The 64,207-nt window shown below is 42.2% G+C and overlaps 1 protein-coding gene across 1 annotated transcript; it reads left to right on the top strand.

Annotated features, from left to right (window-relative positions):
* Nucleotides 1-12,284: 12,284 nt before the first annotated feature.
* Nucleotides 12,285-62,589, top strand: nell3 (NELL (neural EGFL like) family member 3). Its single transcript, XM_043690486.2, has 5 exons — nucleotides 12,285-12,405; nucleotides 12,579-13,253; nucleotides 49,909-50,447; nucleotides 58,893-58,959; nucleotides 59,054-62,589. The coding sequence occupies exons 2-5, from the start codon at nucleotides 12,599-12,601 to the stop codon at nucleotides 60,586-60,588; spliced, it is 2,796 nt and encodes a 931-aa protein (XP_043546421.2). The 5' UTR covers nucleotides 12,285-12,405; nucleotides 12,579-12,598; the 3' UTR covers nucleotides 60,589-62,589.
* Nucleotides 62,590-64,207: the final 1,618 nt, after the last annotated feature.

Here is a 64,207-nt window from a genome sequence, read left to right as displayed (position 1 = left end):
TACAGGTCATTACAATTGCAAATCTGTGAAAGTTGAGGAGAAATCTTGGAATTGTGTAGTACAGGGATATACTGCAAGAATTCAGGGAAGGACAGTGCAATTCAATAAGGTACAGCAAATCATATAGAGATTCCCTGGAAAGTCTATGTCTGAGTGTAAATGTTCGTGTCAATAATGCACTTTCTGAGACTGCAATGGAGGACCTGCATAAAGAAATGGACCATCTTCATTGAGGGCATATTTAGGAAAATCTCCAACCTATGAATTCAATGGAAGTGAGACATTTAATTATTCCAAAATAAAATTGGATGGACAGCTGAGTAAAATAAATGTGAAGGATTATGGGTATAAAGTGGGGAAAGGGAGTGATTGGATTATTCTATTGACAGCATGGACTCAAAGGACCAACTGACCTCCTTTTGTGCTGTAAAGACTCTATGAATCATATTCCAGAAAATATCTTTTATTCCAATAAACCCATCTTCACTGTTGACTATTGCAATATAAATGGTTTAGATATTTTTAATCAACCTGTTCAGAGATGTTTTGACACACTTCTGGAGCAGGTGAAACTTGAACCCTGGCCACCTGGTCCAGAGGCAGGGACACTACCACTACACCACACAAGTCCGTTATAAACGGTTTAGAGTGAACACATGTGGAACTGTACAGGTTATTAACAGCCATGTTTCTGTCAGAGTCACTATAAATTCATATACTAGCAATATGCTTTTCAGTTGAGATACACAACTCATAGGTAAAAACAATGACTGCGGATGCTGGAAACCAGATTCTGGATTAGTGGTGCTGGAAGAGCACAGCAGGTCAGGCAGCATCCGAGGACCAGTAAAATCAATGTTTCGGGCAAAAGTCCTTCATCAGGAATACAGGCAGAGAGCCTGAAGGGTGGAGAGATACACAACTCAGAACCAGCTGATGTTATCTTCCAGTAGTTTCAGCCATACTGTGACCCCAAACCAAACATGGGGTAATTTTAAGATAAATGCAATACAGATCTGTGCATGAAGGTGGTCTTGCACTGTTTTGAGTAAGATAGAGGATTCTGAGCATAGTATACAGTATTTTTCATTCCAAAGTGTTTTTGGAAGTGTGCTGCAAGGGGACCCTTTAGTGTGTTGGTAGGTGCCCCTACACACTTGCCTTTATGACAATGACCCTTCCCAATACAGTGTCTCTTGACAGAGACTCTTGATCATGCTGACGTTTTATGTTAAAGGTTGAACCCATGCCATCTTCAGAAAATAGCTTTTTTTATTCATATCTTATTCACGAAGTGTGTGCACTCCTATGCCCCAACTGTTTAACTGGTGGGTGATTTGGAAGAGGAATCTGGCTGTACCTTGTATATCAAAGAATGTGGTGCTGGAAAAGCACAGCCGGTCAGGCATCATCTGAGGAGCAGGAGAATCAATATTTCAGACATAAATGTCGATTTTCCTGTTCCTCGGATGCTGCCTGACTGGCTGTTCTTTTCCAGCATCACACTCTTTGACTCTGATCTCCAACATCTGCAGTCCTCACTTTCTCCTGTATCTTGTATGCTGCAAGAGAGTACATCAAGGCAAATCAAGGGCATGAGTCACTGCAATCCATTCATAGCATTAAACACTGCACAGAATAACATGATTGTGCTTGTGAGCAAACTGGTTTATCTTCATTCCCATTTCAGCCAGCAGGAAGACTGGCAGTGCACCTTTCTCACACACTCACACATTCTCTCTCATGCAAAAGCTCTCTCATATACACATACACACTAGTGTGAATAATAGTGGTGAAAGAGGGCACCCTTGGCAATAACCTCTGCCAACACTAAAACTATCTGATCTCATACCATTAGTAAGTACCGCTGCTTTTGGGTCATTATATAACACTTCAACCCATTTGATAAAAACCTCTCCAAGGCCAAACCGTTCAAATGCTTTCTCAGAGTCTAGCAAGACAGTCAAGCCAGTGTTGCTCTTTGCTGGCATATTTACACCATATTTAGTACTCTTCTAGTACTATTAGTAGGTCTATGACCCTTAATAAACCCCATCTAGTCCTCTTTTTGATAAACAACAATACCCTTTCCAGTCTTAGTGCCAGCATTTTTCGACAGGATTTTATAGTCCACATTCAATAAGGATATAGGCCTGTATGAAGAACAGTCTTCTGGGGCTTTCTTTTTCTTGAGAATGAGACAGATATTTGATTCTCTCAAAGAGGACGGGAGACTACCCTGACTGAATGAATAGTTGTGCATGTCCATAAGCAATCCAGCTAGTTCATATAAACTCCTTATAGAACTCAGTTTGGAATCCATCTGGCCAGGGCACTTTACCACTCTGGAGCAGCCTCACTTCCTGAGTTGTCAAGGGGGCACTCAAAAAGGAAACCTGCTCCGGGTTACACCCGAGAGGTCCAAGTTGTTAAAAAAGGACTCCATCTTCCTCATTCTATCCTCACAGTCCTCCGATTGATACAGCTCAAAATAGAACTTTCTAAATGCTGCATTGATCTTTTTAGGATCACAGGTCAAAGTGCCAGCACTCTCTCTAATAGATATAATAGATTGGGAAGCTTTCTTCTTTCTGGCAAGGTATACTAAATACCTGTCCGGCTTATTGCCGTACTCAAATAGTCTCTACTTTGCAATTAATATCTCCCTCTTTGCTGTTTGAGTAAGTGCAGCATTCAAAGTAGCCCTGAGGGCTGTAATCTGCTGCAATTTGGTTATGGACAGCGTATCAACATACGCTGACTCAGGCTGCCATCAGGCGAGCCTTGAGCTCTCCCCTCTGTTGTTTCCGGGTTGCAGAATATGAGGTAATCAAGCCCCATGCATAAGCCTTGGCAGTCTCCCACATCATCGATGGGTTGTTGGCCATACATAAGTCAATATCCCAGAAAGCTTTAAATTCCTGTGAAAAGTGTTCTATAACCTTACTATCTCTCAGTAGGAAAGGGTCTATACACCAATGCTGGGAGTTCATCTCATCACCACCAGCCTTGATCTCCATACACACTGCTGCGTAGTCAGAAAAAGTTATATTCCCTATTTTGCAGAACAGTACCGAGTTCAAAAAGATCGAAGGGACAAAAAACATATCAATTCTGGTATAGCACTTATGTGGGTGAGAATAAAAGGTAAAATCTCTACCCTCGGGGTGGAGACATTTCCACACATCTACCAGTCCCAACTCCCTATTTAAATCCAACAACAGCCTAGAGATTTACCCGCAGAACACCTAGGCATCCTGTCCACCTTGGGGTCAATGATACGGTTGAAATCTCCCTCTATAATTGTATGACATGTCCCAAGGGCCATCATTGTGGAGGGCTCAACTGTCACGAATTTAAAAGGATGTGCTGGAGGGCAATATACATTCAGGGTCCCATACTCCTCGCCATGTATTAGAGCTATAAGTATTATAAACTGCCTGGACTCATCCTTTATTTGGCTTAACATTTGAAACAGAACATTCTTCCGGATGAGAATGGCCACTCCTCTACTTTTCGAGTTAAAAGACGAGAAGAACACCTGACCAAATCCTCCCTGTTGCAGCTTCAAGTGCTCCTTGTCAGTTAAGTGTGTTTCCTGTAATAGGGCTACATCGATCTTCTCTTTTTTAACACTTGACAGTATCGTTTTTCTTTTAGATTCCCTACAGTGTGGAAAAAGGCCCTTTGGCCCAACAAGTCCACTTTAATTGGTGAGTGTCTCCCTTTAACTTTCCAGGTGCACCATTTAAACGAATGCCTAGCCATGATCGTCCAAGAGAGTCCAAGACCCCATAGGATGAAGAACCCCACACATAGAGTACTGAGTAAAGACTGTAAACAATTCACATAGATTTAAAAATACAACCTTTAAAACTACTAAATCAAAGCTGCTAAAAACTATTCCTTAGAAGTGACAACATAAAAATAACTAAAAGGAGTCTTTCCCCATTGCCACAGGGAGCACTCTTACCATCCAATAATCCCACCATGACTCCTTCCAGCTGGAGCTATGCCCTCGCCGCAGACATCACAAAGTAAGATAAACAAATACCAATATCTTATAACAAGGCAGTTAAAGGTGGATACCCAACCCATCCCTTCCATACTACTACCCGAGGCACTCTTGACAAAGCAGCAACATGAGATAAAATATATAAAATTATAGTCCCTACATATATTAAAGGAAAAATCAAAAAAACACCCCCCAACAACCCGGTAAACCAAGCAGATAACAAATAAAAATAAGAAAAGGAAAGGAAAAAAAGGGGATTCGGAAGAGGGCTAAAATAGAATAATTATCCATATAATTCAGGCCCTTCAGTCTATTTTAGAGCAGCCAAAAATTCTTTTGCCTTTTCCGGCAATCCAAAGTTAAATACATACTCTCAGTGGCTGCAGCGCAGTGTTGCCGGATATCTCATGGAATACTGAATATTTAGGTCTCTCAGATGCTTCTTTACCTCGTCAAACACCTTCCTTTTGTGGATCACGACCAGACAGAAGTCCTGAAAGAGCACTATTCTTGATCCCTTGTACACCATAGCCTGGGTATCCTTTCCCACTGCTCTGGAGGCCTCCAGCAGCATTTGTTTGTCTCAGTAGTGCTGGAGTCGGACTAGGACCGGGCAGGGGCACTGGTCCGATCCAGGCCTGTGCACTGCGACCCAGTGTGCCCGCTCAACCTGCACTCGACCTACCTCAGAATCCAGCCTCAGCAGTTGTGAGAGCCATTGCTCCAGGAAGCTAATGAACTGGCCTTCTTCCTCCCATTCGGGAAGGCCCAGCAACCTGATATTCTTCCGACAACCTCGAAAATCGAGGTCATTGGCCTGCTCCTCCAAGGCCTGTATTCGGCACTGCAGGGCCTGGGCCTGGCTCACAGAAGATTCGGCCGCAGTCTCGGGGGCCGCGGCCAATTGCTCCCCCCATCCGACATGCTGCCAGAGAGTCTGGATCTCCAGATCATGCTTTTGCAGCATGACTGAGATCAATCCCACCTTGCCCAGGTCCCCTCCATCAATGCATCAATCCTCTCTCGGGGTTTTACAAACTCCGAGACCAAGATCATCTCTGCAGGTAAGTCCCACAGGGCAGCCACGGACGCATCTGTTGCTGCAGGGGAGTGGAGGGGGAGTCCCTGTCTGTTGCGGGTTCCATGCTCCTTTGCCCTTAGCCATGTTAGGGTGCACCAAACTGTTCAAGTTTGGTGCAAAATGGCTATAAACTATTTTTAGCAATTTAAGAGGTGAAGGGAGGGTAGGTGCCCCACTTTGTCTGTGTCCTGGGCAGAGCTCAGCAGATTCAGACCTATTGGGTTGCCGCCATCTTGAATTCCCCCTGTTGTATGATTTTTAACTTTGTGCACCCTTCAACAGCCTTTGGTTCATGATGTGAAGACTCATCACTGTTGCCAACGTTTGCCCTTGGATTTTGTAATGGGCAGGGCCAGTAAATCCAGTAAAGTCAAAGGTGAATCTGCAGCCACAGCCGGGCTCAGTACAACAGAATCATTAGCACTGTGTTGTTTTGGATTTAATGACATCTCCTTACATTTCAGTTGTGGAGCAGCCATTAACTGTGGCTCCCTTGAAGACAATAATTTTCACAGGGAGCATCATTACTGCTATGGCAAAGGCAATAGTGACCACTGTATGTACAATGTAGCTGCAGGAATGGCAGTAATTGCTACAGTGTGGCCTTTGCAGAAAAGGCCATACTTGTGGCTGTGTGCAAGGCCATTGTGACCATAAGAAAGGCCACATGCAGTCTCAGGGTAGGTAGTAATGGCCACAGGATAGTTGTTGTGAATGTGGGGTTGATGACTATTGTGGCTGAAGAGAAGGCAATGGCAGCAATGGGGTGGCCATTTTGGATGCAGAGCAGCTGTGAAAATGGCCGTTCTTGCACTCCAGGACAAGGGAATTACAGTGGTGTGGGGAAACTAATTGTTGGGAGAATCAATAGGGTAGAAGGATGCAAAGATGAATTAATAGGTCCACAGGGGAAGAGGGATTGGGAACTTTGGTGGTGCTAGATTGAAGTGAAAGGAAACCATGGTAGACTGCACAGTTTCCTTGGTTACCAGAGGAAAAGCTAATGTGCAGCACACTTGAAGCCACTTTGTGGTAACAGCCCAAATGAGATGACCCACGGATATTGACACTGTACAGCAGAAAGTGATACTTGTCACCACGATTGTTTGGAACTCATTGCCTTGCTTTATCGGGTACTGAACAGACTCTCCAAGCGTCAAGACATCATTGTATCCAGATGTTAGCGTCCTCATCATCGTTGTAGAATATGTTACAATCGAAGCCAACAAAAAGCTGAAGGTGACCAAAGGGATGGTGTCATATACCAGGTAAAGTGAAAGAATATAAGAGTTAGGAGCAGTATTATGCAATTCAGCCCCTTGAGACTGCTCTGCCATTTAATATGATCATGGCTGATTGCATTGTGGTGTCACCTCCACTTTCCTGCTCGCTCTCCATAACCCTTCAACCCATTACTAATTAAAAATCTGTCTATCCCCTCCTTAAATTTACTCAATGTCCCAGCATCCACTACACTCTGGGACAGTGAATTCCACAGATTCACAAACCTTTGAGAGAATTAATTTCTCCTCATCTTAATTTTAAATCTGCTACCATTTATCCTAAAACTATGACCTCAGGCAAATCTGGTAAAATGCCTAATATGCTTTACAGCCTCTAGGACTCAATATTGAATTCCACAGTTTAAGAGAAAACTGACAGCATGATGTCTGTTCTGTTTTTCTTACACTTCCCCCACCATTAGCTTTCTCATGTTTACTTTGCTCTCACTGGACAGGATGAATCCTCTCCCTTTCGCACCTTCATAAATATGTATTTTACATCTCCTTTTCTCATTCATCACTATTGACATCTCCTTTGTCCTTGTCTGGTGACCTCTGCACCATTTGTTCTCTTCAGTCCTCCTCCACCTTTGTCAAAAGAACAAAATAATGTATTTTCCAACCCCTTCCAGTTCTGAAGAAGATTCATACTGGATTCAAAACAATATTTTTGTTCCTCTCTTCACAGTTGCTGCCAGACCTGTTGACTTTCTCCAGCATTGTTTCTTTTTCGAAGGTCCAGCATACACAGAACTTTCCTTTTAAAGAAATAAAGAGTTTATTAATTATCAAAACAGGAGAAAAAGGTTAACAGATAACAAATGAAGTTCAATCAGCATTTGGTTTGACCCTGTGGAGTAGACAGTGAAAAATTGTGCATGTTGAGTTAGGTGATTCCAGTGGTGCTGACTCCTGCTCCTCGGAAGCTGCCTGACCTACTGTGCTTTTCCAGCACCACTCTAATCTAAACTCTGGTGGTTATCAATTGGTTATCACATTCTGCAGATTTGTGGAAAGCAGTTTTCCTGTTTCCCAGTCAACTGTGATTTTTGGCATGGTTTCTTGGTTCTAGCCATCAGATAGCGAAAGAAAAGCTTGCTGACCTTTTCCTTTTTACCCACAAACACAAGGGTGTCTAGTAGATGTTCATCAGCTGCAACCTCGATGAGACAGTCTAGCTCAGTAGCAATAGAACACCAGATAGCAGACATACGCATACCAGGAGAAAGTGAGGACTGCAGATGCTGGAGATCAGAGTCAAAAAGTGTGGTGCTGGAAAAGCACAGTAGGTCAGGCAGCATTCAAGGAGCAAGAGAGCTGACGTTTCAGGCATAAGCCCTTCATCAGAAGTGTGATTGGTTTTTTTAAATCATTTCTCTTGTAAATTCCTGGCAGGGAGAAACACAGACATGTATTTTGCTCATTCTGAGGAAGGGTCACTGGACCCGAAATATTAACTCTGATTTCTCTTCACAGATGCTGCCAGACCTGCTGAGGTTTTCCAGCAATTTCTACTTTTGTCTCTGATTTATGACATCCGCAGTTCTTTCAGTTTCTGTTTTTAACGTTTTGTGCTCAGAATGTTTTCTGTTATCTTAAATTGTGTCTACTGTTTGGACTGTAATGGAGATGGGTCAGCATTTGCATTGTAGCTCTTTCTTTTGAGTGGCTTCCTAAAATTCCTTAATACCCTTCTGTGTACAAATTTTCATGGTGTCTCTCAGGCCAGATGTGAATCACACAGGAATTTTCAGGATAGTCTCTGAATTGCATTCTCAGTCATCACTGAATTCTATGCACTTTCTTTAAAAAAAAGATACCCGCCTTACTTAAAAGTTCAATATGTCCATAAATAATTTAGGGTTATGATTATTTGTCATGACAGTTTTGAATGGAGAATATTCTCGGGAAAGACCAATAGCTGGGTAGTGAAATAAATACACTCAGTTCCAGAAGTCAGGACTGAGGTAACAATAATATTTCAATCATCCCTAACTTAGAAGGCATCAAGAAGGGCAGGGCACCTGATACACATTCAAGAGCATGTGAAGATAATTTTTTACTGTAAGTCATGGCAAGGTGCCCTGATAATGAGATTTTGCATTTTAAGGGCAGGGGTCTCAGCATTCTATATATTTTCCTATAATTTACTTCACCACAGAAAGTAGCCAGCGACTGGTGTTTGCACAAAAATCCTCCAGACCCCATTGATTTGTGTATTCAAGGATGAACTGTAATCCCTTATGAGTTGAACAACCATGATGTGTTATCTTTGCAGGCTTCCTGAGACAGTACAATAAAAAAGAGTGGCAGTGATGAGCGAGTTGGAGCTCAACACAACATGAGCAGCTGCTCTGTAAGCTCAGCATCCAACACAATTAGGGTCAAGTGAATGGAGCCCTGCAGCTAATTAAGAACTGACAGGGTTCTGGGTTCAGATTTTTAACGATCCCTGGTGTTTTTGTTGTGTTAATCATTTTTATGGTTTTCATCAGTTTTATAAATTATTGTTTTTACAGTTTTTAAAATTGTATTTATAGCTTTTGTGGTTATTGTTTTTACAATTTTATGGTTTTATCGATTTAGGTGCTTTGTGACATATGGAGTAACAAGACTGTTTGCACTAAATTAAAATATTAATAGATTCTGACCTTACTTGCCATTTGCTGTACTTTTTGAAATGCTTTTTTCAATGTATGGGTTGCTGATTGCATTTGACACTAATTTGATACATCTGCGAGTTTCCTTTTGATGTCTTTGAATACTTTGTTTTTGTGCCTTTGAGAGCTTCATTTTGAAACATTTGACAGCTTCATATTGATGGCTACATGATAGCCTTGGTGTCAACAGTAGAGCTTCATTTTGATGCCTAAACTGCACTTAGTTACCTTTATGTACTTCATTCATTCTAAATGAGAACATTTAGTGCTAAATAAGAGCTATGTTATCTTTAAGAGCATTGCAAGCAACAACGTAATCATTTTCTAGTAGGGGTTTCTCAAATTCTTTATATTGTAAAATTTCTAAATAAATCACTAATCGATCTTCTGAATTCAAGGGAATACAAGTCATGTGTATGCACCCTATACATATAACTGAACTCTTCAAATCATTGTCTAACAGTGGTGTATCTGCATGGTATCCTTTGCAAAGAAAAAGTATTTTTCCTGAAGATCAGTGACCAAAACTGAACACTGTAGTCTGATCAAGATTTGTATAAATGAAGTGCTTTACTTTTAATTCTTGCTCTTTTGTAAACAACATCCCAAAGCAGTTTTGAGTTAATTTTAGTGCCTCTAAGTTTTTAGTATACAAAGCCAATAAATTCCTTTTGCTCCCTCTACACATCATAGTTTTTTTTCACTGAATCAAACCATTTGCAAACTTATTGACCCAGGTTGAACCTCTGACCGTACAACCACTCCATCAGTAAGTCTTCCTACCTCCTCAGTAGTGTAACTTGCCTTCGTCCCTGCCACAGCTCATCTGCTGCTGAAATCTTAATTTCATGTTTTTGTTACCTTCAGATTTGACAACATCAGTGTTCTCCTTCCAGAAGCTTGAGATCATCCAAAACTCTAATGCCCATTCTAAACGCACACCAACTCTGTTCATACATGACATCATCATGCATTGTTTGACTTATGTTGACTTCTGGTCCAGCAAAAGTACATTGTTAAAATTCTCATTCTTGTTTTCAAACTGCTCCATGGCCTCAGACCTCTCTATCCCTGTGATCGCCTCTACCTTGCATCCATTCAAGATCTCTGCAGTTCTCCAATTCTGGACTAATATATTTCTTATTATCAACGCTGCACCATTGCTGACCATTACCTTAGCTATCTAGGCTCTAAGCTCAAACATCTCACCACTCTACTACTCTCTCCTCCTTTGATGTATTGCATAAAACTTGTTGTGTTGATCAAGCTTTTGGTTCCCTGTCCAGTATCTCCTTACGTGGCTTGGTATCAAACTTTGTTTAATAGCATTTCAGTGCTGAATTTTGGGACATTTTATGGCATTTTAAACTTGTAAGTTCAAGTTGCTTTTGGTGTTGAGAAAGCATTGAAATTGATCTTTTTCAGATTTAGAGCAGATGACATCACACTTTCCCACACAAAACTTCATCTACAGTGGTTTTCTCCAGTCACTTCAAATCCTTTATAACTTTCAGCCACAATACATAAAGTCTGCTCTTATATTTACAGTATGAATATGGATTTCTGGTCAACGGTAACAGACAGGATGTTGATGGTATATGATTCAATTATGGTAATGTCACTGAATGTCAAAGGATGTAAGGTTCCCTCTTTTTGGAGATGGTCATTGTCAAACGTGAGTGTGGCATGAATATTACTCGCCACTTTCAGCCCAAGCCAGGATGTTGTCCGGGCATTTGGACATGGATTGCTTCTGCAAATGAGTCATGAATGGTGCTTAACATTGTGCAGTTATCAGTTAACATTCCCACTTCTGACCTTATGATGGAGGGAGGGGCATTGATGGAGCAGTTGAAGATATTTGGACCTAGGACACTACCTGAGGAATTCCTGCAGGGATGTCCTGGAGCTGAGATAATTGACCTCCAACAACCACAACCATCTTCCTATATGCCAGATATTACTCAAACAAATGGAGAGATTACCCTTGATTTCCATTGACTCCAGTTTGGAATAGCCTCCTTGATACCACACTTGGTCAAAGTGGCCTTGATGTCAAGGGCTGTTACTCTCACCTTACCTTTTGTTCATGTTTAAACCAAGCCAAAATGTGGTCAGGAGTTGAGCAGTCTTGATGGAAACTGGGCATCAGTAAATAATTACTTGTTGAGCAGGTACTGCTTGATAGCATTGTTGATGACACCTCCCATCAGTTTATTGTTGATTGAGAGGCATGGTTTTTGGCTGAGTTGGATTTGTCCAGCTTTTTGTGTGGAATTTTCCATTTGGTCATATAGATGTCAGTGTTGCACCTGTACTAGAATGGTTTGGCTAGGTACGTGGCAAGTTTTGGAGCACGAGTCTTCAGTTCTATTGCCGAAATGTTGTCAGGTCAGGATCCAGTGCCTCCAACGGTTTCCTGACATCACATTGGAGGGAATTGAACTAGCTGAAGACAAGCATCCATGACGCTGGGGACCTCTGGAAGAGGCCAAGATGCATCATCCACTTGGCACTTTTGGTTGAAGTTTCTTTTGAATGCTTCAGCCTTACCATTTGCACTGATGTGCTGGGCTAGCCCAGCTTTAAGGATGGAAATATTTGTGGAGCCCCCTCCTCCAGCGCATTCACATCCTTCAGAAAGAGTGGCAGAGATAGCACTGGAGGAATGTCAGAACAATTAAGTCGCAGATTCCTGGTGAGGTAGATTTCTACTGAATTCCCCCCAACCCTATCCTTGTTACAGTGAAGAGCTGGCTTCGATGGAGAATGTGCAACAGGAGAACAGTCAATCCATTAGTCATTTACATTATTTTGATTGTATTAAGGTATATGACCGGACGAAAGATGAAAATAAAACCTTCCCTGTGAAAATAAAAGCATGCCTGAGCACTCAATATGGAAGCAGATGTATTTATATGAGATTGGGATTGTTGAACTTGTTGTCTGTAAAACAATGATCAATCACTCTGTTTGTAACAACAGACAGATTGTTCAAATCTTTCAACAAATTAACTTCTCTTCGAGGAACACTTCATTCCCACAATCTGGAAATGTCCTTTTTAATGACCGGCTTTTACCGCCCTGTCAGAGGGTTCCGGTCAGTGGTACTTCCGGAATTGGTGGGCAGGATAACACAAACAAGGAGAAACAGTGTTTTGATTTGAAACTTGAGAAGAACATTACCTGCAAGGGATACGACGTGGCGGTCAAAAGCCTGAACAGCACTCATTAAGTTTCTGGCATGCACATTTCCCATTCACTCTCAGGCTGAGGAGGGGGCTGGCCGGGTGATTATAAACTCTTGGGGAGAAACTTGGTTTAGAACCATTGCTCGGAAGCTGACAGACACATCCACTCCCTGAGGTAAAATTTCTGTGCTACTTTTTCATTCTTAATCTTGAGATGTAGGTTCCCATGTCATTCATGTCAATGAAGGGATACTCTCCACACAATTATATGTTAGTTATAATTAAACCTGGCGGTTGGTTTGTGGATTTTTTTCATTAATTATAATTTTTTCCCTCATGTTTTCTCAGATAATAGAGGTTTGTGAAGCATGGTTTCAGCGTTGCCACTCCTGTTGCTACTAACGGGGCTCACTCTGGGACCCAGTCAAGGTTCCACCCCGGAGATATGCCGGGGTTTCTACTGCTACAGAGGTGCTAGCTCTGAGCGGGGCTGGCCGTGCCCCGGGGCTCACTGCCAGGGCAGATCATTCAGACCATCCCGGGGCAACTCGGCCAACATTCAGGACAGGGGGAGCCTGGCGTCCAGGGGCTACCAGAGAACGGGCGGCGGAGGGACGCCAGCTTCCAGACCCCCCACCGACCCCAACATCATCAGCCATGCCGTGAGAAAGCAGGAGAGCGCCGGCGACCCTCCTCCTGCCAACGGGGGGCTTTGCCCGGGGGGAGAGTGCCCGGGCAGACCGCCCACCTCCAACGAGACGAAGGAATGCAGAGGCATCGAGTGCAGGTTACCCCTGAGGAGCCGCCTGAAGCCCAAAGGCCGAGCTCAATGTGCTGGAGGTGGAGGGTACTGTCCTCCTGGTCCGGTTCAAGTAGAGGCAGAAGTTCTTGGGCAGTCCAGCCCCGTGCACATGCCTGACCGAGCCGCTCAGTACGTTGGAGAAATTCCTGACCTCAGCTATTCAACCACAGAGCTTGGAGGAGCAGCTTTGGGAGTTCAGCTAACATGTGACATAAAGCCAGGTAAAACCTGATGGAATTCATGCTTACTGATTTTAAAAATGTTATGAAATAAAGAAAACATTGCCCATTAAAGAAAATCTTAATAATGCGGTGGCCCTCACGATCTCAAAAAGTGCCTTACAGCCACAAAGAGTGATCTTTTGAAGTTATATTCTTCGTCAAATTCCTGGATAGGATTCAATTGGCCCTCTGCCACCAATAGCAAGAGCTACCAGACAATCTGTTTTGAGTGATGGAGCATGACACAATTATGAGCATGTTAGTTTTTCAACTGTCATTAAAATATTATTTCACATAACAGTGAAAGTATATCAACAGCTTTGAAAATGATGCAAACATTTTAGCTGCAAAGGAGAGTGGTGAGTGCAATCAGACATATTTATTTTGTTCCCTTTTAACAGAGAAGAAAATATACTTAAAAGATTTCACGAAAGATGCATTATTTCCCTTATGTCATATTTCAAGGACTGAATGCTAACTTTATGAAGTGCTTAGTGTACCCCACAGAGAGTCTGAGCACATTTTAAACCCACTCTTTCATCAAGCTCCAGATGGTGCTAAGTCTAACTTTAGGGCATTTTAGACTCAGACCAGGACCTTACTGAAGCAGCAGAAATAACAACCTCCGATTAGGCTGTATTCTCCTACATAGCATCTGGGCTCAGGGTTCAAGCAGGAGTCACCTGAACTTTACCATTATGGTTTGTTCCTTGACCTGAATTTAATTAGGGCCTGGGCCTTGCAATGCAGCGCAAAACAATTGCCTTCTCAGTTTATTGCTTGGATAATAAAGCAGGGAATGGGAGAAGGGTCATCAAACTAGTCCTTCCGCAGGCTGTACACAATCCACTTTATCACACACTTCACCTGACCTACTTCATCTCCTGACAAACATTCTGCAGTTTTGCCTTCCCTCTCCTCCCTATGACAAATCAAATGAAACATCAAAATATCCAGATCATTTTCTAGCCTCTATTATTTACCCTTAACTGTTTGCTTTCCTTCTGTTGGAAAACTTTATTGAAATAGTTATTTACAATAGCTGAGAACAAAATTGCATCATCTGTACAATTTACGCTTCTCTGACAGTTTCAACAGCTCTTATATTGTATTAGTTTTCATATTATCTGTCTGCATTGGGTATGGTAAAAGGTCTATGCCAAATCTTTTCTTTTCATGTTTTCATGATTGTTAATATAAACCATGTTTTACGGACCTTCTGGAACTTATCCGGCACGAGTGCTGTGATTCAAATAAGAAAGATTTATAATTCAGGTTTAAGCTGTGCAACCAGTTCCGTATCTGGTGACATATTCAGTGTAATGGTCAGCTTCTTATGCCCATCCTTTTGTTCATAAGGAGCACAATTATGTATATTGAGATTATGGGATGTGGGATTTACAGTACTCAGTTAATTCCTCAACACGGTTTTCTTTGGGTTGGGTTTGGGGAGGTGTAGGGGATACGACTTCTATTATGCATGAGTGGCACTTCCACAGCTATACTAAGTTTTTGTTGACTTGGAGAATACCAGGTCATTTGCTACTGCGTTCTGAGATCTTCCTTCCTTACATGGCCTTCAGAAACAGTAGTAATGTGAGGAGGTGCAGAGAAAGTTTGTAGACACTATATACAGTCTCTCAGAACTGTGGATGTTATAAGCTGGAAAAGCTCAGCAGATCTGGCAGCATCTGTGAAGAGAAATCAGAGTTAAAGCTTTGGATCCGGTAACCCTCCCTCAGAAACATTTCTCACTGCCAACAGTCACGTGTAGCAGTAGACAAAAACTGGCCTGTTGTAGCCCAGTGAAATGGGGATGTTGTGCAGTGTACAAATGGCATGGATCACCAACCAAACTTTTCACCGTTCTCTGCTGTCATCTTGTTTTATTGCAAATGTTGTTTCAAAGGAGGATCAGCTAATGTTGCACACAAGTGGTTCCAATCACAACAAATATGATTCTGTGACTGAAATCAGCCTTTGGTTCTGTCTGATTTCTCTGAATTTTTTTAAAATTCAAATTGGTTCTCACAATGTTTTATTGACTGACAGTCCACAGAAGTATCAAGAATTTGAGTGTGGTTTTGGTAAATATTACAATGAAGGAAAATGCCAGGTCCTGGACTGCATTTAAGACATGCCACACTAAAAGGCAAAGCATTTCCTGCAGGTAGCAGAACTGTCCCTGACAGTCTTAAGGGAAGTTTCAAAGCCTATGTTGAATGAATTGTCTGTAAACTGGAGGTGGCATTGTTAAGAAGGCCGATCCATTGTGAGATGCAGGTAGACAACCCTTTATCTGAAATCCCAAAGTCCGAAAAGTTCCGAAATCTGAAGTTTTTTTGTGAAGTTTTTTTCTCATTAACAAGGTTGTTTGGCGTGCAAACAGTTAACCCAATTCCACAACCACACGATGCGTGTCACTCAGATGCGGCATGTGGGGGCGTGGCTCAGCACTGGCAGACTTCAATTCTGTTTCAGGGCCTGATTCACTCAGTGCGTCTGCTATTCGGTAAGATTTTAAAAAATTTCACCATCAAACTATCACTTATTCTGAAATTTGAAAAATCTGAATTCTGAAAACCAGCTGGTCCGGAGCATTTTGGATAAAAGATTGTGCACCTGTACTGGTATGGCACTTGGGTTTAGAAGAAGTGCAAAGTGATCAGGTACTCTAGGTAGTGAAACATTGGAATCAGGTGTTATTCTGTTAAGGTCAATGTAGCTTGAGTATGAGGAGGAAAAAAAATGGAATTCCAAAGGGAAGAGCAGAGGGAATGGAAATGGAAATGAAAAGAAAGGACCTGGGAAACTATAATGAGAAATGCAAAGACATTAGTGAGGAAATACGGATATAAGCTTAAATGCAGTTTAAACATGAGATATCAGATGCTGGTGCAGGTTATGGTGGGGAGAACATAAGAACTAGGATCAGGAGTAGGCCATCAGGCGATTTGAGCCTGCTCTCCCATTCAAATTAGATCATGGCTGATCTTTTCGTGGCCTCAGCTCCACTTACCCACCCTCTCAATATAACCCTTAATGCTATTACAATTCAAAAAATTATCTATCTTCACTTTAAAAACGTTCAATGAGGAAGCCTCAATTACTTCACTGGGCAGGGAATTCCACAGATTTACACCGCTTTGGAAGAAGAAGTTTTTCCTCAATTAAGTCCCAAATCTGCTCCCCCTAATTTTGAGGCTGTGCACTCTTGTTCTAGTTTAACCTGCCAATAGAAAGATCCTCCCTGCTTTTATCTTATCTATTTCCTTCATAAATTCGTGGGCGGCACGGTGGCACAGTGGTTAGCACTGCTGCCTCGCAGCGCCAGAGACCCGGGTTCAATTCCCGCCTCAGGCGATTGACTGTGTGGAGTTTGCACGTTCTCCCCGTGTCTGCGTGGGTTTCCTCCGGGTGCTCCGGTTTCCTCCCACTATCCAAAGATGTGCAGGTCAGGTGAATTGGCCTTGCTAAATTGCCCGTAGTGTTAGGTAAGGGGCAGATGTAGGGGTATGGGTGGGTTGCGCTTTGGTGGGTCGGTGTGGACTTGTTGGGCCGAAGGGCCTGTTTCTGTAATGTAATCTAAAAAATTTTTGTTTCTATAAGATACCCCCTCATTCATCTAAATTCCAATGAATACAATCACAGTTTACTCAGTCTCTCCTCGTAAGCCTACCCTCACAACTCCAGAAACAACCAAGTGAATTTCGTTTGCACTCCCTCCAGAGCCAGTTCATCCTTTCTCAAGTAAGGAGATCGAAACTGCATGCAGTACTCCGTGTGTGGCCTCACCAACAAGCTGTAACTTAACCTCTCTGCGCTTAAACTCAATCCCCTAGCAATGAAGGACAAAATTCCATTTGCCTTCATTACCTATTCCACCTGCAAACCAACCTTCTATGATTCATACACAAAGACACCCAGGTCCCTCTGCACAGTAGCGTGCTGCAATTTTTTTACCGTTCAAATAATAGTCCTTTTTACTGTTATTCATACCAAAATGGATGACTTCACATTTATTAACATTGTACTCCACCTGCCAGACCTGTGCCCACTCATTTAAACTATCTATATCCCTCTACAAACTTTCAGAATCCTCTGTACACTTTGCTGTACCACGCTTCTTCGTGTCATCCGCAAACTCTGACACACTACATGTGGTCCCCAAATCACCTATGTAAATTGTAAACAATTGTGGTCTCAACACTGATCTCTGAGGCACATCACTAGTCACTGATCATCACTGAAAGCACTCCTTTAACCCACTCTTTGCTTCCTGTTAGTTAACCAATCTTCTATCCATGCTAATACATTATCCGTAACGCCGTGCACCTTTTGTCTTATGCACAGCCTTTTGTGTGGCACCTTGTCGAATGTGAGTCTGAGGCATAATTTGAATTGCAGGAAGGCAATGTTTATGTTTACACAGACACTACCAAAATTTGAGTAATAGGATGAGGAAGCCTTCTGGTTCAGTTTTTCATAAGTAGTAGAGCAACTCCCTGGCTGCGATCTACTGGAAGTCACCTTTTGAGCCAAACATTTGATTAGGAAGTTTGCAGATGATACAAAAATTGGTGGAGTTGTGAATAATGTGGAAGGTTACCAAAGCATAGTTAGGATATAGATCAGTTGGAAAGTTAAGGGGAGAAATGGCAGATGGAGTTTAATTTGGTCAAGTGGACAATGCATTTTGGGAGGTCAAATGTAAGAGGAAGGTATACGGTAAATGTCAGGCCTCTCAGGAGCATTGCTATACAGAGGGGTCTTGGTGTGCAGGTCCGTAGCTCACTGAAAGTGACAACACAAGTGGATAAGGTGGCAAAGAAGGCATACCACATGCTTGGCTTCATTGGTCAGGGCATTGAGTATGAAAGGTGGGAAGTCATGTTGCAATTTTACAAAGCCTTATTTAGGCCATATTTAGATTATTATCTTCACTTCTGGTTGCCACATGTTTGGAAAGATTTGGAGACTTTGGAGAAAGTGCAAAAGAGGTTTACTAGGATGTTGCCTGGATTGACTATATAAGCTATAAGGAGACAAACGTCGATTGTTTTCACAAGAGTATTACAGGCTGAGTGGTGACCTGATGGAAGGAAATAAAATTGTGAGAGGTGTGATTGGATAGATAGTCAGAGTCTTCTTCCCAAAGTGGAAATGTCAGGTACTAGTTGGTTTAAGGTGGGAGGGGAAAAGTTTAAAGGAGATGTGCTTGGAATGTTTTTTACACAGAGAGCTTGGAATACACTGCTTGGGGAGGTGGTAGAAGCAGGTTCAATAGCAGTGTTTAAGAGGCATGTAGACAGATGGTAAAGAGGGATGTGGATCGTGTGCTGGTAGATGGGATTAGTTTAGAATTGCACCATGGTCAGTGCAGACATGTTGAGCTGAAGGGCATGTTTCTGCTCTGTACTGTTCTATATTCTGTATTTAACTACAACTAGGAGGTAAACACCGCTGTGATTACAGAAAAAATGCATAGATTAGATGAGAGCAATGAGGGGTTTTGTCTAAAGAGAATAAAGCATTTGCCATATAAAATATACACACACACACATGGATAAAAATATTCTTCAAATAAAGTATCCAAACCTATAACAATGCCAAGAGACAAAGTTAAAAATCACACAACAACAGGTGATAGTCCAACGGGTTTATTTGGAAGCACTAGCTTTCGGAGCGCTGTTATAACCACCTGATGAAGGAGCAACGCTATGAAAGCTAGTGCTTCCAATTAAACCTGTTGGACTATAACCTGGTGTTGTGTGATTTTTACCTTTGCCCACCTCAGTCCAGCACTGGCTCCTCCACATCATGAATATCAAGAGATACAGGAGTTACTCAAACTCTTACTGGAGAAGGTACCTGGTTTCCTTCCAGATAGTTCATTTGCCACATGCTGGATTTGTGAGCACAGTTATAGTTCATGATATTACAAGGGACAGTAACAACATGGAAACAAAATTGGCTGAGTGATTGGAAACAGCGTTATGATCAATGGATATTTTTCAAGCTGAAGGAAGGCTTGTGGTGGCATTCCCCAAGGAACAGTATTGAGATCCTTGTTTTTCCTGATATGGAACAACCTCAGTTCTTCAAACATCAATTATCCGAATTTCTGATTATCCTGAAAATGTGTGTAAGGTATGAGCAGGTGGGGAAAGTGTAAAGTTTAGGGTTGCTTGACAAAGGCTCAGTTAGTATGACTTCGACCAGATAGGAACTTGCATCAAACAATGAGGTGCTGGAGGCAAGAGTAGTGGTTTAGTGAGGTGAAGAACATCCATTGTGCAATGCCAGGTGGCTTAATCTTTACTGTTGATGCTCACTGATTGTACCGGTCACCTAATCAATATAGATGTTGCCATATTTGGATGCTACTGCCTGTAAGTGACTATATAATTCCTTAAGAATCTGTGGTTTGAGAGAAGACTGAGGACTCACGTCTTTGTGTACGTGGGCGATCGCTCTCTCTCCATGGCTTGGAATAAAAGTAAAGAGGGTAGAGCCATACTGTGTCTCTGAATGTTTGCTTTGACTGATATGGGGATATGGAAACGGGACGACAATATTGGCGAGCCAGGTAGGACCAAATGAATAGTTACAATTGGGCAGTGTCAGCGATTATCCAAAATGCTGGTATCTTGAGACAGACGGGCCCACAAGGTAAGATTTTAAACCTCGATCCCTCTCGCTATTCCTGTGTGTCAAAAATGGCCCTCTTGTTCAATCGCTTTCCATTCTATGGACTCCTCGAACAGTAATTAGTTCAATCGAGAGTCACAGTTTCATAAACTTGCTGACAAACAGAGGTTCAAGTCCCCTGGTTTTTAATTGGGGTTTGAGTCCCCTGGGTTTTAAAAGGAGGTTAAAGTCCTTGGGTTTAATTGGGGTTCAAGTCCCCTGGGTTCAATTGGCGTTCAAGTCCCCAGACATATAGAGTAAGAAAAGGAGTTCGAGTCCCCACGGTTAAAAGGGGTTAAAGTACTCTCGGTGAAAGGCGGTTAAAGTCCCCTAGAAAAAGGAGCTTTGGAGTCCTACAGACATAAGTTTTGAGGCTCAGGAGCATAAAAAAAATAAACAAAATTTGGTACTTTTTAAAGTTATCACCTTTACCCCCCACACCTCCCCTTAGAAGTACTTTTAGGATAACATGGCAACACTGGGAAAAGGGGGAGAAAGCCCGGATCCTGACAGTGAAGTAACTACCGGGGAAGCTTTGTTCAATTTTTTATTGTGGGAGTCTCAGTTTCTTGGCTGTGGACTTGACTTGGTGAGTCCCTCTTCGGGGGGAGGGGGGGGGGGGGGAAGGGAAGTGGCATGGACTGCGGCACCATTGGTCTGCTGCTCTTTTTATAAAAGTGTAATTTCATCGCGAGGATGCAAAAAAGAAGAGAAATTAATGTTGTACTAAAACTTTGGTCAAAAGAGGAAGTTTCAGTATGCCATACTGGAAATGTTTGACATTTAAATATATTGGTTTGTTAAAATACTGGTTCAGAAAAGTAACTGTTTTGCCTTATTTGAATCAGGATCTCAATTTAATGTGTTGTGTGCTATGTAATGGGGCATATTTTGTTTTTACATTAATATTATACAATATTATGTCCTTTTAACTTGTAACCTTAAACAAATTGGTTGAGGACCTTGACCCTGATCTGTTTGAAATTCTACAATACCTGTTTAAAAAAAACAATTGTGTCAGTAGTCATGCTTTAGCCAGATGAGAGCTTTGTATTAACATATCTTTGCTGTTTTTATTAATGCAGTGTATTCACAAAAAGAAGAATGTATTTTAATTTTGTTTTGTTAAAATTTTAGAGAATATTAGAACTTGAGACTGAGCTGTTTAAGTTCTGTTAACTATAGTTAAGACTTCATTGACCCCCGTCATATTGCAAATGCAAAGAATGTTGATCTATACCAATGTTGCCACAGTAATTCCCATTGTTTTATTTGGCAAGTTTCATTTGGAGAACATATTTTAAAATATTCAGCATTTGTTTCCCGCGAATATTTGAGATTTAAATCTGAACTGAAACTGCCTCTTCAATTGCTAAAGCACAGGAAACATTTTGTTGTTTTCTTGCTGTTCCAGATTTTTGAAATAGTTTTCCTGACAGCTTTACATTATCCAAGTATTAATATGTTAAAGGAACATAATTTTTTAAATAACCTGAATGAGGTCCTCTGAGGGTATGATTTTAGGACCATTGATTGTTGTTTATAAATGACTGAATTATTTAGGCAGTACAATTTAGACGTTGTGGACTGTATAAAACTTGATAATGTCATAAGTAGTGAACAGAGTAACAGACTTCAAGATGACTGAGAATGTTAAAATAGGCAGACACAATTTAGTGTAGCTAAATGGGTGACTGTCTTCGTACTGATAACTACCTTGGCAAGGAAGGAATGGCAGAGGAAATGCAAAAATACTTTCAGCAGCTAACATGGTCTCTTGAGTTTCTCCATTTACAGGTAAAGCACACCTTCGGACCACCACCCACCCCTCCACAACTTGATCCAACGGATTCAATCAGCTCCCCAGTCATGAGCACAAAAAAATGAAGAAGTGAACAACAGTGAAGAGGAGGGCTGTATGCCTTTTGTCCGTTGCCTTCCGATGGACATTAAACCACATGAGCTTTACCATCTCTTTTCATCATTTAAAGGGTATGAAAGTTCACTGATCAAGCTAACATCACAACAGCCAGTTAGCTTTGTTACATTTGACAGCAGAGTGGGAGCAGAAGAAGCAAAGAATACTGCATTCACTTCTCCTGCACTCGCAGCTCCTGCACTGCACGCTCAGATGTGCTGGTATCCTCCATCTGAAGCATCTCTGCAAGGATGGAAATCTTGTCAGTTTTGTTAAGTATTTAACTGCCCTTATCCAAGAATTCAGATTTCGCCATGGAATGGTGTGCAAGGACAGACTGGATTTTGTTTTCAGGTTGGACTTTAATGAAGGAGAGCTTGGATAACTGGCCCATTTCCACTCAACTTGGAGGGTGTGGAGTGATCACAAATGACTGTGGATTTAAAAACATTACTGGTAAACTTTTTTTCCATATGGGAGGATACTGCAGATCTCACCTACTGCATGGACTACTAATTTTTGTTGCTATAATCATTTTATGCTGTATGTCAATAACGTGCTTAAATACTGGCTGTCAGAGTCTTAATTGAATTGAATTGAATTTATTGTCAGGTGTACCGAGGCACAGTGAAATGCTTTGTCTTGCGAGCAATACAGGTAAATCACATAGTTAAGTAGCATAGATAGTAAATAATAGGTAAACAGTGGCAAAAACATAAACACAGGTACAGGCGAATGTTAAGAGTTTGTGAGTCCATTCAGTATCCTAACAACAGTAGGGTAGAAACTGTTGCAAAACCGGCTGGTGCATGTGTCCAGGCTTCTGTAGGTTCTCCCCGATGGTAAAGGTCATAGAAAAGCATTGCCAGGGTGGGATGGATCTTTGCGAATGTTGGCGGCCTTTCCTTGACAGTGGGCCTGGTAGATGGATTCTGTAGATGGGAGGTTGGCCTTTGTGATTGTTCGGGCTGAGTTCACCACTCTCTGCAATCGTCTCCAATCTTGAATGGTACAGTTGCCATACCAGGTAGTGATACATCCAGACAGAATGCTCGCGATGGCACACCTAAAACTTTGGTAAGGGTATTTGTCATCTTGCCAAATATCCTCAGCTGTCTGAGGAAGAAGAGAGGGTGTTGGGCCTTTATAACCAGTGCGTCCACATGAAGAGTCCAAGAAAGCTTGTTGTGGATGACCAGTCCCAGGAGCTTGACACTCTCCACTCGTTCCACTTCTGTGCTGTTAATGTGTAGGGGGGCATGAGTAACATCCTGCTGAAAGTCAATAATGAGTTCCTTGCTTTTGCTGGCATTGAGAGCTAGGTTGTTCAGTGCACCATTTTTCCACCTCCCATCTGTAGTCTGTGTCGTCGCCATCTGAGATTCGACTGACTATGGTGGTGTCATCAACGAACTTGTAAATGGCATTAGTCCGGTATTTGACGATGCAGTCATGGATATACAGTGAGTACAGTAGGAGTACAGAATGCATCCCTGGGGTGTTCTAGTGTTGAGTGTTAGCGATGATGAAATATTGTCCCCAATCTTCACTGATTGTGGCATGTGGGTCAGAAAACTGAGGATCCAGCTGCAGAGAATGGGGCTTTGTCCGAAATTAGTAAGTTTTTTAATCAGTCGCAAGCGGGTAATAGTGTTAAAGGCTGAACTGTAGTCAATGAGTAGGATTCTTATCTAGCTGTTCTTGGTGTCAAGATGATCTAGGGAGGAATGAAGGACAAGTGATATGGCATCTGATGTGGATCTTTTGGTCCGATGGGCAAATTAGGGTGGGTCAAGAGTAGTGGGGAGGCAGGAGCTGATTAATGCCTTGACCAGCCTTTCAAAGCCGATCATGACAACCGAAGTTAGGGCCACTGGACGGTAGTCATTGAGACATGCTGCACAGGGCTGATGTTGGCCCTCTTGAAACAGGCAAGGACAGTGACCTGCCGCAGGGAGAGGTTAAAGATGTCCAAGAAAACCTCTGCCAGTTGATCTGTGCATGCTCTGAATGCACGGCCTAGTACTCCGTCTGGTCCCATCACTTTCCTTGGATTCACATGAAGGAAAACTGATCCGACCTCTGACTCAGTGACAATTGGGATAGGTTCTTCAGGATTTGTTGATAGGTGTTACCTCTCCGCTGAAATTCTGCTCAAAGCAGCATAGAAGGTGTTGAGTTGATCTGGGAAGGATTTGTCATTGTCTGCTATCTTGCACTGTCTTTTTTAGAACCTGTGATGTCATTCAGCCCTTGCCATAGTCGCCGGGTGTCTGTCTGGGTCTCTAGTTTGGATTGGTATTGATCCTTGGCTGTCTTAATGGCTCTGCGAAAGTCATACTTGGATTCTGTATATTAGAGTGGGTCTCCTGATCTGAAGGCGTCACGCCTGGTTTTTAGCAGGTTCTGTATGTCCTGGTTCCTCCAGACTTTCCTGTTGAGGAACACCCGGATTGACTTCCTCGGTCTGCAGTCCTCCACACACTTGCTGATAAAGTCTGTGACGGTGGTCACGTACTTGTCCAAGGTACCTGCGGACTGTTTGAACTTGGCCCACTCAGCCGATTCCAGACAGCATTGGCATTGATCCTCTGCCTCCTCCAACCAGCACTGGACATGTATCTGCGAAGGGCTCTCCTGCTTGAGCTTTTGCCTGTAAGCTGGGAGAAGCACAGCATTGTAGTTGGAGTTCCTGAAATGAGGGCGGGGGACAGAGCTGTGGGCATCTTTCACAGTGGTGTAGCAGTGGCCTAAAATGTTTGGGCCCCTGATGGGGCAGGTAATGTTCTGGTGGTACTTGGGCAACACCTTCCTTACATATTAGATTACTTACAGTGAGGAAACAGGCCCTTCGGCCCAACAAGTCCACACCGACCCCGCCGAAGCGCAACCCACCCAGACCCCTTCACCTAACACTACGGGCAATTTAGCATGGCCAATTCACCAACCCACACATTTTTGGACTGTGGCAGGAAACTGGAGCACCCGGAGGAAACCCACACAGACACGGGGAGAATGTGCAAACTCCACACAGTCAGTCGCCTGACTGAAGTTGCCAGTCACAATAAACAGGGCCTCGGGGTATTCCATCTCCAGAGTGTTAGTGGTGGAGCAGAGCATATCCAGAGCTTCCGCAACCTTTGCTTGTGGTGGTGTGTACAAAGCAGTTAGCATAGCAGCGATAAATTCCTGTGGTAGATAGAAGGGGCGGCATTTGGGGAGCAATGGCTGCCCAGGGTTGCAATGTCCGTGCACCACATGTTGTTGATTGAAAAGCAAACCCCTTTGTCTTACCCGAGGACGCTGTGCAGTCCATACAATGGATAGAAAAACCATCAGCCTAAAGTACGCAATCGGGAATCGATGGGTTGAGCCAGGTTTCTGTGAAGCAGAGTGTGCAGCAGTCCCGCACTTCATGCCGGACGCTGAGCCTTGATCTGAGTTTGTCCATCTTGTTCTCCAGAGGTTGTACATTTGCTCGGAGCAAGCTAAGAAGGGGACTCTTCCTAGACTACTTAGTCTTACTAGCAGGCCAGAACGCTTACCCCGCTTCCTTACAGGTTTCTTATATTTGAGTGGTCTGGTGGAGTGGATTCTGACTGCTACCAGTTAAGTGATCCTTCCTCAGACCCTGTGGAGCAGGTAGGTGTACTTTTGCAGAGGGTCTGCTTAGGATCCAGTGTAGCAGGTAATTTACTGTATTTTTTTTAACCGGAGGGAGTGTGCTTAGGACCCAGTGGAGAAGGTAAGTTTCTGCTTGTGTTCCAATTTGTCCAGTTAGTTCCTGGTTTCAGTTGCCATGGATTTGCTGCTTCAGGTCCATCCACGTTTTTTACAGAGGTGTTTGGGCTGCTCTCCAGGTAAGTTCTGATAGATTTCATGTCAGGCAGGTGTCTTATGGGGCCGGAAGCGTTTCGTGTCGGTTCTCTTTCCTGGGGAAGTATCTCGGGTCCTCAATTTTCCGGCAGGCCCCAAGTCTGGGGCACGCGTAGGTTGCCTCCGGCAGGCCTGGCTTTTTTCCAGGCTGGTCAGATGGGTCGTGGGCACCACATAGTCTGCTGCCTTCTTCCAGTAAGCTGGCTTTGAGGATTGGAGGAGCTTTAAACCTGTAAGTTTAGATAAAACAGAGTTATTTGTAATTTTTAAAAGCATGCTATTAAGTTTAAAGAGTGTAGAACAATTGGAGGAAATAAGAAACTCAGATCTGAACGCAGGAGTTTGCAAGGAGTTGACCATATCCGGCGCCATCTTGCTACTAGCTTATGAAAGCTGGTAGTGTCATCAAGATGGTTATCATGAAATGATAAAAGGAGGGAATGAGAAAGTGTATAAGGTATGAGCAGACAGGGAAAGAGTTAAGTTTAGGGTTGCTTGACAAAGGCTCAGCTAGCATGACTTTGACCAGATAAGAACTTGCAGTAAACAATGAGCTGCTGGAGGCAAAGATAGTGTTTTAACGAGGTAAAGAACATCCATTGTGTAATGCCTGATGGCTTAATCTTTACTGTTGATGCTTGCTGATTGTATGCTTACCCAATCAATATCGATGTTGCCTTATTTGGATGCTGCTGCCTATAAGTGACTATATAATTCCTTAAGAATCTGTTCGAAAGAAGACCCTGAACTCATGTCTTTGTCTACATGGGCGATTGCTGTCTCTCCAGGGCTTGGAATAAAGATAAAGAAGGTAGAGCCATACTGTGTCTCTGAGTATTTGCTTCAACTGTTACAGAAATAGGACGACAATCCGAACAAGATCTCAAGGTCCTGTAAAACCATTATCTGTTATCCAAACAATCAATTATCCAAGCAATCAGTTATCTGAACAAAATACTTCCCTCCTGTCTCGTTTGGATAATCAAGGAGCTTCTGTATATTGTTAATGATCTGGATTTTGATGTACAAGCAAAAATTTCAAAGTTTGCAGATGACAAATTTTACAATAATTGTAAACTTTGAGGAGGACAGTGTGGAACTCCAAAAGATGTTGACAAGTTACAGAAGTGGATCGGTGGCAGTTAGTCAATGCAGAACAGTCTGAAGTAATGCACCTTGGCAGAAAGGAGTGAAAGACAGTCAAAAATAGGGCTACAGTTTTAAAAGCGGCGCAGGAGTAGAGGGATCTTGACATATATGTGTACAGATCATTGAATGTGGAGAGAGAGATGGAGAGAGCTGTTAATAAAGCATAGTGTCCTCAGCTTTATTAATAGTGACATGGAGTATAAGGCAAAGAGGTAATATAGAATGTGAATGACACAGTTGTTAGACCCAAACTGGAGTATTTTGTGTAGTTGTGGGAACACATTATAAGAAAGATCTGAATGCTTTGAAGAGAGTGTAGAAAAAACTTACAAGTATATTTTCTGGAATGAGAGACTTCATTGACGAAGATGGACTTAAGACATTTCGGATAGTTCTCCTTGGATCTCTCCTTGAGAGGAGATCTAACAGAGCTTGTCAAAATCATGAGAGTGTTGTTAGAGTAGATAGGAAGAAGCTGTTCACACTTGTAGAAGGAACTAGAGGGCATAGATTTACTGAAAATGTGCAAATGAAAGAAGATATTTTCAAACAATGAATAGTTTGTTAGGGTATGGAATGCACTGCCTGGGCATGTGATGGAGGCTTGTTAAACTGAGGCATTCAAGAGAGAATTGGGTGATTATTTGGATAGAAACAGAATACAAGAGGTGTGGGGATAAAATAGGGGATTCACAGTAGGTAATGATGCTCTTTTGAAGAGCTGGCAGAGGCACGATGGGCCAAATAGCATCCTTTTGTGCCATTACAACTCTGTGATTCTGTGAAAGCCAAAGTGTTTATAAATGGAATAGGTGGATATAATATTCTATTCCATTCTGTAAAGTCTAATCCAAGTGTGCCTTGTTGTTTAGCCTAGTTGTAGTCAGGTTAGTTAAGAAATTACCTCTGCATGGAGTTGATTTACTCTTGAGAAATGATTTAGCAGGAGTGAAGATTGTAGCTGCGCCTGTAATCACAGAAAATGCAGTTGAGCATAACGAGACAGAACAGTTGCAAGATAGATGGAGGAACAGGTAGTTGAGAAAGTAGCAAGGCGGCAGAAGGAATTGCACAGGCAAGAAGAGTGGGCAAAAAAAGTAGCAGATGGAATGCATTGTAGGAAAATGTGAGGTAATGCACTTTAGTAGGAAGATGGGAGAAATAGACTAGTTTCTATATGAGGATAGGTTTTGAAAATCTGAAGCACAAAATGACTTGGGAGTCCGAGTTCAGGATTCTTCTCTGAAGATTAATGTGTAGGTTCATTTGGAAGTTAAGAAAGCAAATACAATGTGACCATTTATTTCTGGAGGGTTAGAGCAGGATTGTAAAAGACTTCTGAGATTGTAAAAGACTCATTTGCAATTTTGTGAGCTGTTTTGGGCCCCGTATCTAAGGAAGGATGGGGTCTAGAGAAGGTTTACAAAAATGATCCTGAGGATGAAGAACTTGTCATATGAAGAGCGATTGAGGACTCTGGGTGTGAAATTTATGGAGTCCAGACGGATGAAGGGAGAGCTGATAGAATGCTGATAGGTCTGGATAGACTGGATGTGGATAAGATATTTCCACTTAGCAGGAGAGTCTAGGACGCGAGGGCACAGCCTCAGAGTGAAGGGACGACCCTTTAGACCTGAGATAAGGAGGAATTTCTTTAGCCAGAGGGTGGTGAATCTGTGGAACTCATTGCTGCAGAGGGCTGTGGAGGCCAAATCATTGAGTGTATTTAAGGCAGAGATAGATCAGTTCTTGATTCGTATGGAGAGATGGCAGGAGAATAGGGTTGAGCAATATATCAGCCATGATCAATTGGTGGAGCAGACTCGATGGGCTGAAAAGCTTAACTATGCTCCCATATCTTATGAGCTTTTAATATTAAGAACAGTTTACAGGTATTTCTTCATCATGTGTAGTGGCCAGAGCAATGTCCTAGCAAAGTTTACCACCAGAGGTCACTGTGTAGTGATTGTAATGAGTCAGGTGGACCTCATAGAAGATGAGTTCTCTGACTGGACCAGATTAATACCTCAATCAGGGGGCCCCTCAATCAAGTAAGGACAAGAATGTCAGACATGCTATTCACTCTTCAAGCTAGCTCTAAGGGAGCTGGATCCGTGTTAAGACTTAGTGTGTAAATAAAGGCTGACTTGGTGACTGGTTTCCAGCCTCTGGAGTTATTTGAGTGGTGACAAGAGCAAAGCATGCTGCTGAAACCATTTGCTCACAACAGTTGTCTTTGAGTTGGGGGTAAGCATTTCTGGCATCCTGCCATTATTTGGGAAGCTTGACCTATTCAATCTTACTCTCAAAGACTGGGCCCAGTGTGGAAAGTATGATTTTTTTTCTGGGCAAATGACATTGGGGCAAGTGGAAAGTAATAAATAATTTTCCTGACATCTAGTGGGCCAACAGCTTTTCAGTTATTTGGAGGCTAACTTTCTCTGAGGCACCAGATACTAAATTCTTTCAAATGTTAATGGATTTATTAAGGAATATCACAACCCTAAGCTTCCTTTTAATTCTGAGACACTATCAGTTCACTTGGCAATTTAAGAAGCTGGGGAATCCATATTGGATACTTGACTAGATTAAGATGTCTAGCTAAGGCATGTGATTTTGGTTTAACCCTTAATGAGATGCAGAGAGATTGTTTGGTATGTGGGATTAATGATGTAACCATGCAAAAGCACCTACTAGCTGAAGCCCAACTGGACTTCAAAGAGCTACTACAACTAGCCTTGGCGTGGGAAAATGTGGCAAGTGGAGCATATAAATTGCAGAGTGTTCCAATGGAAGTGGACACTCCACAGCCTGTTCAGTTGATCTTGGGGACCACCACTTGAGTGAAGGCAATTACATAGCCTCACTCAGGACGTATCCTGAACAGAGGGTCTCGAGGTTATCCCCCCGCAAAACCCCAAAACAAAACAAAGCCAAGCCTCAGCCAAACAGTTAACATTTTCTTCAGGATCCAGGCTGGCCAGCCATTTTAGTCTGGTATGTGGACTCAAGACAGCAAAAGAGTCTCACAAGACCGAAATTGAGTAAGATGACTTATAGGCCACTCTCCAGGAGAGTACACACCATGGAAAATTCAACTACATTTGGTGTGGAACATATTTAGATTTTATTGTCACATGTACTCAAGTACAGAAGTGCAGGAGTACGGTGAGGATTGTATAATGTCACCACATAAGGCGCTGTCTTAGTTACATTGCTTAGCAACAGCCAAATCAGAACCAATCACAATAAATATCTGGTAGGTTCATCACTGGAGGAATATAAACAAACAGTTAACTGTTTTTTGCAGCAGGATAAATACCCAATAGAAAATTTACACACAAAGCTGGGGGGGGGGGGGCGGCACTGTCCTTCACAAAGCCAGACATGAGCCATCCTTACTTGCAATTGTAGTTAGGTGAGGATTCCTAGATGTATGCTACATTTAATACCCATAAGGGTTTGTACCAATATACGAGACTGCCTTGTGGGGTATTGTTAGCCTGTGCAATTCTTCGGCGGACAATGGAGAACACTTTACAAGGTCAACTCCAGGTTGCCATTTATCTAGATGATGTGCTAATAGCAGAGAAGACCACTGAGGAGCATTGAGAGAATTGATCATAGTCCTTAGATGTTTCTCCTGGATGGGTGTATGTCTTAGAAGGGAAAAATGTGCTTTCCAGACACCCCAAATGAACTACTTGGGCTACAGAGTTGACAAGATTGGGTTACACCCATTGGAAGATACAGTGAGGGCCATCAAAGGCATCCGGCTCCCATGTCTTTACTGGAACTTAGGTCTTTCCTCGGGTTGGTGAATTATTACGGAAAGTTCATACATAAACTGGCCTCCATCCTGGTACCTTTTGTATCAACTCTTAAAGAGTCAGCCTGGAAAATGGTCATGTTTCCCAGGCTTTCAGGAAAATGAAGAAAGAGCCATCATCCTTGAAGGTGTTGGCACTATGACCCCAAGCAAGATCTGGTATTGACATGCAGTGCCTCCCCGTATGGCATTGAGGTAATGTTAGGTGCCCAATCGAGAGAAACACTCAGTAGCATATGCATCTGGGTCTTTGGCTAAGGCAGAGCAGAAATATGCCCAGATAGCGAAGGAAGGTTTGGCGGTCATATTTGGAGTCAGGAAGTTTCAAAAATACATTTACAGATGTAAATGTGTAATGCTAATGCACCACAAACTCCTACTAGGTCTACTTAAGGAGTGCTGCCCATAGTTCAGGCTGAATTCAGCATTGGGCTCAAATTCTAAGTACATATAATTACAAGTTGCAACACCATCTAGGAAACCAGGTAACAAATGCAGATACATTGAGCTGCCTCCCACTGGCAGATCACCACTGATGGTATCGCCACTGGAAGAGTTCGTAATGGTTTTAAATGTTCTGGACAGACTTTGGACGTAGAAAGATCTGGTCCTGGCAAAACTGAAACAGCTGGCGGTAATGGGAGAAAACCAAAATTAAAACATTTTTGGATCTGGAAAGACCTGGTCACAGTAGAGGATGGCATACTAATATGGGAGAAGGAGTGATTGTCCCTAGCAAAGGTCACCACCAGAAACTCTGAACTCCACTAGGGTCATCCAGGGGTTTCCAAAATTAAGGTGCTGGCCTCAAGTTATGTCTCATGGCCAGGGTTGGATGCAGACATAGCTGCATTTTTGGGGCAGTGCCCAGAGTGCCAACAAAGATAAAAATTCCTGCTAGCAGCTCCCCCTCGTTTGTGGGAATGGCTGAGTAAACCCTGGACTCGGTTACATGTTGACTGTGCAGCTCCTTTCATTGGCTGAACGTTCTTAGGCATTGTAGATGCCCACTCAAAGTGGCTGGATGTAATCGAGCTTTCAGGGAAGGGTTCATTCATCAAACATGGGAATGATAGAAAAACTGTGTACATCTTTCACAATACACAGATTCTCGGAAGGGTTGATCACAAATAATGGGCCATCGTTTACCAGCAAGGAATTCGAGTAGCCATCCATCCATCCATCTAATACCCTGGCGGAAAGAGTAATCCAAGCTTTAAAGGCAGGCTTAAAGAAACAGCCGAAAGAGCTGTGGATGCTGTAAATCAAAAACCGAAATTGCTGGAAAAGCTCAGAAGGTCTCGCAGCATCTGTGGAGAGAAATCAGAGTTAGAGTTTTGGGTCAGGTGACCCTTTCTTAGAGCTGATAGTAGCCAGGAAAACATTGGTTTATACGTAGAAGATAGTGTAGGGGGAGGGGGTAAGGAGTAAACAACCGGTAGGGATAGAGGCTAGAGAGAGAGAGAGAAAACAGTTGGACAGACAAAGGATCTGGCGAGGAAGCTGAATAACTATTAACATGGACTGTTAGTGGCTAATGATGGGTTGTGTGTAATAGCAGACTATACGATAACAAGGCCTGTTGTGTGTGGGGGTTGGGGAAGGTACATGGAGAGCTCAAGCTCTAAAATTATTGAACTCAATATTGAATCCAGGAGGCTACAGGATCCCCTTGTGGAAAACGAGGTGCTGTTTTTCCAGCTTGTGCTGACCTTTGCGGGAGCACTGCAGCAAGCCTGAGACAGATGTTGGTTAGAGAACAGGGTAGAGTGTTAAAGTGACAGGAAGCCTTTTTGCAGGTAGAACATTTTTGCAGTCACACAGTCTATGCTTCGTTTCCCCAAATGTAGAGGAGACCACATTGTGAGCAGTGAATGCAGTAGATTAGATTGTGAGAAGTACTGGTAGAGTTCTGCTTCACCTGGAAAGTGTGTTTGGGCCCTTGGATATTGAGGATGGAGGAGTGAATGATCAGCAGAAGGTACCGTGAGGCTGTGGGGGAGTGTTGAGGGTGAAGGAAGTGTGTCCTGCAGGGAACGATCTGTGAAGAAGGCAGACAAGGGAGGCGAGGGAAATAAATGTCTGGTGGTGGCATCTCATTGGAGGTGACAGAAATGGTGGCTAATGATCTTCTGGAGGTGGATGCTGGTGGAATGGTAGGTGAGGACAAGAGGGATCGTATTGCTGTTGTGGGAGGGAAAAGTGAGGGCCAAAGTGCAGGAGATGGGTCAGTTCAGTTGAGGGCTCAGTCAACAACTGTGCTGGGAAATCCTCAGCTGAGGAAGAAGGTGGACATTTGGGAGGTTCCCTGGTCGAAGTTGGCATCCTCGGAACAAATGTACCGGAGGTGGAGGAACTGAGAGAATGGAATGGAATCATTACAGGAAGCAGGGTGCACAGATGTATATTCCAGGTAACTGTGGGAATCATTAGGTTTGTAGTGGATATTGGTAGTCAGTCTATCCCCAGAAATGGAAAAAGATGTTGAGGAAGGGTAGGGTCAGTGATGGACCAGGTTAAGGTGAGGGCGATGTGGAAATTGGAAGCAAAATTGATACACCCTTTACAATTCTGAACCTGTGAGGGAGGCAGCACCGATGATATCATCGACATACTGGAGAAGGAGTTGTGGGTGGGTGTGGAATAGGACTGGAACAAGGAATGTTCCACATACCCCACAAAGAGACAGGTATCCATGGCCACCCCTTTGACCTGAAGAAAATGAGAGGAGTTAAAGAGAAATTGTTCAGAGTGAGGACCAGCTCAGCTAGGCGGAGGAGGGTGGTGGTGGATGGGGATGGTTCAGGCCTTTGTTCCAGGAAGAAGCAGAGAGCCCTGACACCATCCTGGTTGGGGATGGATGTGTAAAGGGATTGCATGTATATGGTAAAGAAGAGATAGCTGGAGACTGCAAACTGGAAATTCCAAAACTGGCATAAAATGTCATTAGTTTCCTTGTTGCTGCAGGTGTTTGACAAGGTATTTGCTGAAACTTGTTTTCACAGCCATATCACATTTGTCAAAGTAGCTGAAGTACACCAATAGTGTTAGGTTTGACATGGTTTAGAAACTATTACAGAAGATCATAGAAAGTTAAATTCATTCATGAAGACAGATTTGTACCTGATTCCACAGTTAAAATGTATACTTGATAGGTGTAGAGGTGCCTCATTCCTTTCTAAGTTTAATCTATTGAAGGGGTACTGGCAGTTGCTATTAACGTCAAGGGCTAAAGAAATATCCAAGCCCCTGTTGGTGAACTTTGAAAGGAGGTTGGAAAATTCACGTAGCTGAGACCAAAGTTAAGTGTGTACATTGTCACCCACTCCATGAAAGTTCAGGGATCAGAAACTCTGAGGAGTGGCAATTAATTTTTGTTGCTTCCTGGCTGGAGAAGAACTGTGTAATACAACAAAAATGGAAGATTTTTGGTTATGCTTGAAGTGAAATGGGGAACAATTATCTCCTTAATTTGCTTGAGGTGCAATTCGTCTACGAAAATAAAATAATGTTCAATCAGTAGTCTTTTTAAGATTGTCATTTGTGATGGTAAAATTACTCAAACATAATCTTGATTTGTCATTGAGCTGACAGCAGAAAATTTGAATTCCTCTATTTAAAAAGTTATTTGTTACTGCAGAAATTGTAACAATTCTGATAGCTGAAGTTCCTGCATGTTATTAAAATAAGTGTAAGAATTCCACTATGTCTGAGTCTTTTTGGGAACCAAAATGTTGGTACCATTGCTCTTCTAAACACTGGTCTATCCAAACCAAACACCATCTCCAGATAAAGGGCTTTTGCCCGAAACGTCGATTTCGCTGCTCCTCGGATGCTGCCTGAACTGCTGTGCTCTTCCAGCAACACTAATCCAGAATCTGGTTTCCAGCATCTGCAGTCATTGTTTTTACCATCTCCATTTAACTGAATACATAATGTGCACATTGGCCTGATAACAGGACTATCATATAATGCAGTATGAAATTTTAGACATTTTAACTATTGAAAGGTGGTACCAGTATTGTGCCATCTACATAGATGCATGGATATGTAGCAACTCTCCATCCTGTTAAAGATTGGTGTAGTCCAGCTCAGGGCCTTCCTACACTACTGTAGGAAGTAGTAACTTTGTGTATGAAACTGTGTTAATGGGTATGATTGTAAAACTCTGTTATTTCACTTTTTAGATTGGAATCAATCTAAACTTCAGGTCATAGACAGAGAACACAGGGGGCTAACACCTTCAACATATTGTCTAGCTATCACCATTGTTAACAGCTAACCCGAGAATGCAACTTTTTAAAAAAAAGGGTTTTGTGATTTACACATGAAAGAAGTGAAACTATCACTGTATTCTAACAGATGAAAGGCTTAACAGACAATCAATTTTTCAATGTATAATTTCAGTTACATCACACTGCAAATTTTTGCTATAAATTCTAATGTTACGATCGAGCCCTCCGCAATCACCTGATGAAGGAGCGTCGCTCCGAAAGCTAGTGTGCTTCCAATTAAACCTGTTGGACTATAACCTGGTGTTGTGTGATTTTTAACTGTGTTAATGGGGTCAGGGACTGCAAGGCATAGAATAAAATTTTGGTTTCCTTGTTTAAGGAAGGCTATATTTGCTTTGGCAGTTGAAGATTCACTAAGTTGATTCGTGGAATGAAGAGATTGTTTTGTAAGGAAGTATTGAGCAAGTTATACCTAAATTCAATGGTGTTGAGATGAATGAGGGGCAGTTATGAGAAGGAGCCAGATAAGATTAGTGTTGAGAGAATGTCTCACTTAGTGGGGGAATGGTGGGAAATGTACTTGGCACATTGTCAATCCTTTGTTCTGATAGCTTTAGAAATTGATGATTTAAAGGATAGTTCAGACTTCTTGTTGAAAGTATGACATTTCAGCATTTCAGGTTCTATAAAAGAACTTTGTATCAAGGCTTGAAGAACACAATGCTCAGTAAGCACTTTTTTTTATCCCATGGTAACTTACACTTTCAACAACTGAAAAGAGTTTTCCTTTTTCTACTTATACTTATATTGACATCTGTAAACCCCAATTTTGCTCAGTCTCCCAAGCAGATCTTCAATGTCTTTGAATTAACCCAAAGTGATTCACGTCTCCTGGGAATTTACTGAGATAAACAGATTCTTGAACTATAGATTAACAGGTTTTGAGGTATGGACAGGAAAGTGTCATCAGGTAGATCAGACCAGCAATGATTTCATTGAATGATGGAGCAGGCTCAAATCTTTATGTCCTATTCTTCCTGTTTTTATGTTATGTTCAGAATGAAATCCCAACATTGGGCAGCACAGCAGCTCAGTGGTTAGCACTGCTGCCTCACAGCACTAGGGACCTGGGTTCAATTCCTGCCTCGGGCAATTGTCTGTGTGGAGTTTGCACATTCTTCCCGTGTCTGCATGGGTTTCCTCCCACAGTCCAATGCTGTGCAGGTTAGGTGAATTAGGTAAAAACAATGATTGCAGATGCTGGAAACCAGATTCTGGATTAGTGGTGCTGGAAGAGCACAGTAGTTCAGGCAGCATCCAAGGAGCAGCGAAATTGACGTTTCGGGCAAAAGTCCTTCATCAGGAATAAAGGCAGAGAGCCTGAAGCATGGAGAGATAAACTAGAGGAGGGTGGGGGTGGGGAGAAAGTAGCATAGAGTACAATAGGTGAGTGGGGGAGGGGATGAAGGTGATAGGTCAGGGTGGAGTGGATAGGTGGAAAAGGAGATAGGCAGGTAGGACAAGTCCGGACAAGTCATGGGGACAGTGCTGAGCTGGAAGTTTGGAACTAGGGTGAGGTGGGGGAAGGGGAAATGAGGAAACTGTTGAAGTCCACATTGATGCCCTGGGGTTGAAGTGTTCCGAGGTGGAAGATGAGGCGTTCTTCCTCCAGGCGTCTGGTGGTGAGGAAGCGGCAGTGAAGGAGGCCCAGGACCTCCATGTCCTCGACAGAGTGGGAGGGGGAGTTGAAATGTTGGGCCACGGGGCGGTGTGGTTGATTGGTGCGGGTGTTCCGGAGAAGTTCCCTAAAGCGCTCTGCTAGGAGGTGTCCAGTCTCCCCAATGTAGAGGATACTGCATCGGGAGCAACGGATACAGTAAATGATATTAGTGGATGCGCAGATAAAACTTTGGATGTGGAAGGCTCCCTTAGGGCCATGGATAGAGTTGAGGAAGGAGGTGTGGGCGCAGGTTTTACAGTTCCTGCGGTGGCAGGGGAAGGTGTCAGGATGGGAGGGTGGGTTGTAGGGGCGCGTGGACCTGACCAGATAGTCACAGAGTGAACGGTCTTTGCGGAAGGCGGAAAGGGGTGGGGAGGGAAATATATCCCTGGTGGTGGGGTCTGTTTGGAGGTGGCGGACATGTCGGCGGAAAGGGGTGGGGAGGGAAATATATCGGCAGATGATTTGGTTTATGCGAAGATTGGTAGGGTGGAAGTTGAGCACCAGGGACGTTCTGTCCTTGTTACTGTTGTAAGGATGGGGTCTGAGGGCAGAGGTGCGGGATGTTGACGAGATGCGTTGGAGGGCATCTTTAACCACGTGGGAAGGGAAATTGCGGTCTCTAAAGAAGGAGGCCATCTGGTGTGTTCTGTGGTGGAACTGGTCCTCCTGGGAGCAGATACGGCGGAGACGGAGGATTTGGGAAAATGGGATGGCATTTTTGCAAGAGGTAGGGTGGGAAGAGTTGTAATCCAGGTAGCTGTGGGAGTCGGTGGGTTTGTAGAAGATGTCAGTGTCAAGTCGGTCGTCACTGATGGAGATGGAGAGGTCCAGGAAGGGGAGGGAGGTGTCAGAGATGGTCCAGGTAAAATTAATGTCAGGGTGGAATGTGTTGGTGAAGTTGATGAATTGCTCAACCTCCTCGCAGGAGCATGAGGTGGCGCCAATGCAGTCATCAATGTAACGGAGGAAGAGGTGGGGAGTGGTGCCGGTGTAATTACGGAAGATCAACTGTTCTACGTAGCCAACAAAGAGACAGGCATAGCTGGGGCCCATACGTGTGCTCATGGCTACCCCTTTGGTCTGGAGAAGTGGGAGGATTCACCCTACTGCCGTGGTCACCACCACCTCCGCCCCCACTAGCGCCACTCACCTGCATTTTGCTGACACGCCCCCCACAGACCCCACTGTCACTATCCCCAACCCCCAGAAACCCCGAGGAGAACACTACCCTTGCTCATGACTCCACCCCCATTCCCCCACCACCACACCCTCTCCAGTTACAGGTTTCACCCCCACTCCCAGCTCCATGCCCACACCAGATCCTAGCTCCCAGCCCTGCCGAGTTTTCACCATCACTCCAGACCTCCCCCTCACTGAGAACGAACGATCAGTCCTCAGCAAAGGACTCACCTTCATCCCCCTCCGTCCACGCATCAATGAATTTAATACATGCCGTGACGTCGAACAATTCTTCCGTCGCCTCCACCTCCGTACTTACTTTGACAATCAGGACTCCCGCCCACCTTCCAAGGAACCCTTCGCCCACCTCCAACACACTGCATCCACCTGGACACCTCGCGCTGGCCTATTACCTGCCCTCAACCTCTTCATTTCCAACTGCCGCTGGGACATTAACCGCCTCAACCTGTCTACGCCACTCCAACCTCTCACCCTCACAACGCGCAGCCCTCCAATCCCTCTGCTTCAATCCCAACCTCACTATCAAGCCAGCAGATAAAGGGGGCGCAGTGGTAGTCTGGTGCACTGTCCTACCGCTGAAGCCAAATGCCAACTCAAAGATACCTCTTCCTACTGCCCCTCGACCACGACCCCACCCCCATCACCAAACCATCATCTCCCAGACCATACAGAACCTCATCACCTCAGGAGATCTCCCACCCACAGCTTCCAACCTCATAGTCCGGGAACCCCGCACTGCCCGGTTCTACCTCCTTCCCAAGATCCACAAGCCTGACCACCCTGGCCGACCCATTGTCTCAGCATGCTCCCGCCCCACTGAACTCATCTCTACCTACCTCGACACTGTCCCATCCCCTCTAGTCCAGGAACTCCCCACATACATTCCAGACACCACCCACGCCGTCCACCTCCTCCAAGACTTCAGTTTCCCCGGCCCCCAACGCCTCATCTTCACCATGGATATCCAATACCTCTACACCTCCATCCGCCATGACCAGGACCTCCAAGCCCTCCGTTTTTGCCTCTCCAGACGTCCCCAACAGTACCCTTCCACCGACACTCTTATTCGTTTGGCAGAACTGGTCCTCACCCTTAACAATTTCTCATTCGAATCCTCCCACTTCCTCCAGACCAAAGGGGTAGCCATGGGCACACGTATGGGCGCCAGCTATGCCAGTCTCAGTTGCCCTGGGGTTGAAGTATTCCGAGGCGGAAGATGAGACGTTCTTCCTCCAGGCATCTGATGATGAGGGAGCGGTGGTGAAGGAGGCCCAGGACCTCCATTTCCTCGGCAGAGTGGGAGGGGGAGTTGAAATGTTGGGCCACGGGGCGGTGTGGTTGATTGGTGCGGGTGTTCCGGAGAAGTTCCCTAAAGCGCTCTGCTAGGAGGCGTCCAGTCTCCCCAATGTAGAGGAGACCGCATTGGGAGCAACGGATACAATAAATGATATTGGTGGATGTGCAGGTAAAACTTTGGATGTGGAAGGCTCCTTTTAGGGCCTTGGATGGAGGTGAGGGAGGAGGTGTGGGCGCAGGTTTTGCAATTCCTGTGGTGGCAGGGGAAGGTGCCAGGATGGGACGGTGGGTTGTAGGGGCGCGTGGACCTGACCAGGTAGTCAGGGAGGGAAATGTCTTTGCGGAAGGTGGAAAGGGGTGGGGATGGAAATATATCCCGGAAGGTGGAAAGGGGTGGGGATGGAAATATATCCCAGGTGGTGGGGTCTGTTTGGAGGTGGCGGAAATGTCGGCAGATGATTTGGTTTATGCTAAGGTTGGTAGGGTGGAAGGTGAGCACCAGGGGCGTTCTGTCCTTGTGGTCTCTAAAGAAGGAGGCTATCTGGTGTGTTCTGTGGTGGAACTGGTCCTCCTGGGACCAGATACGGCAGAGGCGGAGGAATTGGGAATACGGGATGGCATTTTTGCAGGAGGCAGGGTGGGAAGAGATGTAATCCAAGGAGCTGTGGGAGTCGGTGGGTTTGTAAAAAATGTCGGTCGTCATTAGTGGAGATGGAGAGGTCCAGGAAGCGGAGGGAGGTGTCAGAGATGGTCCAGGTAAATTTAAGGTCAGGGTGGAATGTGTTGGTGAAGTTGATGAATTGCTCAACCTCCTCGCTGTAGTGGAGGAAGAGGTGGGGAGTGGTACTCCTCGGATGCTGCCTGAACTGCTGTGCTTTTCCAGCACCACTCTAATCTAGACTCTGGTATCCAGCATCTGCAGTCATTGTTTTTACCTAATTGAACCTGGCTCCCTGGTACTGTGAGGCAGCAGTGCTAACCACTGAGTCATCATGCCAGCCCTCATTAAATGTATTTTGTCTCTCATTCATTGTATTCTGTCTTGGCATAAATGAATAACAAAGGAACAATAGATATTGATAACATTCAATTTAGGATTAACCATTATTGGTCAACTAGCTGTTTCATTGGTCATTATTACAAAACACATAATGCAGAGCAGGGCTAGAAATGCAGGATCAACAAGCTGTTCAACTGACTGATGTGATCCTTGGTGACATATTCTCCAAAGAGCTGAAATGAAAATGATAGAGTTTGGCCTGGAGTTTATGGTGAGCTGTGAAGCATGGGCAGTCACTGCTGACCATGACTTGACTCTTGCTGAGATCAGTTAATCTCTCAGTGAGAATTTCACCTCTTTGCACTGTGCAGTGGTAATGCTACCTGATAGCAACCTTCTATTTTTAGAAATTCCCAGCATGGAGTTGTAGTGATGTCAGCCTGTCTAAGCAGTTAAGCATGCTCGTAGATTTTCATGGATACACAAACAAGAATCAAAAAGTAATAAAATCACTTTTAACTAATTTTATAAAGAGCAAATTCAATATAACAACATTCATTGAAGGTAAAATACTCGACAGCCTTAGAAAATTAATTAAAAATTGACTAAATGATCATTTACCAATACTCTACTATACCTACTATACAATTCTAAACATAATTTACCAAGGCCAGCTTTGTTCTTCAAATGTTGTTAATCACGTCACTGCTAAATAAAGTTCAATTAAACCTAATAGTCATGTGGAAGTGGGTTTGCTGCTTTAGGAGGTCCCATGCAACCAGTGCACTGCAACATGTGTCCCGACTTATTCTGGGCATGTTCAGCATCTTGAAATCTCAGTCAGTTTCAGCGAGGTAGTGACAATGCTGACAGTTTATGGTTAATCCACACCCCTACCTCCCCTCTGCAAAATAGAGGCCAAAATGTTTATTGCTTGCAACCAGTACCTGATGAATAAATTATTCTTTTTGTATTTCTGCAATGAGTATCACTTCTAACGCAGTAAAAAAAATGCTTTGATTTGATTTCTTTTGCAGCTTCTTCAAAGATATTGTCACAATCCAGCCCTCTGCAGATTTAGTTTCTTTCTTATGCCCTACAGAAAAGCCTGTCAAGCCACTGCTTCCTTATTGTTGAGTTATGACTTTAGGTACAAAGTAATTTTAGAATCGATGCCCTGAGCAAATCATAAACTGGTTTCTTGTTCCTGGATTAGAAGAAATATTTCCAAAATGCCTCCACGTTACTATAATTAATGATTAATATGCAATCACAGTAGACTTTCAACGTCTATAAAAATACCAAGCAGATTTATATCTGCAAAGGTTTTGGAAGCAAACTTTTAATTGTGAGTGACAAAGATTCAACTACCAGCAGGTTAAAATCTGTTCAGGAAAGGGTTAAACCAGCAAACTAGTCAGTTAAATAATTTTTCAATAGATTTGATTACAGATCTTTAAAACATAAAATTAACAAATGCTTCTGAAAGTGATAGCCACCTGTGTACTACTTGGACAATTCTAACCCTGAAGCTGTGTCTTGCTTTCCCATCTGCTATGATGAGGTCAAATCTGCAACTTATTTGTAAAATCCAAAGTCTCCTGATTCTTGTCTCCACGACCTTTCAAGAGTCAGCCTGTGAAAGTGAGGCATTTTACTTGAACATTGTGCTGTAGCCTCTAAATCTTGTAAATTTGAACAGTGGCCATTTGTGGCACAATATGGGCTAATATGGAAGGAAGTACGTGTTATTTATTTATGACATTGATACTCCATTTCCCATATTGATTAAAGCATCTCCAAAAATATCCAGGACTTGTGCCTGAAACAGGTGAATGATTTTTGTGCATACATATGAATAAAGGCTTAAAGTCTGTTTGACATGTCCTTTGGAAACATTTGACTGCAAGATTGTACCATGCATGAGAAGTCAGTTTCTTCAGATGCTGAACATTCAAACTTTCAGTCCTTAAATGGATTGTTAAAGGGCCACCATCAGAGAGGTAAGATTCAACTATTATACTTAATTTATTGCTGTATTCTCTCTAAATTAAACCCATGGACTGGTCAAGCTCTCATATCCATGAGTTGGCTGTAACACAGCCATTGGCGCATAATTCTTGAGGTAATAAGTGAGACAGACAAGTTTGTGGTCTTGAGCACATGTGATGTGCTGCATTGGGATTGTATCCACTTTGTGACTGATTCAATTTCTATATGACATATCTGCCAAGTACTGCCTTCATTCATGTTATCTTGATTAGGTTGTTATATTATGGGTAAATGTCCATGCTGCAACTTTACTCCCAGGACTTGGCAGTATTTAAAGACCATCCTTCCAGATTCTTGGACTGGTTAGTTGTATTTTCATGCATTTTCTGGAGAGAGAGAGAAGTTTTGCAGTGGCAGATGCCCATCCAGTTTTGGAGGAGGCACTTTGTTAAAACTAAAACAAGTGAGAAAAGACACCTAAATCGGCTTTCCAGCCTGTATTGTGTTCAGAACGGAGCAAATTGTTAGCATTGCTGTGTCCACAATCAGAAAAGAATGCAGGTCAACGACATTGCTGTTGTGGCAGTGCTGCTAATGGAAATGCAGGTAACATTTGGCTGTTATCATCATTGAAACCACTTGAGCCACCTCCTGCATATTTGATGATTTAGCTCCCAGCTCCCTTAAGCAAGTAATTCAAAGCAATCCCTACTTTAGAAAAGAAAATTACACTCAAAGCAAATTTCATTTTTGACACTTTCTTTAAGATATTGGACACTGTCCTTTTGGCTCCACGCTGTAATACAGATCCCTTTTTTTCTGAAGAATCAAGAGTACATCTTTAATTGCTTATGCATATGGGTAAGCGAAGACTTGGGTGGTTCTTATTTTTAGTAAAGAAACTGTGGTGGACCATCTGGTCTCAAGATCTTGGATCCTCATGTTAAATTGCTGCCTGATGCTCCTCTGGTCTGTTATACCCAAGGGTGGAAAGATAATCTGCCTCTTAAAATTTGTGTGTCGTTCATCACTGCTTCAGGCATGCATGCACTGCGGAGTAACAGCAGAATGGAAAATGTTGCTTAATTTCTTAATGTGTCTGAAGCACATAAAGCTGAGGAAATATAAGGCTGAGATCTAGGATTTTCAAGATTCTTGGTGAAAGGTGCAAAAATCTTGGGATGATTTGATATTTTATATGCCATCCTCAATATGGAAACGATTAAAAGTCTGTCACTATGTTGTGGGTTTTAGACATGAAGTTCAGTAAAGGCAATAATTAAATCACAGCACACAATTAACTTTTGTGATGGATTTTCAAATTTGCTGATGACACAAAACTAGCTAGGAATATATCGGCTTTTTTGCTATAACACACGTTTCATTAATGCGGATTCGCTATAACATGATTGACGAATTGGGAACACTATTTCTAGAGCACAAACTTTCAAAGCGTGAATTGGTTATAACACATTTGGCCCCATTAGTTTAAATGGTGCTGCTTTTCCTTTTTTTTTTAATAACATGGGGTTGCACGAGAACAGAACTACAGTGTTATAGCAGAAGTGACTATATTTTGTGAAGAGGGTACATGGAGACTTCAAACAGACTTGGACATGTTAAGAGAATGGGAAATAAAATGGCGGATGTGAAATTTGATTGGCAAGAAAAAAAAAGAATTATTTCTGAAATGGTGGCTCAGTGGTTAGACAGATGCCTCACAGCGCCAGGGACCCAGGTCCAATTCCAGCCTCTGTGTGGAAATTACACATTCTCCCCATTTCCTGCAAGTGCTCTGGTTTCCTCCCCAAGTCGAAAGATGTGCAAGTTTGCTGGATTACTTATGGGAAATGCAAGGTAATAGGGTAGAGGGTGGGATGCGCTACAGAGGATGGACATTGATTTAATGGGCCAAAAGGCCTGATTCCACACTCTGTAGGGTTTCTATGATTCTGGTGTGAGGTTGGGAACACCAGGTGTCCAAAGGTTTTTGGGGGTCCTTGCCCATGAATCATTAAAAGCTAACATGTAGATACAGTAAGCAATTAGGAAGGTAAATTATAAGTTGACCTTAATCATCACAAGAGGATTTGAGTGCTCTAGTAAAGATTTCTTGCTGTATTGTATAGAGCCTTAATTAGATCACTCGAGTTTTGGTCTTCCTATAAAAGGAAGGATGTACATTCCATAGAGAGGATGCAACAGAAGTTCAGCAGTCTACACCTCAGTATTGTTTTCAAAGGCTAAGGAAGCTGGCCTTGTATTATCTAGAATTTTGAAGAATGAGAGGTGATCATATTGAAACTTGCAAAATTCTTAGAGGGCAGTAGAGGGTGGATGTAAATGGGGTATTTCCCTGCCTCGGGCTTCTCGAACTAGGGTCACAATTGAAATAAGGGATAGGCCATTTAAGACTGAGGTGAGAAGAAATATCTGTTGTTGGAGGGTGGTGACTATTTGAAATTCTCTATTGCAGAAAGTTGTAGAAGCTCAGTCATTCGGTATATTCAAGATGGAAATTTGTAGTTTCTGGAGATGTGCTTTCAGTTCCAAATGTGCTGTTATAAGAAAATATCTTAAAAGCATTCTGCGAACTCCTCGTCCAGGCTGCCATTGCCAAACTGATTTTCTTAGTTTATATGTAGATTCAAATACAGCAATGATTGTTTCAGTCCCTTTATCACAAGCACCCAACATTTCTTCTTGTATACTTCGTTCTACATTGTGGTTATTGTTTGAAGACCTGGGCATCACTTCCACTGGTGAATTCTTTTCCCTTATTATTACCCATCTTCAGCTAAATTGGTTTTTGCATCCTAATCTCCTGAAACAAGGTTTTTCCTAACTATTGCACCAATGACATTTTGATGAACAGTGCTTCCTCTCCACCTTTACCCAGTTTCTTATTCTCCCTTAATGTCACATACTCCTCAATATTTAAGAACCCTCCTGCAGCAATATCTCTGTAATGGCTATCTGATCATACTTATTTACATCAATGTGTGCCATCAATTTATTTACTTTGTTCTGAATGCTACACACATTCCTTTACAAAACATTTGGTTTTGTCTTTTTGTTATCATTGTAACATTTGGTCTCAATTGTAGGTGTGTTCCTAGGTTTAATATCTCTGTCCCTTCATGCCATTCTCTTTCCTTTATTTCCCATATTACTACTTTGTTTGCACCCCTTAATTACCTACATTTGAGTCAGGCTTGACTTCTTAACCGCAATGTTTAGTTTAAAGTTCTCTCTGCTTTCCTAGCTTATGTTTTTTCTGACATTGGTCCCAGTCCAGTTCAGATACTGACTGTTCCAATAGTATCTACATTCCCCAGCACTAATCCCAGTGCCCCATGAACTGGAACCCATTTCTCCCACACCAGTCTTGGAGATCCATGAATTTCACTAATCTTAGATTCCCTCTCCCAATGGCACATGGCTGAGGTAATGATCATGAGATTATTATGCTAGAATTCACCACCTTCGGAATCTCTTCAATTTGGTTCCAAATTCTGATCCTTACTGTCTAAGCAGAACCTCATTCCCAGTCCTACCTCTGTCCTACAGACACCACAATGACTGAATCCATCCCCTCCACTGAGTTTCTGTCCAGCCTAAGCAAGTGTCCTGACCCCTATAACCTGGCAGGTAACATTGGCATCTGGATTTGCACTTCTAGCTGCAGAGACCAGTGTTAGTCTCTCTCAATATGCTATACCCTGCTATATGCCTTTTTGCTAGGCCCCCTCCCAACATTAATGTCTTTCTGTATCACAGTGCCATGGTCAGTTAGCTCATCTATCCGGCAGCCTTCATCCTCATCTAGAGAAGCTGAAAAAGCCTCAAACCTATTGATTAAAGGCCGACACTGTTGTGCTCCTTGACAAAGAAAAATAGAAAATAGGTTCAGGAGTAGGCCATTTGGCCCTTCAAGCCTGCACCACCGTTCAATATAATCGTGGCTGATTGTGCAATTTCTGTATCCCAATCCTACTTTGTCCCCAATGTCTGAATTCCTTTAGCCACAAGGGCCATGTCCAGCTCCTTCTTGAATATACCCAATGACTGGTCCCAACAGCTTCCTGTGGTAGAGAATTCCACAGGTTCACAACTCTCAGGTTCACAATTCTTCCTCTTCTTAGTCTACCCCTTATTCTCAGACTGTGACGCCTGGTTCTGGACTTCCCCAACATCAGGAATATTCTTCACGCATCTAGCCTGACCAGTCCCATCAGGATTTTATGTTTCAATGAGATGCTCCCTCATTCTTTTAAATTCCAGTGAGTACAAGCCCAGTCGATCCAGTCTTTCTTGATATGTTACCAGCCTCGCTTGCAGTCACACCTTCCTGTCCTTGACCACTGACCAAATTAAATAATGGGTGTGCCCACCTCCTGGCATAAATTGTTTGACTAACTTTCTCCATTTTGTCGAGAGTGTGTTGCTGGAAAACACAGCAGGTCAGGCAGCATCCAAGGAGCAGGAGAATCAACATTTCAGGCAAAAGCACTTCATCAGGAATGAGGTTGTGAGCCGAGGGGATGGTGAGATAAATGGGTCTGGGGGAAAGATAGCTGAGAGTGTGATAGGCTGATGGAGGTGGGGGTAAAGGTGATAGGTTGGAGGGGATGGTGGAGCGGATAGATGGGAAGGAAGATGGACAGGTTATGAGGGAAGTGCCGAGTTGGAAGGTTTGAACTGGGATAAGGTGGGGGGGGGGGGGGGGGGGTGGTGCGTGGAATGAGGAAACTGGTGAACACGTGAGCGATTTCACCAGTTTCCTTATCTCCCCTCCCCTTACAAATTGTCCTGATGAGCGCAAGATAATGAACAAAATGTGTCTTTTTTTTCCAAACAAAGCCTGATAACATAAACATTTAAACTGTTTACCAGATACTCAACAAATATCTGGCTTCTTCCCTGTAGCAAAGTAAAAGCAATCCCTACAGGGTGAAAAGTTTCTTTTAAAACAAGCAACTTACTTAACTCCCTTAATCACCCAACTCTGAGAACTCTGTTCAATGTCACACTCGGTGCACAATCACACTGAGATGCTATTACCTTTACATTTCTGAAAGAAAAAGACAAGGTGAAACTCAACTAATTTCCTTAATTAATTAACATCAGCTATGCTTCCAGTGGAGACCTTCTGAAACTCTGCTTAAAGCTGGGAAATGTAAATTTCAATGAAATGTTAATTTATTTCTATAAGCTTTTTTATAAACTTAAATCCAGCAATCCATGGAGTCATAGAGATGTACTGCATGGAAACAGCTCGTCTATGCTGACCAGATATCCTAGATAAATCTAGTGTCATTTGCCAGCACCTGGCCCATATCCCTCCAAACCCTTCCTATTCATATACCCTTCCAGATGCATTTTAAATGTTGTAATTGTGCCAGTCTCCACCACTTCCTCTGGCAGCTCATTCCATAAACGCACCACACTCCGTGTGAAAATGTTGCCCCTTAGGTCCCTTTTAAATATTTTCCCTCTCACCTTAAATCTATACCATCTAGTTTTGGACTCCCCAGGGAAAAGATCTTGTCTATTTACCCTATCCATGTCCCTTATGATTTTATAAACCGAGATAAGGTAATTCCTCAGACTCCAATGCTCCAGGGAAAACAGCCCCAGCCTGTTCATCCTCTCCCTACAGCTCAAATCCTCCAACCCTGGCAACATTCTTGTAAATCTTTTCTGAACCCTTTCAAGTTTCACAACATCTTTCCGATAGGAAGGAGTCCAGAATTGCATGCAGTATTCCAAAAGAGGCCTAATCATTGTCTTATACAGCTCCAATATGACCTCCCAACTCCTGTACTCAATGCACTGACCAATAAAGGAAATCATACCAAACACCTTCTTCATTATCTTATCTACCTATGTTTCCATTTTAAAGGAACTATGGACCTGCACTCCAAGGTCTCATTGTTCAGCAACACACCCAGGACCTTACCATTAAAAGTGTAAGTACTGCCCTGATCTGCATTTCTAAAATGCAGCACTTCACATTTGTCTGAATTAAACTCCCATCTGCCACTCCTCAGCTCATTGGCCCATCTGATCAAGAGCCCATTGTAATCTGAGGTAACCTTCTTCATAGTCCACTACACCTCCAATTTAGGTGTCATCTGCAAACTTACTAACTATACCTCCTATACTCGCATCCAAATCATTTATATAAATGATGAAAAACAGTGAACCCAGCACCACTCCTTGTGATCACAGGCCTCCAGTCTGAAAAGCAATCCTTGACCACCACCTTCTGTCTTCTACCTTTGAGCCAGTTCTATATCCAAATGGCTAGTTCTCCCTGTATTCCATGAAATCTAACCTTGCTAATCAGTCTCCCATGGGGAACCTTGTCGAATGCCTTACTGAACTCCATATAAATCACATTCACCGCTCTGCCCTTATCAATCCTCTCCATTACTTCTTCGAAAAACTCAATCATGTTAGTGAGACACAATTTCCCACACACAAAGCCATGTTGACTATCCGTAATCAGTCCATGCCCTTCCAAATACGTGTAAATCCTGTCCCTCAGGATTCCCTCCAACAATTTGCACACCACCTATCTCTTGTTCACCAGTCTATAATTTCCTGGCATTTCCTTATCACTTTTTTCTTAAATAGTGGCACCACATTAGCCAACAACCAATCTTCTGGCACCTCACCTATGGCTATCGATGATGCAAATATCTCAGCAAGGGGCCCAGCAATCACTTGGGCGAATGTGAGGACTGCAGATGCTGGAGATTAGAGTCAAGATTAGAGTGGTGCTGGAAATGCATAGCAGGTCAGGCAGCATCTGAGGAGCAGGAAAATCAACATTTCGGGCAGGAGCCCTTCAGGAATTCCTGATGAAGGGCTCCTGCCCGAAACACCGATTTTCCTTCTCCTCGATGCTACCTGACGTGCTGTGCATTTCCAGCACCACTCTAGCCTAGCAATCACTTCCCTAGCTTCCAACAGATTTTTGCAATACACCTGATCAGGAATTGGGGATTTATCCACCTTTGTGTTTTAAGCTATCCTGCACCTCCTTGACTGTAATATAGACATTTTTTAAGATGTCGCTACTTATTTCCTCACATTCTATATTTTCCATATCCTCCCCCACAGTAAACACTGATGCAAAATACTTGTTTAGTATCTCTCCCATCTCCTGCAGCTCCACACAAAGGTGGCCTTGCTGATTTTGAAAGGGCCCTATTCTCTCCCTAGTTACCCTCTTCTCTCCCTAGTTACCCTTTTGTCCTTCATGTATTTATAAAATCTCTTTGGATTCTCCTCAACCCTATTTGCCAAAGCTATCCCAAGTCGCCTTTCTGCCCTCTTAATTTCCCTCCTACATATATTCCTACTGCCTTTATACTCTTCTAAGGATTCACTCGATCTCTGCTGTCTATATCTGACATATGTTTCCTTCTTTATCGTGACCAAAGCCCCAATTTCTCTAGTAATCCAGCATTCCCTCCACCTACCAGCCTTGCCCTTCACCCTAACAGGAACATACTGTCTCTGGACTCTCACTATCAGTTTGTCAAAAGTTGTCATGGAAATGGGTATATTTTAATTTTGATTCTGTATCCCTTAGTGTTTTGAAGAACCCTGTAGTAGAACATTCAGGAGAAGCCGTTGGGTCTGGGTGTCAGTGATTGGTATGCAAGTTGAGAGGATGGGGAAGATTTAGCAGAGCTGCCCGTGTACTGATGGCTACACTTTCATTGTGTTTCAGGTGACAATGAGGTGCCGTCTGAAGATGCCTTGATCTTGCAGCTCCAGCTATCGAAGGGACAAGAGAAATTTGTGGAAATGCTGAAGAGTCAGCAGAAAACAATCACTGATTTGCAGCAGAGGCTTACTGAGCAACAAGCCATGTTGATAAACCAGCAAAGAGAAATTCTGGCACAGCAGAGGAATATGTTTGAACAGATGGAGCTGGTGAAAGTCCAGTACTCAATGCTCTTCGATACCATTAAGCAGACATCACTTTCGAACGTGCAGGCCGAGGTCCGGAACCAGTTTGAGTCTCAACTTCAGGGTTTGCAGAGTCACATACAGAGTCAACTGCAAAAGACCTATGCTGTGCACAAAGTGGACTTGGATGCAAAGGTGATTGATATCACTGATCACCTTCTGGAGTGTAATTTGTGCCAACGTGACGAATACTGTGATTTCCAGAAGATGCCGCCCCAGTGTGAAAGGTGTACCATGTGCCCGGCCGGGTTTTTCCAGGTGGCTGAATGCTCTGCCACAGCTGACCGAATTTGTCAGGTAAAACAGATCCCTTCTTCTACGCGGTTCAATTTAAATCACTGTTTTAAGTTGCCTCCTGTCTTCCTTCAGTCTGTGAATCACTGTCTTGAGTATAGCTTGATATAAAAGTAAAAACATTGATATTTCTCTTTTAGAATTTTGATTTCCTTCTTGTCCAGACTGATGACGATTCCATGAATGGAAGAGTCCATTGATACTTGCCTCAGATACTCTTCCTTGCTTTATTTCTCTGCCATTGGTAATTTTACTCTGACAGTTGTCACAGTTGAGCCTCTTTCATAAGAATCCATTCAGCCCTTTTAGTCTGCTCCACCATTCTACAAGATCACAGCTGATCTGTACCTCAGTGCCTGTTATTGGCTTCAGCTTGACATTTGTTCCTATCAAATCCACACCCACATCCATAAACTGAGTTGCTAGTCAGAAGCAAAGGTACTGACTGATTTTTATTTCCCTAATCTTACCCGAATAATTCTAGCAGCCTGCTGTGAATCCAGCTGAGATTTACTGTCACAGCAGAAAATAGAAATTAATCTAAGGATCTTCTAGCTCTGTTGGTTACGGGTAAGTTATTTACCTATTAAGCTATTGACAGAGATCTCTCTAGCTATACTCACTGTGAGTATCATTTGAGTTCGGTTCTGCTTCTCAGCTTGCAGATGATTGCTTGCAAAAATTCTAGATGAACACCAAGAAATGGACCAGGAATAGTCCATTCCTTTCCTTGAGCCTGATCCACCATTTAATGAGATTGTAACTGATCCAATTGTGCCTTTAATTCCACTCTCCTGCCTTATCCCATATCTGTTTAACTCCACTTCAATTGTATTCTTTAACTGTTCAGCTTCTGAATAATGGATTCCCTCATTTTCCAAATGCTGGTTGTTGGATTAACTGACTCTAACGTTCTGTTTTCTGTCTCCAACTCTTCTCGAATAGTGGTGTTACATTTATGGCTTTCAGTCCATTGGGGTCTTTCAAGACTGGAGAGAATTTCAACCAATATATTCAATATCTCTGAAAACTCTTCTTTTATATAGGCCATCAGGTCCACAGAACTTGTCAGACTTCAATCTATTTAGTTTCGCTAGTACATTTTCTCAAATGATTGTGATTGTTTAATTTCCTCTCTCTCCATTTCTTCCCCCCTCCTTTTCTGCTATTCTTGGGATGCTTTTCAGGATTTCTGTTATGAAGACAGAGAAAATATATTTCTGCAAAGCCTCTGCTATTTCAGTTTCCCATTTTTAATTCCTTGATCTTATCCTCTAAAGGACCAACACTCAATGACACCCTTTATCTCTTTGTAGCATATTTGATTGCTGTTTTTGTCACATACTCCAATGCCTACCACATTTAGCATTTTATTTCAATTTGATACCACTATTAACTTCCTTATTTAGCCAGGGATGATTCTTCCTTCTATTAAAGCCTTTCCTACTCAATGGAATTTGTTTTTTTGTGTTTTATGAAATATCTCCTTAAATGTTTATCACTGCTTCTCTACATCTATGTATGAAATCTTTTTGACATTAAATAATGTCAGTCTTTGTATCTTTGTAGTTATCTTTATTTAAGTCTATAAGACGGATCAAACCAAAATATCCTGCTAACCTGAATGAGAAATTCTATCATCTTATGATTGCTCTTACCAAGCGGGTCATTTTCTCTGAGATCATTAATTAATCCTGTTTCATTACATATTGCCAGGCCTGAAATAAGTTGGTCCCAGAGAGAACTGTCCCAAATGCACCATATGAGCTCCTCTTCTGGGCTTGTGTTTGCTAATTTCATTTGTCCAATCTATTTAAAGATTGAAACCAAAAATAATGATTGCAGTGCCTTTCTTATAAGTGCCTATTATTTCTTGATTTATACTGTGTCTGATAGTGTAACTACTCTGAAATTCTATAAACTGTTCCTTCCAGTGACTTGCTATTCCTTATTGCCACCAGAACTACTTGTACATGTTTGAAGTTCTAAATCAAAATCCTTTCTTGCTACTGTCTTGATTTTCATTTGTCACTAACGGAGCCACCACCCCTACTTTCACTTTCTTCCGACCCTTTCAACGTGTCAAATATCCTTAAATGTCCAACTCCCGGCTGTGGTCACTTTACAGCATTATCTCTGGAATGGCTAGCATGTCAAATCCATTCATTTCTATTTGTTATTAATTTGTCCACCTTATTACAGACCCTTTAATTCTGTCTTTTACAATGTTTTCCTGTTCCAATATTAATTGTACCCGTGCACATTTAGTTTCTACACTCTGTCTCTTCCTGTCACATTCTGGTTATCATTACTCACATCATAATCTTGCACTACCACCTCGTTCTTTATCTTAAACTTTCAAATCTCCTCTCACGTGAACTCTGCTATTTAAAATGAATTGCTCTTTTCAGCCCAATGGATGTTGGCCCTAGTGTTTTGGGTGAGGCCATCCCAACAGTAGCACTCGCTCCTTCCCTAGTACTAGTGTCGGTATCCAATGAATTGCAACATATTTCTCCCACACTAATCTTTGAGCCACTGCTTCAACTCTTTAACTTTAGTTAGCCCATGTCAATTTGCTTGTGATTCAGGTAGTAACCCAAAGATTCAAAGTTTACCATGGTGGTTCTTCCTTTCTGATTTAGCTTCTAGCAGCATATACTCCATCAGCAGAATCTCTTTCTTAATCCTATCCATGATGTTGGTGCCCATGTGCACTACAACAACTAGACCCTTCCCCTCCCACTACAGTTTAGGGGTTTGTGGTAGAAAACCTTTTGACTTACAACTCTAATTTCCGAAATTTTGATTTATGACTGTGGGAGTCCTTAGTTGTGCCTGACCTAATTTGATGTAAATAACCAATGTCATGAATCAATTAGAATTTACTGAGCAAGATTTTATAATTACTCAACAAACAAGCAGTGAAGAGAACATGGAGGTTTCTTATTCTTCAAGACCCAGGATTTGTTGAAAGATGCCATCAATCTTCTTGCCTTTTTTCTACTGTCTCTGAAGTGAGATTATGTTGAACTGTGTCCTGGAAAAATTATACCATTGAAGCCACGGTAAATTGTTCCAAAAAGGATGGAGTTTCTCTTCCTTGTCTCCAATTTCAAGGGCTTCTTACTTCTTATGAGGAAATGTTTTAAATTAACTCTTTCCATAAGTTCAAGATGAGGGTCATTTAGTGTAGCCCTGAATTGAACTAGAGTCATGTAAGCTAAACAAATGCCATCTCTTATTTCCCAGTTCCTATGAGTTAACCCTTTATTGTGTGAATAAATGACACATTCTTTTAAATACAAAACAGTTGTGCAAACAGTATTACATCCTGTTGTCAATAATGCCAACTGGCATAATCCATTCAATTCAGCATTCCAGTAGATATTTAAAAAAAAACTAAAACAATTAGGTACAATCGTTTACAGCAGAATATCAGTATGTCTTTTAAATATACAACTTTTATTCTATCGATACTGTTAACTGATCAAAAGAGTTGGCAAACTGATTAAAATCAGTTATCATTCTTGTTAACAGATGGCCGTCATAATCAGTTCAAGTGGTTAAATTCAACATTTTTACTTAGTTCTTTAACGCTGATAAATAGATCTTGAGGCACACCATGTAATTACAATAGATACAATTCCTTCAAGCCATATTCCTTGGCACCTTTATGTCAAAAAGACCAGTTTCTCATAAGCAGCGCTTATAGCTAACAGCTAATTGCCTACCTAGCAGAAATTCAAACGAAACCATTTAAACTGATAGCTAAGGCAAAAACCTGAAATCTTCCTTCAGACTAACAAACTGAAAATCCTGCAGTTGGTACCCACATGCACAATGATAAGTGCAACCTTCCTTCCTCACGACAAGTTCCTGTCTCAACCTATAGAGATGTCCTTAACTCTGATACTGGACAGGCAACACAGACTTTGGAACTCTCATTCTCAACTGCAGAGAATTGTATCTGCCCGCTAACTGTACTATTCCTGTCTTTGATCACATTCCTTTTTATTCCCTTGCTTGAATGGTTTCTGTACCATGATAATATTGGTCAGTTTGCTTAACGTCCTTAAAATCCCTGCTCTTGTCCACACGGTTGCAAGAACCTTAAAGCTGTGATAATTACAATGGCTGTACCTCCTCCATTGCTACTTTCTGGATTCTCATGCTTGCCTCAGTTACAGTCAAGCACTGTTGCCCTTGACTATGACCACAAACTAAATGAACAGTAATGATCTTGTGGGAAAGAAAGCATCTTGGAAACCTTTTCCCTCCCTAACGCATTGCAGCTTGGATTGTAGCTCATCAACTTGCAGCCAAAATTCCTCAAGCAGCTAAATACTTTCGATGAATACAGTTATCATGGACGTTATGAATGAAATAAATTAATCTTTCAAAAAAAAACTTGTGAGCTGGCTTGTGTTGACTGCTGATTCCTGTTTACCCAAGAGGAGTTAAGAATGAGCCACACAGTTTGGGACTGAAGCCATATGTAGGCTAATCCAAGGTGTTAGGTTCTGTTCCATATTATGACTGTTAATACAACAGTTATCATGATTATATTATTCCTGGTAGTTTACAGTTTAAATTCAGCTTCATAATTTGTTCTGCAGATATAAAAACATTATTTCTGGGTTTCTTCTGTGCTCCATAGCTGTTATGCTATCACGCACCCCAATATTATTACCAGGCCCAGCCCCAACTCCTAACAGCAACTGTCTTGACAGGCTCTGGTTCAGAAACGAGGTAATTATGTCTCTGCACCTTTTCTAGCCATCACCACTGGATCCTTCTCATACAAATATAGTCCTTATTAGTTCAGTGCTTCCTCCTTAAATGCACTATCTACATCCCTTGAGATTGACTAGTGTTGTGAGACCAACATCAAACAATGTGAATAGTGCAGGTTGCAGCGATATGTCACTTTGCTCATGGCCACTGGAGGTGTTAGCAAACTGTGTGATAAGTGAGAGCTGCCAAATTTCTAGGTTTTTATTTTTTTTTCATCTGAATTTGTAGTGAATTATAGTGTCTAGAAACAATTAAAATTGCAAGTCAGTGCTGTCAAGGTGTCTTAAACTTGACACGTAATAAACTTCCTTTGACATAACGAAATCTACACCTGCCTGCCTGGAGTGTTCTTTGACTATTTAAGTTTGTCATCCAATTTTGTCATGGGTGGAAAATACTCCCTTAACAGGTCAAAATTGGATTGATTAATTCTTCAGGCAATGTTGCCAGTTTCCTTTGAAACGGAAAGTCATTATCAGTAAAGTGTATTCCAGTACTAGGCTGCTCGCCAATCCTTGCAGATTTACTTTGACCTGGAGGTGAAAGAATCTGTTAGAAAACAAGTACTTCAGAGGGAGTCAGCATGAGTTTGAGATTTGACTTCACTGACAGCCCTGTATCAAGATGTTTTCCAGGCTTGAGGATAAAAGCAGGATAGTTGCACCGTGACATTGCTTTCATTCATAGGGTTAAACCCATCTGAAAGGACCAACAATCCATCTGGCCTACCTTTTGAATTCAAGGCCTAGGAGGTTTTAACTCTGGGCCATACTTGCACATGCCGTTGATGCCTCACACCAAATATCGGAAGAATAATGTCTCTGCCAGCAGGAGGAAGTAAATATTGGGGTGGAGATAGTGACATCCATCCTCAGGGGCACTAAAAAAAGTTCCTAGCAAGGTACAAAATGATTTGGGGGAAAAGGAGGCATGATTACTGAAGGGTTCCTTTCAATTTGCACACCATCCTGACTTGGAAGTATATGACGATTCCTTCATTGTCATTGATTGGAAATCTTGAAACTCTTTTACAGGCAGGGACAAGAGAAACTCCGACCCTTGTACCCCTACTCTTTCAGTCTATAACTAATGTGTTTTGGGAAAGGAAAATGTATATGTTTCTCAACCCCTGACCGTGTGCTCATTTATTAAACCAGTTGGAATCTTTAATGAGTTTAAATAGAGGATTGTTTATTCATATATTCATCCTGAAAATCCAGTGCTATGTCAGTTGCTCAACACTTGCTTAGCTGCACATACTCGAGAGAAAAAAAGTTAGAAAGGGTGATGTAATAAAAAATTGTAACAAAAAGTAGGTTATCGTTATACCTTTGGCTCATCATATGAATAATTAATCATTGCAAGTCTGTTGACGAGAGCATTTTCACTCCTAAAGGGTTAGTCTCGATTATATTAGTCACAGGTGTATATTCAAATTATCACCGGATTCTTTTGAAGATATGGACTTTTCTAGCAAGTTCAGAGGTTGGATACTTGTGGTCTTCTTACCAGGAGGTTGTTTCTTTAAGATTGACTTACAGTAGGAGCAGGTTGAGAGAATTTTAAGATGCAACATTTTAAAAAGTTAGGCCATTTCTGGTGCTGATGTTCTGTATAAACTCTCTGTTTTTTCTTCTCTCACCCTCTACAGTCACATGATCAATTGCTAATGACCGCGCAGATCGGTTTGGATGCCCAAAGCCATTGCTAGGCTATAAAGGATTGCCATTCACACTAAGTCATGATGAACTGGTTTCTAAAGGCATCATTTACTAAATATTGTGCTCTGAGATGGTGGATCACGGAATTTATAGATTTTGAGTTTCAGGAAAGCGCAAGGAAAACGCAAACATAAATCACATTGATTGCTTTCCTTTGGGTGTGTCCATTGAAGGGATTGGCCCCCACATAACGTTATCCGACCAGAAACATTCTTGTCACCTGAGGCAGAAATTTTGCCTGACCTTTGGCAGTCATCCTAGCATTCTGTTCAAATTCACTTTTAAATAAAAGACAGTTTCAGGAGATTGTATACTGAATGCTGTCCATGATTAAACCTATAATTTGGATACACCTTTACAGGGAATCACATCCATTTGTAACAGCACTCTAGGTAGAACAGCATCAAATGGATTGCAGACTTTTAAGGTGGCACATGTCCAGCTTGTTGACAGCAGTTAAGAGTGGACAATAAATGTTGGCCTTGCCCAAATGCCATGAAAGAATTTAAAAAACAGGGTGCAAAGCCGGAGGCAGGTGCAGCCCAATGTATCCCTATGGACACACAGAATGTTCTTGCTTCAGAAGTAATTGCCTATACTTCCTGAATCTTTGCTGATTGCAGTTTTCACCAGCAGGGGTTTGAAAACTATATAGCCTAGGGTTGAAATGGTGTACACATAATGTCGTTAGGATGCAACTTTATCACTGAAATGAGCTCATAGTTCTGGGGCAGGGAGCATTCCCATATCTGAATGTGGGCAGCTTAAGATGGTGATGAGTGGGAATACAGCTCCGATATCTTCTTGTCATTGTAATCCTACCCTTACCAATGTCTGCAGTGTTTCCACTCCTAAAATTGGCACAATATTGTTTGCAAATTAAGTTTGTAAATTGTTTGTAAATAATTCCTGATGAAGGAGTCCGGCCAAAAATGTTGATTTTCCTGCTCGGATGCTGCCTGACCTGCTGTGCTTTTTCCAGCAACAAACTCTCAACTCTGATCTCCAGCATCTGCAGACCTCTCTGTCTCCTGTTTGTAAATTAAGACCGATAAGTGCTTAATTTGGTTAGGCGTCCCCCATTAAAGAATGTGCCCCCCCCCCCCCCCCCCCCGCCAGCAGTACTTTCAATGATGGAACCAATGTTGATAGTGTACAGAATGGAGAAGGTGAAGTTGGGATTTAAGTACCTAAGAAGTTGGCTCAAATGTCTCTAGTAACAGAAGCATTGGACACCGTTTTAAGGTAAAGTTACAGAGGCAACGTGAGGAAAAAATTCTCAATGATGCATTGTCTGAAATGATGGTGGAAGGAGATTCATTATTAATATTTAAAAGGAAATTGCATTAGTAATTGATTTTTAAAAAATTACAGGTCTGTGTTGAAACCTCAGTAGAGTGGGACTAATTTGTTTTCAGCTCTTTCAGCAGGTTGGATAGCATGGTGTCTTCTCTGCTGGACCTACTTTTAATTTGGGGTCCGCTTCAATGCCTCAGTGACCTTAGAATGATTTATAAGTACCTGCATGGCCACGATTTGTTAATGCAATGCTGCTATTTTAAGGTTCCTGCAAAAGTTGGCATTTATTTAACTAATATCAAAATACTGTGGATGCTGTAAAATCTGAAATAAAACAGAACATGCTGGAGAAACTCAGCAGATCTGACCACAGCTAAAAAGGAGTCCTATCAGATTTGAGACGTTAACTCAGTTTCCGTCTCTACAAATACTGCCAGACCTGCTAAGTTTCTGTAGCACTTTTTATTTTTACAAACTTGAATAACTTTGGCTCATGCTATTGCAGGAAGCATGTTTCTTATCTCCATAAATCCATGATAGCATCTCATGGAATGTCACAGCATTGATAAGATCATTGTGCTAAATTACTTGCAGAGATAATGACTTACTATACATCTTGCCTTCAATTCAGGACAAAGATGAGTGTCTGGAGTCAGCCGATCTTTGTGGCGATCAGATAAAATGTCTTAACACTCCAGGTAGGTCCAGATAATTTCTGTTCATTGCAAAGTGACAAGTGCGAAACCTAGTCAAGGGCATTTCAGCCAGTCTCTTTTCTGCTGTTTTGAACAGGTGGATTCCGGTGTCTGGGCATTGCTGACTGGGACGCAGCCTCAGGATTTTGTGGGCATGACTACTTCTTCAATAAAGAAATGCATGAATGCCAGGCCTGTTCATTGTGTCATGAAGGCATGGTAGCTTTCCAGTGCTCCCTGCAGAGTGATACTGTTTGCATCCAGTCACCTGAAAATCATCTCTCGGAATCATGGTCAACAAACACCGAAGCTCCGTCACTAAAATCCGGACAAAGCCCAGTTCACTTGGGCTTGAAACTCCCCTTAAAGGGAAAGCCCCAGACTGGCCTGGTTACCAGTGAGGATGGCAGGTTGGTCTTCAGGCAGCACGGACTGATCTGGGTTGATTACAATTTTGCTGTCAAACACGACTGCAGGAATTTTCTCCAAGTTTCATTAAGACTGAATAAGGAGGAAGAGGAGGAGAAAGGTTGTGATCTCAGTGGTGTCCGTGTTGAACAACCCGAGGGGAAATACTATCAAAGCAGCAGTGTGAGTGGCTCAGCTGAGGTGGAGCCTAGCCACATGCTCCAAATCTTCATGAAAAGCCCCAATCAGTTCTGCAACCAAAGCAATGACCTTAACTTCTATCCCCTTCAGAACCCATTCAGTTTTTTCTGGTTATCACATGACACAGGAGCAGTGGCCATGAGTGCGCACATGGCAAGCTCTGTTCACTACCAGACCAACTATCGGCCTGTCTTCAAGGTCATTTCCATCTCTGATCCCTACATGATCACTTTGTTCCACGATGGCAGGGCTGTGAGATTTACTGAGCAAGGGGTCATAAAATTTGTGTATCACCAGGCTCTATATGCAATGGGTCACACGTGCATTTGTGAAGGCTTTACATTACTTTCCTATATTAACAGGAATGGGACAAATGAAGAGTTAATGCAAGTTTATAAATCTGGTGTCAACTACCGGGATACTTCCATTTCTGCCTCTGGAGCTGCTATGGTAAACGGCGGAGACACCATCAGCTTTCAGATCCACTCTCCTGCACAATGCAGTGTGCGTTACTTTGGTGACTCTTCTGGGATCAGTGTTTTCAGCCTGATTTGGATCCCTTCAGCAATTTCATCAGCTCTTTCCCTTTCAGTTTCGGCATCTGCATTACCGACCGGAGCAGTGAGGAATAAGTTGCTCAGTTTCCATGGTGTTTCGCCAATGGTAGAACAGAATCCGATTGTGCTGGTGACTTCTGGGCAGTTTGCATGCAAGTATGTCTTGTTCCGGCAGAGTGGAGTGGCCAGCCTTGCATTCAATGTCAAACTGATTCATTCTTGTGATATCGTCAAAGTCACTCTGAACCGATTACAGAACAACCACGTTCAACCATCCGTTGTTTCACGCCAAATTGGGGGTCAGATGCCTGCAGGTAGCCAATGGACTAGCATTGGTCTAAGTACTTCATTTGCTGTTCAGAATGGCACAATGGCTGCCATTTCCCTGGACTGTGTGCGAGGACGGATTAATCAGATTTCACACAGGCATGGGACTCACCTTTCTGTTTTATGGATTTCATCCTGAGTTATTGAATGAAGAGTTTCAGATAATGGACTCCTATTGTAGGTTTTGCAGTTCATTATGGTGATCTTTGAAGTGGGGGGGAATCTATAATTGAAAACAGTGCAACCAATAGAAATGTTGTTCACCCCTGCCTTCCAATAACACCCCACCACCAAGGCTGTGCATTAAGCTAGACAAATGGAAAGAAGTGGAAAACAAAAAACAAAAATCCAAACTGACTCTGTGCACACTGCAAGATTTCTAATGGTCATTGTAACTGCTGCTTTACAGAACGCTGTCTTGGATCCAGCATTGCAATGCAGTAAATAGTTCTTCTGGGAGAACCTCACCGTCTATGATTGAACATTATCTGGTGGTTGTGTAATGTAGTTTGCTATCACACTATGACAAGAATGTGGCTTCTATTTAAGCAAACTTTTGCCTAATCATTTTCAGTTCCTCTCTGACCAAAGTTTTATTTAAACTTCAGTTCAAAGTTTTAACCACGATCACCACCCTGCTACCATTCATTAGTAAAACGTAAACAGATAGAAGATAATTGAATACGAAGATGTTTTGACTTAACATCTTCTTTTGCATTTCAGTCACTTAACAAACTTTAACTAGCTGTCAGAACCTGAAAAAAAACTGAAATCTTACATTCTAAGGAGCAGTTTTCAGATTGGTGCTAATAGATACTGATTATCTCATTTTGGGCAATCTATAAGCAGCGAGTGGTTTTGTGTGGTGTAGACTGTGCTTCAATTGTTTCTCATCCTTTATTGATGGGAGATGACCCCTAGGGCTGTGCTGAAATTCTCAGCTACTGGGAAAAAATTATAGTTTCTACCTCTTCAAGTGCTAGCAATAAAAACAGTTGACCACAGGCTGAAACGAATTTATGGCAATATAAGTGATGTTTCATCCTCTGCTGTAAGCAACGTTGTAAACCCAGCTATAGCCTGTCCATAGGGATATTTTTGCATTACTATTTATCCCTGATGTGTTGATGCACATTGTCATTTGTTTGGCATTTGGCTCTCTACCAAATATTCTGTGGGAAAATTATTTTCAGTTGGCACTGCCAACTGATCACTCTCATAGAGGAAAAAAACTGATTACTATATGGAGCAAAATTGCGTGTGTGACCTCTCTGAATATATTTAGTCTTGCTGCAGATAGCAAGTCAGGGTGATTTTTCACTCCAACACATCGACATGTATACGAAGCCAGTGGAAACCAGAACTATAAGCCTATTGGTTTTGTGATTAATCTCGTAGTTTCACTACTTGCTGTAGGGTGTAATAGGAAAATAATTTTTTTAAAGATATCCACAAAAGGCTGGATGTACGTTGGTTTTGAAATTTTCTGTCTGCATATTAGTTTATTTGTATGTTTATTGTGTCCATTTACAGCTTCCTTGTTCATTTTCTTTAATGAATTTGTCAGTTCATACTAAATTAAAAAGTGGAACATGGAAACAAATAAATATGCTTAGTGCTAATATCCACATGGTGTACTCTCAAGATCATAGTTAACACAGGTGCTGATGAGATGAAAATGTAATCACAGACAATTACCAGGAAGGTGTCCTGGAAAGGGGGATATAACAATGAAACTTTTTCAAAATGGAGTTTCGTTTTGGTTGCCACTGAGCCTAAGCTCAGTGCAAGTTAGTGCACATGTATTTTAGTTAAGACCACATTTAATGTGACCACGTTTAATATTATCTATTAAAACTAAAAAGAATCATATGCATGTTTCCATTTAAAATCCTTTTGCCTAAAGTGAGCAGTGAATGTTTGATAACATTTAAAGGTGCCTTTATTCCATTTTTTAAATGAACTATATATGATGTATCAATACAATGTCGCTGTTACCAAATGACAAGTATAACCTGTTTTATGCTATTTATAACATCGACACCGTAGCTTAAACAATATATTGTAACAAAAGGATTTTAAAATGTTTTATTGTTTTCAGATATTTGTAATGCTTTGCTATAATAAAATATTATAAGCATCAAAAGTGTCAGCAAGGAAATATTTTGATAGACCTTTATCACTTATTGGGGTGATAGTTTGAGGCTGCCCTGACAAGGTACACACCTGTGACTGACTTCTCCACAGAACAAGGGTTCAAGCTCAAAAGTATAAATTTATTCAATCATTTATCCTGTTTTACCTTGCCTAGTTTTGGAATTAATTTGATGACTTTCCATTCACTTCTTCATGCTTTCATTTCCAAGTGTTGTTTTCCCTCTTCTTACTGTGTTTATAAAAAATGAAGAGTGGAATAGATTCACCTCCCAAAGGTTTTGGCCCACTTGCATTGCGAACGCCATCTAAGCCTGGATGCTTGGATGAATAGAATGGATTATTTTTGAGGCAATCACTTCCTGAAATTATAGTTCCTGTAGAGAAAAGACACTTGCTGCTGTTGAATCCTACTTTCGGTAAAACTACCTATGATCTTTGACAAGGACACATTCTAAGCCTCCCAACTCATTGGTTCTTTTGTATCAAATGGTGAAACAAGAGCAACTTGTATTTATATAATAGCTTTAACTTGATAAAATGGCCCAGGGAATTTGGTAGGATCATTCTTGAGCACAGAACCACATATTACCGTAGATGACCAGTGAGAAGTATTAAGGAATGTCTGAAATGAGGATGGGAAGGTTTCGTGAGGGAATGTTGGTACTTGGCTTCTAACTAGGTAATGGCACAGTCACTAATAGGTGGAGTGATTAGTAACGAGAATGCTCAAGAGGCCAGAATTAGCAAAGTAGAGATATCTGCGCAGTGGAGTCTGAGGAAATTATAGAGGTGGAGGATGGTGGGGTCATGGATTTGAAAACAAGGAAAAGAATTTTAAAATCCATTAGATTAACTTTGAAAAAAAAAAGAAAGATTTAACAGCAGTCACTATTGACTATCACCATAGCATTCTTTGGTCTGTGTTAAACCTAACAAAACTTTAAACCCAATTTTTAAGAATATTAGGAATATACTACTTATTGCACTGAGGAAATGTAACCACTATTACTGAACAACCATACACAACCTTGGATCAAGACTGTAGCTGGTAAAGAAGTAAAGCCAGTGTGAAGGTAGATTTAAGCTAACATTTCCGAGTTCATGTTAATATTTTATAGAGACCATAAATCATAGATTTCAATGATTCATTTTCTCATATCTGCGGCTGCTCTGAATCTTTCCTCCCAAATATATAAAAATTAAATAAGCACATTTCTGGAGAAATGACCCCTTAAGTACTCAGTTATAAGTAATGAGTAACTTCCTCCGTCCAATATTTTTAGGAAAATCAACTTTAAAAGTTATATTTAGAAATGTTTCTCATTTTATTACATTTAACACAGATCAAATTCTCCCTCACAGTGATGGATTTCCTTGGTAATATGTGGATATAGTGCCTGCTGTTAAAACCTCACTTTTGTTGTGGTTACCTAGCGATGATAGATTTGATTTGATTTACTATTGTCACATTTATAGAGTTACAGTGAAAAGTGTTGTCTTATGTGCTTTACAGGCAGATCATATTCTGTAAGTGCATCCGAGTGCAGAATACAATGTTGCAGCTGCTGAGGTGTGGAGGGAGATCAACATTAACATTAAAG

The sequence above is a fragment of the Chiloscyllium plagiosum genome, unplaced genomic scaffold (genome assembly GCF_037043375.1).
Source record: "Chiloscyllium plagiosum isolate Xiang-an unplaced genomic scaffold, Cpla_swu_hap1 HiC_scaffold_5, whole genome shotgun sequence".
NCBI lineage: Eukaryota > Metazoa > Chordata > Chondrichthyes > Orectolobiformes > Hemiscylliidae > Chiloscyllium > Chiloscyllium plagiosum.
Note: the sequence above shows the minus strand (reverse complement) of the source record. Positions and strands in the feature narration are given on the sequence as shown.

Bases quoted from the DNA above. Each gene is read 5' to 3' on its own strand.
- nell3 (XM_043690486.2), top strand. From the start codon at position 12,599: ATGGTTTCAGCGTTGCCACTCCTGTTGCTACTAACGGGGCTCACTCTG. The intron at 13,254-49,908 runs GTAAAACCTGAT...ATTGTGTTTCAG, and splicing joins AACATGTGACATAAAGCCAG to GTGACAATGAGGTGCCGTCT. The intron at 50,448-58,892 runs GTAAAACAGATC...CCTTCAATTCAG, and splicing joins CAGCTGACCGAATTTGTCAG to GACAAAGATGAGTGTCTGGA.